The following is a 70,589-nucleotide window of genomic DNA, read 5'->3' as shown; positions in this document are numbered from 1 at the left end:
ATATTATCTTTGCACGATAATTTAATTACCTAATATATTTGTTTGCATGATTAATATATCTATTCTGTGATTTATTAATATATTTGCATGATTATTAATATATTTATTTGTATAATTATATTTAATTTGATTGCATGATTATTAATATATTTAATTGTTTAATTATTAATATATTTATTTGCATGATTATATATTTAATTGCATATTTTTTGTATGATTTATATATTATTATTTGCATGATTATATATTTAGTTGCATGTTTATTTGCATGATTTATGTATTATTAGTTGGATGGTTATATATTTAATTGTATATTTATTAGTATGGTTTATATATTTTTATTTGTACAATTATATATTTAATTGCATGTTTATTTGCATGATTTACATTGTTAATTGCATGATTATTAATTTATTTATTTGTTTGATTGTATGATTATTAATATATTTATTTGCATTGTTATTTATTTATTTATTTATTATTATTGCATGATTTTATATTTATTGCATGATATGATATTATATGTTATTGCATGATCACATTATTTTTGAATGATATTTAATTGCATGTTTCTATATTTATTGTGTGCATAATTGCATGATTATACATCATTACTAATATATTTGTGTGCTTATATTTGATTTTTTGATTATATATTTGCATCATTACTAATATATTTGTGTGCTTATATTTGATTTTATGATTATATATTTGCATGAATGGTTATTAATATATTTGCATGGTATTTTATATTTGCATGATATAATATATTTACATGATGATGATGATGATGATGATGATTATTATTATTATTATTATTATTATTATTATTATTATTATTATTATTATTATTATTATTATTATTGCATGATAATTAATATATTTAAATGACATTCTTACATGAATATTTTAGCATAATATAGGTATGATATTATTACATGATATTTGGTATGATTTATAATATATTTGCATGATTTATTGCATGATATGATTTAACATTTATTGCACGATTACATGATTGCTTGATATTCTTGATAGAATTTTTGTATCACCATATTTTGTAAATAAATAAAAAGATTGGAATTGTTTGATTAGCATGATAAAACCATTTTTTATTAAGGTTTAATTTAGGTAATATATAATTAATTCGCTACCAATTTTAGGTGTAAAGGGGTGCTAATATCTTCCTTATACGTAATCGACTCCCGAATCTTAGTTCTGTTGATATAGACTAGAACTTATTCTTTTTAAAGACCTTCAACTTTAGTTTAGGATAACCTTAAAAAGGATAAACTCACATAGGTAGCCAATCATACCTAGCTAAAAAAGATTGATGACAACTTTATAATTTTTGTGTCTAATGGATAGGTTATTCTAACCTAAATGTTATGACACCACCAACCTAGCTTTGTGCTTTTGTATGGTTCCATCAGCACAATACTTCATTGTGAACACCCATTTGAGGCCAATTGCATTCTTGCCTTTAGGTAGATCTACCATTTCTCCTGTTTTATTCTTTTAAGTTGCCATCATCTTTTCTTGCATTGTATTATGCCATTTTTCTTGGTTTGCTATTTATTCAAAAATTATAAAATTTGAAACAAGGAGAGCAAATTGATCAGTTTCATAAATATCCTTCAAAGATCTAAACTTTCTTAGAGCTGTTTCATATGATAATTTTTTCAAAAAAAGTGAACTACTATGTTGTGAGGTTGAAAGTGAGAAGTGCAATAAGGAAGCCGATGAATAAGAACTGACTGGAGAGTTTATAGGGGTTGATTTAACATTTTTTTTTACTGCATTCTCATTTGGATTCTCACTTTCACTTGAATTTAGAATTTAAGTTGTCTCGTTTATGCCATTCCACTCCTAAGTTGTATCTTCATCAAAGACCATATTTCTACTAATAATCACCTTGCCACTAAGAGGATTATATAGACGATATATTTTGGATTGAGTGCAATATCTCACAAAATGCATTTTTCAAAATTTTCCTCAAGTTTATGATGAACTTGACAATTAACTAAAGTATATACAACACAACTAAAAATTTTCAAGTGGTTTACCGTAGGCTTTGTACCTCTCCAAACTTTATAAGATGTTTGATTGAGGATTGCTTTTGTAGGAGAAAGATTTAGCAAACTTACAACAAGCTTCTAGCCATGTTCACAATGGTATGATTCTTTCTTTTAGCTACACCGTTTTGCTTTGGAGTATAAGGTGTAGTTAATTCCCTGTGAATGCTATTTTCCTCATAAAAAAGGTTAAACTCATTAGATAAAAATTTTCCTCTTTGATTAGTGTAAAGAGTCTTTATAAAAGCACCACTTTGCTTTTTCACAAGAGCATTGAATTTTTTAAAACTCTTAAAATTCTCTGATTTGTTGGTTAGAAAATAAACTCAACTCGTTGTCATAACGATTTTGGGACTGCCAGACATAAGGTGTTTTAAAATCGAAAAAAATAAAAAAGAGTCGCCACCAATCTTTGTTAGGGTCTGATTGGCCACCCAAAAGTTTATCTTTTTAATAAAACTATAAAAATGAGTTTAAAGTTTATCAAAAAGATAAATTTTGGTCTATGAAAAACTAGGTTGGGTTCGAGAGTCGGTTACGTGTAGGGAAGGATTAGCACCCCCACAACGCCTATAAATTGGTACTATTTAATTATGCATTATTTTCGGTGTTGGATAAAAATGGTTTTGACTTGAAATTTAATACTAATTCCCTTCGTTTTTAAAAAATATTTTTGCTAAAATTTTTATTTAGAAATATTGAAAAAATCTTTAAGTTAAAAAATTATCTTAAAATTCTCCAACATCTAGACAGAATTTAAAATAACTCTTTTCGCTTAAGATTTAACACAACAATCCTTAAAATGAAATAACACTCTTTATAAAAAATTGTTGGTGACTCTTCAACATCTAGACAGAGTACCAAGAATTATTTCTTTTGAAATATTTTTTTTATTTTGTAATATCACAATTTTTTAAAAAAAAGTATTATTCTTTTTTTATTATAAAATATTTTATCACCAAGTAGTAAATAAAAATTAAAGACAGAATAGTGCAAATAATTATTAATAATAACATGCTAACGAATGTATGCCAATGAATGTTATGTAGGATGAGATGCAATTTAAAAGTTAGATTTTTAAGTATAATGAGGCCACCCTGACTCTCCAACATCTAGGCAGAGCTTAGGTGCGACTGTTTATATTTAAGATCTCAATTTACTGTTTATTTTTTATTTATTAATCTTATTATTAATGTGAATTAAGAACTCGTGTGAAAAACTTAATGAAATGGAGTTTCATAAATACCCCATCATTTAAGCAGCATTCAGAAACAAACCATTTTATGTGAGATTTTCACACGTATCCTTAAAGTTTTAAAATAGATTTAGGGTAAAGGTTTAGGGTTTGGAAGTTTGGAGTTTAATTAAAACACAAACATCTCTAAAAATTCCTAACATCTAGGCGGACTTTCGGAACAAGTTCAATTTTTATAAATTTTTTTTTAAAAATTAATTTAAGAAACATAAAATTTTTTTATTTTAAAATATATTTTTTAAATCATTTTTTATGAAAACTTATTTTCAATATTATTAACTTGTTTAGTATTTTTATAATAATAATTCTCCAACATCTAGGCGAAATTATTATTTTTAAAACATGATTTAATTCCCTCCAACATCTAGACAAGGAAAACAAAAAAATTATTCAATTATTATTATTATTTAAGCATTTTTAATATATATTTTTAATTATTACTTGTTTTCAATTTTATTATTATTAAAACAATTAAATATTTATTCTAACAAATTTAAGAATTTATCATGCATCAATATATAAAAAAATACTTAAAATAACAAAAATAATAATATATAAAAAATTCAAAAATTCAAAAAAAAAATTTTTTACCTGAACCGGACCGGTCAACGATCTGGTCAACGTTGGTCTAGATCGGTCTGATCGATTTGACGATTCAATCAGCGGTTCGGATAGTCCGGTGGTTCAAACTGATTTGACCGGTTCACTGACGATTCGTCTAGACCGATTTAAAGTTGGCTGAAGCGGGTTGACAGGTTGGTTTACACGAATCTCGGGTCGAATCCAGGTCCATGCGCGGATCTTACTTAACTAAAACGGTGTTGTTTTGGGTTTTTCCCTAAACGACGTTGTTTTGAGTTTTGTTTTCCCATATATAACTAAAGATTTTTTTTTGGTTTATTCTTTTCTGTTTCAAAAAAAAAAAAAAAAAGAGCTTTGGGGCTCTCACTGTCCGATTGCTAGACCACCACGTCGGCAACCGCCTGGGTCACCATCGACGATCGTTGTCGGTGGTTTTCGATCGTCGAAAAATGCAAAAATTATTTTGACAGCTCTTTTCAATGCCTTTTTTCTAGATCTAATTTTTTTTCACCGAAAACAGCCCCGATCGTAGTAGATCGGGGCTTGAAGTTTTCTACCTTCTTTTTTTTTTTTAGATTAAACTGATCTATTTTCTTTGTTTTTGTAAAGAGCTTGGCGTTGAGGTTCTTCCCTACGAGGGGATTATTTGTCTTTGTTTTTTGTTTCTATTTTTACGTTTCTATTTGAGTATGGATTTGGTGTGGTGTTTGGGGTTGTTGAAGGAAGAAGTTTCGAGGATTTATTCGAAGGCTTTTCGAGAAAGGTTTATTCCTTGTTTAAGAGTTTTCGAAAAGGTGGGGTTCGAAGGTTTTTGAGAGGAGGGGTCGAAGAGAGCTAATCAAAGGTAAGAAGTTGTGGATTTTTAAGGAGTTCAAAAGGGAACAGGTGGTGGTAGGGTGGCTGTAGGGTGACTGTCTGGTCTGGTGGCTGGACAGGGGGCTGGTTGGGTAGGAGAGTGGACGACTAGTGCCGACTACAGGGTGACTGGTGCCAGGCTTCAACCGCCCTGCTTTTTACCATTTTTTGTTTCTTTTTTTTGTTTTTGTTTTGTTTTAATTAATTAATAATTATTTTTTAAAAAATATATATTTATTATTATTATTATTATTATTAGTAGACTCGGACAAAACCGGTGTCTACACTCATTCAACTACAATCATCAATAAATAGCAAAAAATACTTATTCTCATCAAGTGATGTAGTTTTCATAGTCCCATAGAAATTGGCATGTATTAATTCCAGGTACTAAAAGGCTTTCCACGACTGTCTATTTAGAAATGACTTTCTTGCTTATTTCTCATAAATACACATTTACATAAATCAAGAGATTTAATTTGAGGTAATTCAAGAACTATACATTTTTTACTTAGTGACTGCAAGCCTTTGATATTGAGATATTCATATCGCAGATGTCACAATTTTGATTCATCATTCCTACTAACAATAAGAGCTTACTTTTCCATATTAGAAATATTAATTGGAAACACCTTATTTTCTATTATATGCACATTCACCATAGGTTGCCCAAATTTATCTTTAATCACACGTACTCAATTTTCAAACACAATTGCAAATCCACCAACTATTAGGTGTCCAACATTCAACAAACTATGTGCCAAATTGAAAATAATGAAGATATCATAAAGTAATTTTATTTTACCATTGCTTGCCTTTACTACAATGGTTCATTTTCTTTAAACTTATATTTGCTTGTTATCCCCAAGTTTGACTTGTAACTTTTGTGAATCGTCAAGTTTCTTAAACAACGATCTATTAGGGATCATATGATTCAGGCTAGGGGTGTAAATGATACATTAGTACTCGCAAGCTACTCGGGTTCGATTCGAAAAAAACTCGAATTCGGTTCGATTATTGTCGAGTCGAGCTCGAGCTCGAGTAGCTCGACTTATCGATCGAGCCGAATTCGAGTATTCTTATATCTGACTCGAGTAGTTCGCGAGCCTAATCGAGCTTTTATATTTAAATATATTTTTATTTTTTTTAATTAAAAAAATATTTCGAATCCGAGTTCGAGTTCGAGCATGAATAATCGAACTCTTGTCGAGTATACAAATCGAGCTTATTTTTACATATTAATCGAGCTTAATCGAACGAGCTCGAGTAGCTCGAATTCGATCACGAATCGAGCTCGAGCTTGAAAAATAAAACTCGATCGAGCTCGAGCCGAGTATCGAGCCCCGAGTTGTGAGTCGAGCTCGAGCTCGAGCTTCTCACTACTCGGCTCGGCTCGGCTCGTTTACAGCCCTAATTCAGGCACCACTATCCATAAATCAAACATCATTTGAAACTTCATTAATAGGAAAATAGGCCATGAATAACTTACTTTCTATGTTTTTTTCTTACGCATAGTTCACTTGATTCTAATAATTTGCCTTTACATGCTCAAATTTCTTACAATTGTAACACTGAACAACGTTCTTTTTCCTTTTGTGTTTATTGATAGATTATCTCTCTTGTCCATCAGAATGGCCTCTTCTTTTACCTCTGCCATGTTCTTTTTATGAAAGCCTATTTTGACACGCTCTTTACCAACGAACACTTCCTTTCTAATTTTCTTCCTATTCACTTGAAATGCCTTCTCATCAATTTTTTTTTTATGATCTGTTCAGCCTTACCTTATGAGTTTGTAAAGAACCCATTAGTTCATCAAAAAAAAAAATATAGACAAATTCTTAAACTCTTATATTACATCAATTATATGATCAAACTTTGGATTTAAGCTTCGTAAAACTTTAAAAACAATAGTCTTGTTAGTAATCTTATCACCATAAGATCTTAGTTGAGTAACAATAAAAATTACTTTAGAAAAAAAATCTTGCACTACTTCATTGATTGTCATCATCAACGTTTCAAACTCATGTCAAAGGGTTTGGAGTTTCATAGCAATAACCTTTGAAACTCTATCTATAAAGTTTCTCAAGCTTCTTATAAAATGTTGATTGCTACAATCTTAGAGAAAAATGTCATATGAATTGACTACCGAATGATAAATAGTATTTTAGAATCTTTTCTCTTGTCTTTAAGCCATTCTTCATCATTATCATTCTCGTTGTATTTGGTTTCTACAAAATCTCAAAGATCTTAAAATTTTAAAAAAGTCTTCATCTTGATACTCCAGAAGTCTGTAATGTTTTTTGTCAAACACAAGAATGAAAGGTTGGGACGACATTTAAACTGTCATTAACTACCATCATTAACAATCCAATGATACAAAAATTTGATAAGGATCTTAAGGATTTGATACCAAAAATTTGTTAGGTAAGAAGCTAGGTTTTCTTAAGTTAAATCACCGAGGTAAAAGAAAGAATCAATTTTGGATAATTGCTTATAAATTGCACTGTTCTTATTAAATTCAACCAACATTTTAATAGGCTTAAATGATATTGGGTAATTGCACATAAATTGTACTATTTTTATTAAATTCAAACAACCTTTTAATAGGCTTAAATGATAACTAGCATGAGTAAAAAAACTAAACTAACTAGAGAATGTGAAGCATAAAAATTACAATAGTTAACAGATAATTGAAAAAATGTAAAAATAGTAGCTGAATATTAGGAATCACTCTAGCCAAGTATAATAACTAACTAACAACTATATCATAAGAACCAGATGTTAAGCTCATATGTGAACTAAATTTTGGATTACTCTTTAACAATTTATATTAACATTGGAAACTATAAGTTGGATAGTTGATTTATTTTTTGAAACTTTGATAGGATTGGTATATGACTCTTTCATCATTTCAGGAGTTTTATGTGGGCTTTATTTGAGGCCAATATTTATAACCATATTTAAAAAGGGTTATGAAATGCTCACTAAGAAAGAGTGGTCACAGATTGTCACCTATATTTTCCTTTTAGCATGTTGCTTCTTTCAATCGTTTGAATACAATAAGTAGAACAATTGCATCCCACTTTCTACAGTGCCTTTGATGTTAAATATAATAATGTTTATAATCCACCACATCAACAAAAGTCCTACTCACATCCAACGTCAAGGCCAAGTATATGATTTGGATGCTCTTCCTAAAGAGAACATGGCCACACCCAATGACAAATTGGAAGAAATCTAAGTGTGTATTTGTGTTTGTACACCTCAACCTCAACCACAGCTAGAACCTCAGGCATGAAATTTGTTTTTTCAATCTAGATTAATTTAAAGTTTAGTTCAACCAATTAAGGATCATTTAGAACATATTTATGTTCCTAATTTTGTTTTGGTCCATTTGAATCTCAAGCATGAAAATTTGTTTTCTTATATTAGACTACATACTTTAAAGTTTATTTTAGCTAATTAAAGATCATTTGAAATATATTTAAGTTCTTTGTTTATATATATATATATATATATATATGCGTGTGTGTATGTGTATGTGTGTGTACACGCATTTTTGAATCATGAAGTAAATAATTTAAAAAACAAAAAAGAGTCATGATTGTATATGGTGAACGATATGATATTTAAGTGCCCATGGCATATAATTTTGGAAATTAAGCTATCAATGGTCATTTTTAAAAAGAGCTACTAAAAGTTAATTTGACCTTATCAATTTCTTAAGCTGCCAAATGCAAGGTGTTTAGTGATTATGAATTATATTGTGAAAAAGGCAAAATCAATTAAGAGTTTTTTTTTTTATTAGAAAAGAAAAAAAAAGGAGACAAAGAACAAAAGTGAGGAAAATATTAAGAAAAGTATATATTCTTAAAGCAGAGCAAATGTTTGCTAAAAGAAAATAGAAAATTAACACATAATAAATTAATGTACTAGAAAAAGGAGTTATCATAAGCATACTACCTAGAGGTTTCAAGAGCCTGCCTCATCACTTTCCCCAAGCACCATTCCTAATTTTACCTTGGGTTGAACACTCTCAACATCTGAAAATGGAGAATTAATATAAGTACTATATTTCTTGCAAATTTCATGAAGGGTACTGAATGGAAACCAAATAGCCGAGACAAGGGAAATAGTAAAGCCTAAGTAATAAAAAATAAAAAATAACTTGGACCAAACTGGAACTGATCTAGTTTCTTTGCACTCATCTGCATTCTCACTACCATTCAACTCTCTTGCAGCCTTGTGGGAGTCACACCCCAAAAAATGGCGGAGGGGAGAAACAAACCCAAGTCAATGCCATAAAAACGAATACTGGTCAACACCAATTGGTTCTGCTCCGGATGATTCAAGACCATTTTGAACTTTTATATGCCAAACCACATTTCACCAAAGGCTACGGAAGATATGAAGAAAAGCAATATAAAGAGTAAAACTACTTCAATCCCAACAGGAGCTATTTCATTCTTCATTATTATTGCAATTAACCTGCAGGGAATATAATATGCATACCATTAAAATTTCTCTTCCTCTTTTGCATACAGAATTTGATTATCTTTTAAAAAAATGACAATAATAGTTAGATTTAAGATGTCAATGTAACCATTAATTGCATTAATTTTAGATAATCTTTTTTTTTCATTTTTATTAGATATTTATCTAAATTGTTATTCTATCATTCCTTATCTTATATTCTCCAATTAAGCTTTTTTTTTTTTTTTTTTACTATTAAACCACATGGTATGCTGGATTTTTTTTTTCTGTCGGTCTAATTTTAGCTAAAAATGTATTTTTTTTATTCCTTCAAAATATGATCTCTTTCTTCACACTATTAGCTGACTTTTACAAGGTAGCTAATAGTTTTAATATCTATATTCTCTATCAGTTATTTTATATCTTTTATAATTAATGGGTAATATTTCTATTTTGGAAATCTTTCTTTTCTTGTTTCTAGATCTTTTCTATGAGGTCTTAATCTAATTCTTTAATAAAACTAGGGTTTTGTAATCATTCTTGGTCTCTTAATTCTTTCCGTTTTAATAGGTAGATATTATAATTAATTATTTTTGAACGTATAATTTTTTTATTAAACAGTAAAGTTTTTTTTTTATTTTGCTCAATATGTTCTTTTCATAAATTAATTCAAATAAATTTATTATATTGAATTTAACGATTTTATAAAAAAATAATTGTTCACAAAAAACAATTATAATGAAGTAATTAATTAAGCAATTAAAATCAAACCAAAGCATAGCTGTTGAAACTTGGAGGCATGCACCTTATCTATTTTTCGCTTGGTTAAGTTATAACCGCAATCATGAAATTTGTTTGAAACTCAAGCACTTTTTCTTTTTTTTTTTTTTTATGTGGAAAGTAACCATCAATTTCATTTATTTTAATTAATATGTAGTTTACTTTTAATAGATATTTATCTAACCTTAAAGTTATATCAAAACTACGTAGAATAAAACTATACTTCATTCTTATTGCAATTAACCTGGGAATATATTCGTACCAGCACTCTAAGCAATCATATCCATTTTTGAATGATAAATAGAAGTAGCAAATGCAAAACCATGAAACTATGCTGCATGCATTAACTTGCAAATCAATCCTAATATTTATTTTTGCATAAAAAAATTCTGATTGAAATAGATTAAATCAAAAGAAAAAACATGCCTGGTTAAGGAAACACATTGAGTCACCATCAACAAAGATAAAAATATTTTTCGCTTGATACTCAAGTTAAGTTTTAATTGCAATCATATGGAATTCGCCAACAACTCAAAAAAAAATTTTTTAATCTTTTTTGATAAATAAGTACTCCAAATCCATTTCATTATCCTTTAAAAAATGATAATAATAGTTAAAATTATTCATAAAAAAGTGGGATTTAAGATGTCGAAATTTAAACTTAATTGCATTAATCTTAATTAATCTTTTTCTTTTTAATAGATAATATTTAATTATCAATCTAAATTGTAATTCTATCAAGATTTAAAAACCTTATCTTACATTGTACAATAAAAATTATCAGCTCCTTTATTGATTATAGAATCGTGATTTTGGGGATATTACAGCAATTCATTCACATACTCAAACTGTGCTATAATTAATTATGGTACTAGATTTGTTACGTGTAATTGCAATAAATTTGGATAATTGGAGAATATATATAATTTCTTTATGAATGCCGAATATATTTATTTATTTTTAAAATTTATTCTCGTTTATGCATAAGATCCTTGAAAGTTCTTTTGTGGCTATTATCTTGACAACCTCACATTCAGTTTTATCTTTCATGTTTATGGAATTATATATTCACTAAGGATAGATAATTACAAGCTAGTTGAAGCTGGAGATTTTTGCATATAGAAAATGAAAATTTTCATCACCTTGATTATATCTTCCCGTTTGGTAAGAAGGGTTTTGCATTGGATATCGATGTTGGTTAGTATAAGCTAATTTCATCTTATCAATTTCTTAGGTTAGGTTTGATTTCATTATACTGGATTAAGTTCATCACACCATTAATTGAATTCAAATATCAACTATATAGATGCGTTATTTTGTTTGAGAATTTTTTAAAATTCATTAGGTTTTAAATTTTAATTTTGATTGTACAATTAAGTCTTAATTGAAAAAGTAAATTTTGGATCCAAAGATTAAGCCTTAAATTTTATTTGTATTTTAATTTTGTAGTTTAATTTTTATTTTTTTAGTCAAAAAAGTCAAAATCAATTGGTAAAAAAATAAAAAAAAAAAGTAAAAATAAAAAAAAGTGAGATTTTGTATGAAAAATCTTAGATTTAATTTAACTCTTAAATTCTATCTCAAATTTTATCTTTAATGGTTAAATAATTTTGAAAATACTTGGAACTCAATCTATTGAAAAGGAAGATTACACAAACAATACAATTTGAAGAAAAATTCTAGATTTGATTGAATTAATTTATTTTTAAATCGAAAAAGATTCGATCCTTATATAAGAACCTTGAATTTAAAATCAAAATGAGGGAACTTCACAGCCATTCACTTCAAGATCAAATAAAGATCATTAAAAAGAAAATAAAATTGAGCAAAGTTTTGAATCAACAAGAAAGAAACAATTAAACAAAAAAATTTTTGCAAGGAGCTCTAATTAAAGAGGCTAAGATTTATTGTTTGAAGCATGTTTAAAAGGTGAAAATTTGTTGGAACCATTGAAGTAATGTTTGCTTTTTTTTTTTTGTAATTTTTGCATAACTTTTATAATATTTAATTGCTTACTATTATTTTTATATTTATTGCATGATATTTATTTTTGCATGAATTTGCATGACTAATATTATATTTGTATAATAAATTATTTGTCTAATATATTTATTTGCATGATTAATATATTTATTTATGTGATTTATTAATATATTTGCATGATTATTTATATATATATATTAAAATGAGTATATTTAATTCGATTGTATAATTATTAATATATTTAATTGCTTGATTATTGATATATTTATTTGTATGATTATATATTTAATTGCATGTTTATATGTATGGTTTATATTATTATTTACATGATCATATATTTAATTTCATGTTTTACATTGTTAATTGCATAATTATATATTTAATTGCATGTCTATTTGCATGATTATTAATTTGTTTATTTGTATGATTAATGATTATTAATATATTTATTTGCATGGTTATTTATTTATTATTATTATTGCATGATTTTATATTTATTGCATGATATGATATTATATATTAAAGCATGATTAATATTATATTTGAATGATATTTAATTACATGTTTATATATTTATTGTGTGCATAATTGTATGATTGTACATCATTATTAATATTTTTGTGTGATTATATATTTACATGAATGGTTATTAATATATTTGCATGATATTTTATATTATTACATGATAATATATTTACATGATATTATGTATTTATATTATTATTATTATTGCATGATAATTAATATATTTACATGATATTCTACATGAATATTTTAGCATGATTTAGGCATGATATTATTACATGATATTTGGTATGATTTATAATATATTTGCATGATAATTTTAGTATTATATATTTAATATTTATTGTATGATTACATAATTGCTTGATATTCTTGATAGAATTTTTATATAACCATGTGTTGTAAATAAATAAAAAGATTGGAATTGATTCATTTGTATAATAAAAAACTTTTTGACAAGATTTAAATTAAATAACACATAATTAATTTAATATCAATTTTGAATATCAAAGAATGCTAATACCTTCTGTGATTATTTCGGAATATGCAGATCAAAATCTATTATTTTTTAAAATCCTTATCATAATTTATTTTTTTTTTAATTTTTAGTTTATACTTAAAGGTAAACTTAAAAAGAATAGATTCTCAAACCTAAAAAAAATTTAATGACTTTATAATTTTTGTATCTAATGATAACCTAAATGTTATGACAAACTAGGTTTATTCAATATAAAATTTTTCTCGAATTTTTTTCAACTGCAATTACAATAATTTTTTTAATTACAATTATAATTATTATTATTATTTTTTTTTTAAATTTTATCGAAACTAATTTTCTGAGTTCTGAGATGTGAGCATGGGCGGTCGGTCTAGGCAAAAGAAGAAGGGAAGAGAAAGAAAGAACGATAATAGAAGCAAGGAAGGAGAATAAAGAGAGTTGGGTCGGTGAAGGGAGCGAGCACTCATAACAAGGCAAGAAAGCAAGCCAGCTGTAGGTCAGAGGAGAGTGGATCTCCGGGTTAAAGGTAGCCCAAGTCAGTCAGTCCATCAGTCAGTGGCTGGGGCTTGGCTTCGTGCAGGCCTATGCCTTCTGCTTCTTATAGACTCGAATGAAGTCAAATAAAGACTTAATTTGAGTTAGACTAAATTTTACGAAGACAAATTGTTTAGGCCCATGAGCTATAAATTGTCAGAAACACGAAACCAAAATAAGAACCTTTTGATGAGAAAAGAGAGAAATTATATACTATTAAATTAAGCGAAAAATGTTAATTTATTAAAAGAATATAGAATATTAAATGCCCTAGAAAATCATAATTCATAAGCATACCAGCTGCCTCATCTCTTTCCCAAGCACCATTCTTGATTTTGTCAATACTCTTCTACGACTTGGATTGAACGCTCTCATCAACATCTGAAATTGGAGGAACCTTTGCTGTCTCTAAGGGTATCTTGCAAATTTCCTGAAGGGTACAGATTGAAAGAGAAATAGCCAAGACAAGGGAAGTGGTGAAGCCAAAGGAATAAAGATAAATGTGGAGCTCTGCAAGGAAATGATTAGGTTCTGGCTGCTTCAAAATCTTTACCCAATCATTATTTAGCAGCTTCCAAAGTAATGGAACCAAGGTCCAAAACAAGATGCTTGCTGGAGCAGTAAACCAAACTGGAAATTTAGTTTCTTTGCACTCGTCTGCACCATCCTGGCTACTATTTAACTGATATTTTGCAGTGCACGGGCGGCCAAAAAATATGAAAACGAATATACACCCGCCAAAATGGTAGATGGAAGAAAAATACCTAAGCCGATTACAGAACAAAAAATTTTGGCCAACATCAACATAGTTTGAGATGTGTCCTCTTTCGGATTTATTTTCAAATAATACTCTAACCCAAATTGAACCAAAGCATAAGGACAATACTAAGTAAAAAACTGGTACCATCCAAAGTGGTACTTCTTCTTGCTTCGTCTTTGTTATCGCATTCAACCTGCGTCACCATTAATAAAGATGCAGATGTTGAAACTTGAAACCTCCTCTTATCTGTTTTCTGCTTGATATTCTCATTAAGTTATAACTGCAAATCTGCAATCATGGAATTTTTCAGCAACTTAAACTCTTTTAGAAAATGAAAAATAATGGTTAGATTTATTAATTAAAAATAGTTGGATTAAAGATGTCGATAATGCAACCATTAATTGCATTAATTTCAAATAATCTTTTTCATTTTTAATAGATATTTATCTAAACTTTTATTCTATCAAGATTTTAAGTCTTATCTTATATTCTCCAACTAAAACGTGACACATTGTCTTTTTTTTTTTACTATTAAACTATATAGCATAGTTAACTACTATGCATACGTATATTTATTGGTGAGATCCATATGATAATGTAAAAAGAAAATGATGCAATTTATAAAAAAATTCATCATATTTATGTCATATTTAGTATACAAAAATATGATAGGATAATATAAGATAATATTATAAATAGAATTATATTAAATAATGTCATTTTATTTTATATTTAATATGTATCAAGATTAATATAAGATAATTTATTTATATAATTTAAATTATTAATATAATTTTTAAGAATATAATAAGACATGTAAGTTTAATCTCATAAATTAAAAATAATTATCTTCACTTTGAAAGGATTAAATTATCTTATACCAAAAAAATGATAATCCTTCCTTATAATTCTATCTTTTTCTTTATATATAAATTAAATATAATATAAAATAATTTATTTATATAATTTAAATTATTAATATAATTTTTAAAGATATAATAAGACATATAAATTTAATCTCATAAATTAAAAATAATCATCTTCACTTTAAAAGGATTAAATTATCTTACACCAAAAAAATGATAATCTTTCCTTATAATTCTATCTTTTTCTTTATATATAAATTAAATATAATATAAAATAGTTATCATTCTATTTTATTCATAATTTTACGCATCAAACATGACTTTAAAGATTAACCAAAGCATAAAAAATTTTGCTAAAGGGAAAAATGGAGAGTAAGAAATCCATAAAAAAAAAAAATACTAGAGAGCTCGAGTTAAAGTTAAAAGAAATTAATTAGTGAGGAGATCATAGATTTTTTTTTTTATGATCTTTTATATAATATATACGTCTCAATTCTCTTTAATTCAACTATTCATGTAAATATCTCTTTGAATTAACATAAAATTACATGCATAATTAGTATTATGAAAATAAATTATTAGCTTAGCATTTTTGCTTGATAAACTAATATAAACTATATATTAAAGAGTTATGCTAAAGCATAAGATTAAAATCAGCAAGTGGGAAGAGTTTAAAATTTCCATCATCCATACAACAACAACAATAACAAAAATAACAACAACGACGACAATAATAATAATACAATCTCCATAACAAATTACTTATGATTAAAGTAACTTAAATCATAAACAATATTTTTACATATAAAAAAGAACAATACCTAGATGAAAACAATGAACAGCCAATGAATACAGTAAACAACTTAAAAAGAAAAAGAAAGGGTTAATAATAGTTTTAGTACTTGAAGTTTAAGAAAACGTATAAATTAGTATTTGAACTAAAATATGAGAAAAAAAAAAGGAAGTTGGATATATATATATATATGTATGTATGTATATCATATTTAATATGAACTAAAAAAATGTATAAATTGACATGGGACTAGAAAATTGTCATTCCTAAAGACCATTTACAAATTCCAATTAATGAAATATTACTGAATCTATTAGCTAAATTAAGATTAAATAAGCTCAATAAAAGAAGTTGATACATATAATTTTTTTTTCCAAAGAAAAGGCTAACAATCATTCCCAAAAAGATCCAAAGTCTTCTTTTTTTTTTTTTTTGATAAAGTCGACATTCAATCTCAATAATTGTTTTGACTAACAATAAAAACTAAAGTATCAATATTGACTTCAAATTAGTGAAATATTAAGAACCAATTCAAAGCCTCTTTCCAAATCAAATACAGGGGTACAATGGCAAGTAGTGTTATCGGGGATAAAGTCAAATGAATGTGTTGTCAAAACAAATACATGGGCTCATTCAATTATTATTATTATTATATTATAATAGTCATGTAAGTATCTTTTCTGCCTTTTAAGGTAACAACCAAAATCTAAATGGGACCAATATTATATGGCAATGAGGAAATCTTTGATCAATCAGAAAAACAATCTGGTGGAACAGTATATTTTTTATAAACACAATCAAGGGTCGTCAGCAGATCACAACGTACTCTGATGAAAATGGGTTATGATGGCATTTTGCCATTTAGTCGCCCCCACGCTGATCTATTGTTACTTGTTTGTAAGCCCTGAAATAGTTTCACCAATTGAAAGCTGGATCCCAAAAACTCGGCGAATTGTACCCGCTTGCCTGCTTAATTTTCACAACTTGCACGTTCTTGCACTAGTGAAAATGGCTTATGCCCTGATTCAGTGGGCTCGGAGATTTGTGATTCTAGATCCTTGCACTCTGTTATACTGTAAAAGTGAAGATTGCAAAATTATAAAATCAAAATCTTTGCCTTCTCAGTTTTATTTATTCAAAGCATGTGTGACTATGACCTTTTTATAATTCTGAAAGAGATGGATTTTTTTTTCATCGAGGAGCAGAAGATTCGAACTTGCTCTTTCATAAGGGAATATGTATCGATTTACGTTATTTTTCGATAGATGTTAATAAAAAAATTTTTTTTTAAAGAAAATGAAAAGGTATATGTATTTTTTGTTTAAATAGTTAAAATTAATAAAAAAAAAATTCTAACAATAATTACTTTGACAAACAGTAAAAAAAAGAAATAATTCATTATAATTTTTTTTTATAAAATAACATATAATATATAAATATATTTTTATATTACATAGCTTGTATAAATAAATCTTTCTAAATAAAATTAAACATGTTTCTTAAGATATATTAGTTAATTATTAATTTACTCTTAATTTTATATTTAATTTAGTTTTTTAATTTATTCTGATACTAATATAACTTGTTTGATATTAAAACTTAAAAAATCATAAAATATTTAGAAATTGTAATGATATATAAAATACTCATAAAAAATTTATTTTTGTAAGAAGTGTTAGTTATAAATTAAATCTAATGTTATAATAAAATATAAATATAATAATTTTTATAAAAATAAAATTTTTTTAACTTTTCTTTCCTTAGTTTTTTTTTTTTTTTTAAATTGAGATACTAAAAAACTAAGAATTATAAGAAAAACCAAAAGTTATTAAATTTTCATCTCCTTTTTTTTAATTTAAAAAATTTTCCAAACAATTTTTTTTTTGTTTCCATTATTTTTCCTTAATTTTCTTTTCTTTCCTAACTCTCTTCTTAATCCAAACATAATGTTAGCTGTCTTTTTTTTTATATATGATTTTGATAAAAAAAGATTGGGGATAATATGATTGTGAGTATATGAGGACGAAAAATAATATAAATATCAAGATAAATCATGTCAGTTTGAAACCGACCAATCTATGGGGAGCTAGAGCTTCTATAATCTCTATGTTATGGACGGTCGTAGTGAGAATGGCACCTTTGTGAATTCTAATAGGTCCACTTAAATGGTATTTTCCTTTTGGTTTCATAGCTTGCATTATTGGATGACGAAGACTTTGAAGCTTGCGCGATGAGATTTCTTTTCTTATTTTAGTGGCAAATTAAGACCTGGAATTGAAACATTTCTTTTAATCTGCATTATGCTTTTCTTGAACCTCCCGTCAACATCCCCCATGTGTCCACAAAAGCAGTCCCTTTCTCTTGCAGGACCAAGGACATTGAAGACCATGTTCCAAATTATTTTTTAACTACAGTACAGTATGATTTTGCAAATGTAAATAATATATTAATATTTATAAATTATTTATATTCTATTAAAATAAAATTTAAATTTAAATTAATTATTATTAAATTAAATTTAAATAGTTTAATTTTTAATTGAGTTAAATTAAAATATTTTTATATTAAACTCAAATAATTGATAAATATAATTAAAATTTTATATTTTAATTATTTTAATTAATAAAATATTTAAATTTGAGTATAAATAATTAAATTTTATTAAATATAAAAATTAAATTTATTTTTATATATTAATTGAATATATTTAAATAAATTTAAATAATTTAATTTTTTATCGAATTAAATTTAAATTAAAAAAATAAAATTCAATCAAATTCAAATTAAATTTTTAATTTTTAGTTTTTAATTAAATTCAAAATTAAATCTAAAGTTAATATTACGTAGATTTGAACTCAATGCATTACACTCGAAACGGCTGATTATGATTTCAACTCACCGGTACAAAAAATAGTTTCGGTTGATATGTATATATATAATATTATACTGCTAAACAGACAAGCAATGATTGAATTGTTTTCGGATTATATATAAAATTAATAAATAAATAGTATAAAAATGTAGCCTCATCCATTTCACAATCATTCGTGCAAATCAAATTAAATGTGACATAGACGTCTGTTTTAATGGGAATCATGTGCGCTTTTTAACGTAAAAACTATTTCTTTTCGGTTCCTTTGGAGGACAAAAGGCAAATGAGGGGAGATTTGACTTTGGTTTTTGTTTGATGGGGACTTGAGCTTGTTGGCTTTAGCAATTGAAAGAGATGGAAAGTAATGAAGGGGTTTCTTCTTCAAGCAGTGGAAGGGTTTGAAATTTTGTGAGAGAAGCGAGGGAGGGTGGTTTGTGCTGCCGACTAGCCGCGGTCATTAAGCAGCAACTGGCAATATTGCTTTGACTCTTCCATTGTAGGGGACCCTGTTGGCGAATCCCAAGCTGTCTGAAAAGCCCATACTGTAATGGATCTATTCCCTTGAATAATCGGATGATGGGACTGGCAATTGGCAAAATCTTACTATTTGTACCCAGGGGTGATAAATGATAATTCAAGTTCACAATGTTAACAGGTCTTTTCAAGATTATAGTTAATTGGATTTTTTTCCAACTATAACCGATTGTTTTAGAGTTCAAGGTCTAGAAACAAGGCATTAAAATTTTACAAATGCAGAATTATTCTGACTAACCAAGTTTTAATTGTGCTATACGTTTAATGATTAGTTGATAATGATAAAGTAAAATGAGAAGAATTTTCAATCAAAAAGGGCAAAAATCTAAAAAAGTACTGAATTAATGCATGCAAGAACACCAGAAAACCCAATGCCAAACTGATTTCTTTTGCGGACAGATTACGAGTCATGGACTGTCAAAGGGCCACAAACTACCAAAGGCCATGTGCACATTGAGTTTAATGTCTGGGACCATTTTGATCCAGAAGAAGATCCTACAGCGGTCCCCATGATCTTTTCCATGGCAAGTTATAATCATTGTTTCTTAAATCAAGCATCGGCTTTTGGCCTAATTTAAGGGACACTGATTTCTGTCATTTGTTTTTATAGTCCGAGCTTTTTTAAAACAAATTTCTGCCTCTCAGTTTCCCTTGAAAAAGCTTCTAAAAAGCTGAATCCCGGTTCTTTATATTAAGCAGCTTCTGATTCAATGTATACAGTTTTTCAGGCAGGCTAGCTATTTGGCCTGCCTTACATATATAGTTTATTAAACCAATGCACGAATCATATAGAAGGAAATTAGGCTGCTTTAACAAAGTAATGAGATCAGCAGAAAATTATTGTCTCTAACAATAAAATAAAACTCGGATGAGAACTATTACTAAGCCGTACGTGGTTTAGTAGTCTGATATCAGTGTATCATTTTGCATCAGTGGCAACCATAAGGATTCAACATTATTAGTAGGGCCCAAGAACAGCTATTTTGAATGTACTAGTGTGGATTTTCTACCTTAAAACCGGAGAAGATGTTGTCCCTTAGCAACATCTGAATATATTCAGTCCTTCATCATCTTACATGCTCAGGTCAGGTTATATATCATTGTCCGTTTCTCCCAATCCTACCAAAACTGGATCATTATCGTGCCGATGATTACGCAAATATAGCTTTGATCTAGTATTCTGAAAAAGTTGATCACAAGCTTTTGATGTGATGGTCAAGTGCTCAACCTTAATGGTTAAGAAGTTACAAGTTCAGGAATCAGGATTCAATGTATTAACAGAACTTAAATTAGTCAAGAACTGAATTATAGTCAATCACTCAAGGTTTAAATGTGGAAAACCAAGAAAGACCAAGGTCTTCTTAATCTTAAAGACCGAGTCTCCCAAGTGAGAGGCATTCAGAATTTCGGTACGAACAGTCAAAGACTTCAGGGATGAGTGATTAAAGCTCCCATGTGAATTAGGACAGGGTGAACAGGGAAAAGTCGAATTTCTAGTGTGCACTCATCAAATACCAGGCATCAATAGTTGTTGACTTTATTTTTTCTTTCTCCTCCAATCACCTTTGAAATAGAAGTCTCTCTCAATTGGAATTGTAAAGTTGCTAAAGAATACAGCTAGCCATTTGCAAAAATCAGTCTCTACAGTCCAACCAATTAATGGAGACTTTGCTGCCTTTGCATATACTTCCAAAAAGAATTTACCTTTCGTAATACATATTCTTTAGATGCCGGATATTTTGCAGTGATCAAACATTCATGGGGTCACTCAGGACCCCACCCTTTAATGCATTCCAACTTCTAACTTTAGATTCCAACTGTGGTACTGGAAAAATATATAGATAAACAATCTGTTGTTAAGAGAGAAAAGGGAAATTATAATCAGTTTACAATAATGTCTGCCTTACTACCATAATGAGTTTTCAACAACCCAGCAAAGGGACATTCATGTATGTCCGTTTCGGATTTGGTGTATTTGATTTAAAAAAACTAGAGAAGATCTTCTTTAAGTTTTAAATAAAAAAGGTATCTTTCAGCCTATTTAATTTCATCATCAGAATCTTATATATATTCAGTAATCCATTGTTTTTTCTTGCATTCTTTATTTGCTTGTTGATCAATGATGGTTATTTATGATTCTATTCAGTGAAGATGAAATGAAATAATTTGCAGTTTTGAACATGAAAAAAAAAAGGTCCCATTTAGAGAATCCTGACAGTAAAAGAATATTAACGACATAAGACAGTATTAATTATTTACTCATTAGTTTTGTCATGGTCAAATTATGAAGCTCCCATATGTAATGGGAAAGGGAAAGATAAAAGAATGAAAAATTAAAAAAGATTGATGTAGTACTGTTTAATTGTCTTTATAAGTGGCCAGCTTGATACGTTCATTTGAAGTGATATTATTACCCTGTTTGCAGCCCATCTATCAGTTACAAACTAATCAGAGACTATATATATAAACATCAAAGACATGCAGGAAAACAAAGGCATAGGCTATTAAATGAGCAGTAAAATACATTCACTTTTTATTGAAAGGACAGCACCATTGTTGTACAGGTTGCTGTATTACTACATTTATACAAGAATTGATAACCGTTTCCTTTATCACCACTGTTACCAATTGCTATCGTTTCCTTTCTCTCTCTCTCACGCTCTTGCACTTATCGCACAGACTCTCTCTCAAAGCCAACTGGCGATTTTGATTGATTCACATAAGAAAAGAACAAGAGGGAGAAAGGATTGAGGAAAGGACAAAAGTAGTCTAGGAGAGGATTTGAGTGTGATTCATTTCGTCTTATCCGCTCTACCCTCTTTCTATTCTCTTTATACACACAACAGCTTCAAAAGTTTGCATGTATGTGAAAATCCAAGTGAGAAAAAGAGAGTGTTCCTTTTCATTGTTCATAGCAAATTCATTTCCTTTTCTATCTTTGTTACACACAAGGAGAGGGTTGTCAAGAAAACACGCATTTTGTAGTTTGGTTGGAGAAAGAGTGTGATAATGAATGTATCAGCTTCACAATGTGGTAGTGGTTGTGAGTCTGGTTGGACTCTTTACTTAGATCAATCCTCTTATTCTCAAACTCGGTATCAAAACTTTGGTGGGAACTTTGATGAGGATTATGGAGGAAAAGGAGCTAGATTCGTGGTTGAAGATGAGGAGGAGGATTTATCCATGGTGTCTGATGCATCTTCTGGCCCAAGACATTATTGCGAAGACTATAAGGGATGCCTAGATGAAAATGGAAGCTTCTGTTCTGCTCCTGTAGCCCCTGAACCATCCAAGAAAAGCGACAAAAATAAAAAGAAAATAAAAAAACATGGTAGCAATCAACAGCATTCTTATCTTGATGACACTGCCAGCTCCCCTGTAATAAGCTTTTCCAAGGCAAGTTTCACATCCTGACTACAATTTTCTTACTGTATACCTATAGGTCCATTTGTAAAACATTAGAGTGATAATGGGTGTTCTTGGTGTATGTACAGAAGAACAGCAAGAAAGAAGCTTCAATAGATTTCTTGGACTTGTCACAAGGTTACTCGGGTACACATTTTAAGGTATTAAGCACTAACTATCTCCTTTAAAAAAGTTTGTCTACCATTATCATATAGTGTATAAACTTGGCTATGCTGCTTGTGAGCTCCAGGGCAAATCAGCATTCCAGAAAAAATTTGGTTTCTTGAAATCAGGAAAAGCAGGTTCAAAAGATGCAGGTTAGTCTTTGCTTTCACTTTGTCATAGATATTCATATTCTTCTCGGGAAATTTTGGCATTTAGATTATGATACATCTATGGACAAAAAAGGAAATTTGATGGTTAGATATGCCTAATTTGTATTGTATTAATCTCTTGGAACAGGTAGTTTCCAGGAAAGAAACTGGGAATGACAAAAGGGTAAACCGTAACAGCTTTTGTCTCTAGTCTCTACTACTGCAGCTGCCCTGGAGAGAGAAATGAATGGCAGGAACGTGTAAAAAAAAAGGCATTAGATCTCAAAGGGATCTTGTTCCTTCCTCTTTATTCTTGTTTTTTTCTTTTCCAATTCTACTTTTTATTTGTTCCTGTCAATGCAGTGGGAAACAACCTGAGAACATTAAAAATAAATTAAATTTCTGTCATTGGTTGTATATATTTATCTTTTTTATCAGTGATAGGCAGTTGTGAAAATTGTAGGTTTTCTCCAGTTTTTTTTTTTCTTGACATCATCATGAATAGACCATGCAATTGATGCTGCTCCATACTGTGTAGAGTCTGGCTTTATTATCACAGAATCTATTTCTTCAGGTTTATCTACTGTAGAGTGTAATGTTTAAAACTTAGTAATACGCTGAAGGAACGTTCTGCCTACCATAATTTTCCACTTGGTTGCACGGAAGACTTAAAAATTTTGGATGCTAGGCTGAGAATATGCGGTATCCACAAATAAATTTGCTGTTCAAATTTCATCACTGTCAGAGACACTAGTTTCTATCTTTTTTTTTTCTTTTTTTTTTTTTTACCGTTTTGGAAGAATGATAGAAAGGCTATATTTTTGGAAACAACTAGAAACATTATTAACCTAGGAAACTTCATATTTAACCCAAAAAAGATGGAAGGAAAAAAATGAAGAAAAAAAGTGAAGGCTCACCACAGAAGATAGCTGTGGTCCTTGGATGGACAGGGTGTCGTTGCATTTTCCATTAATCGGACGAGTACCCCTGTAGCCCATTAGAGCCCACCCAACCACACACAACAAAAAAAATTGAAGAGAGTACAAGGCCATTATAAAAGCATACCAATCCGGCAATCCCGGATGGCAGCAAAATGGCCCACCTTTTTCCACATCTGCAATTTCCAGCCTAGCTTAAAACTAGGTAGGGTTGGTAAATTTGGTAACCTATGCTATACCAGATTCAAAACAGACAAATATCTCAGATGGAAGGAAGCAAAAGCCAAGCTTCATTTTCCACCAAAAGGGTCCCAAAAGCATCATCCCACCATTCCCTCTCTGATAGCTACTAACCAAGAATGTGATCCATACATAATACTGGGTGCAATTATTGAATTTTGTTTTAGTGAAGGTGTTTCCCAGGCCGTCCTGAGACTTAGCAAACCATATCTTGGAAAGGGACTTGGATCTTAGGAAAAGGACAACACTTTCCCACTTTGTCCTGTCAATCCTTCTTTCTTGTCCTTTTTTACTTTTGATAAAATAACGTCATACTATATTCACTTCCAAGGTTAATGTCAACTACAAAAACAGGATAGAACCAATTTATTGTTTTCACAGAGTCAGATTATGCTTCCAATATTTGACATTATAATCCCACTTATAATAGATTTATGGTCGATAACTCGAGATATATATACACTGTATTACACTATTTCCTTAATTTTATGAATCACTTACTTCGCTAAAATATCTGCAGTGATATATTGTCCTGTCAGTAGCTTTCTGAAATGAAGACAAGAAGTGCGCGGGGAGGCATGGGAAGAGGGTTTTGCTGTTCCAAAACTCGGCTGCACTTGCCTTGAAATTCAAAATATCCATTTAAGCTTGCCCACCAACATCTTCTGCAAGCTGGCAGAGAGAACTCCTACTGACCTAAAGGTAGCTCTTCCATTTTTCATCCCTTCCCAACGATATGGACAGCTAGCAAATTAAGAATAAAAAAAATTCAGGCATGGACGTTAAAACAACACCAGAATTGAAGACAATTGTACCACTACAGTAACTAATTGGCATTGTTGTCCCATTTGGCATCTTGTAATTTCCCAATTTTAATTCATCAAAAATGATCTCACATTGTAATTCATCAAATGCTTGGGTGATTTTAAGCTAGGGAAAAGTTTATGAAATTTTTAAAAAATGTGGATTAGCCCAACCCAGTTATAAGAAGACAGCCCAACATTTTGGGTCGTGGGCCTCTCTGCAACATTGAATTGTGATTGATCATTTTCATGGCAATTGATTGATGTTTGTGTGGTTTTTGAAATTAAGTAATCAAAAACATTTATCTTTTCAAAAATTGTAAATGAAATAATTTGCACATGTAAATTGACCATAAAAATCTCAATCAATTGATTTGCACCTTTGCCTTCAAAGAATTCAATAATTGTTAGTAACCTTGGAAACACCAAATCATCATTATACATATTTTTATTGTCTCTTATTCTCTATATGAAAGCTAGTCTCCCAATTAACCTAAAAAAAAAAAAGTCTTGTCTTATATTTTAGTTTTTTTAATTGAAATTATTAATTAATGTCTCATAATACTTATAAACAATTGTTAATCTATTTTTTTAATTTAGTACTTTTTATGGAACAGTGTCTAAGGTCTAATGGCCTAATTTAAGGGTTAAAAAGTAATTTACGGTCGCTTAACTTTCGAACTGTCATTATAAGTTCAAGGATTAAAATGTAATTTACTTGGTCATTTAACGTGGACGCTGTTACTACAAGTCGGTAGTAACCGTTGACTGCAACTTCAACGGGCTACAAAACGTAAAGTTCAAGCAACAAATATAAAGCCCAAAGCGGGCGGTCCAACGTGAATCTGCCATTAAGTCGGTGACCCACAAACAATCAACCCGTAAGCCGGACTTGAAAATTCGGGAAATCCCAACGGTTCTAAGTACAGAGATTTACCTGTATCAGGCAAAGCGAAAGTAAAATTTTTGTGGTTTTTGTTTTTCTTTCTTCAGAGTGAAGAGGAGAAAGACAAAAAGGCTGAGAGCCCAAAGAAATTTATCATCTCCGATCCTCAATGGAGGATGCCTACGTCAGATCTGTTTCTGAGGTATCTCACTTTTCTATTTTATTTACATTTTTTATTCAAATAGTTTGAGACTACTTACTCTAAGTGAATTCTTCAATTTTAACTCATGCGTCAAGATTTTTATTTTGAGTTCGTTTTTTCAGATCGAGATTTTGAATATTGAGTGCGTTTGTTTCTTTGTGTTAGGTTTTGGATTTCTTTGGGGTAGACTCGACGAAAGGTCTCAGTGATTCTCAGGTAAACCATTTATATTATTGAACTGCATCGAATATTTTTGCTAAAATTGGATTTTGTGTTCGTAATGTCAGGTTTTGCAACATGCTAGGCTTTATGGTAAAAATGGTAAGTTAATGTTGTTGTAGTTATTATGTTTATTATAAATTATTTATTTATTTATATTTCATGTGCAATTGACAATATGTTAATGGAGGAATTAGGGGTATAATAGATCGAGTTCGAATCGATACAGTATTAAGCTCGACTTGAAATTTGATGCTTGAAACTCAGCTCGAACTTGACTCGAGATAGAAATTGAGTTGTTCGAGCTCGCTTAATTAGGTTTGATTAACATATAAAAATAAACTTGATTCTTATATTCATCAAAAGCTTGATTATTTGTACTCGAGCTCGAGCTTGAGTTTGAAATATATTAATTAAAATAATAAAAATATATTAAAATTTAAAAACTTGATTAAACCCGCGAGCTACTTGAGTTAGGTATAAAAATGTGTGAACTCGGTTCAATTGATAAGCCGAGCTACTCGATCTCGACTTGATAATAACCGAGCCGAATTCAAGTTTCATTTAAGTCGAATCCAAATAACTTGTGAGTACTAATGAATCATTTACACTCCTAGGAGGAATAGTTAGGAACTCTATCAAGATACTTTTTTTTATGCGATGTTTCCTTATAATTTTTCATCTGGTTTAAAATTGCAGTAGTTTAATCAACTACAGTGATCTTGATTCATGAATATTATGAAATTTGATATTAATTTCTCTTTTTATCTCCCTTATAATTTTTTTTCCCTTTCCTTGCATGTATGTTTTATGGTCTCCAGTGCTGCCTGAAGAAGAAAGTAAGCACTGCAAACCACCATTTCATTTCTCATTTTGAGTTTATTTATTGAATTGCTCTAACAAAGGCATTCATGCACCTTGATACTTGAATATTGTATGTGTTTTTTGTTATGAAAGTTACTTTAATTAGCTCATCTATATTTCTGTCGACTTTTTGGGAGTTGATAGCTGTTGCTATGCATTAATTTAAACTGTAACATTTTAATTACTCTAACAGCTTCTCTGTATTACTGTTAACTTTTTCTCCATCAAGCATTGCTTTATGGTTTACCTATTTTTCATTGCATTTGAGTCAAACTTCAAAAAATTATGTTTTATAGAAAGCCTTTTGACATTTATGTGGTTTGTCTGAACAAGTCTTTGCATTTAGAATCAGCTTAACAATGAATGTCTTGTGAAATTGTGACAATCTTGTCATAGATTGGTATTCAGGAAAAAAGAGGTTGGCTCTGGCTATGGCTCAAACTCTTGGCATTGTACCAGATGTTGAGCCTCTTAAAAGCTATATTGAGGTGGTTTTAGCTTCTATAATTTATTTTTGGCAATTTTTCTCCTTCTGAAAGAAGTATAAGAGCAGTTAGTTTTAGTAAAAGTAGAATTCTCAAGAGGTTGCTTGGCGAATGGTTCCTGGCATCTACCAACCCCACGAGTTATTTCTGCCATTGGCAGTTAACCATAAGGAACAAGCAAGCATTCACAATCCGATTTCTTGTTGTGAAGTGTATGCTTAATGATGCTCTCATTTCCCTTTTTTATGCACCTGATCTATTTTTGCACAGAGTGTTAAAATTTGCTAAATTTTTTGTATTTTACGTTGTTGGATACAGGGGCTTCCTTTTGGAAATTAGTTTTCAAGCAATTTGATGATCTGCTTGTTAAGATATTGATTGCTGCGGCACTTGTATCTTTTGTTTTGGCTTTGATTAATGGAGAGACTGGCTTAGCTGCATTCTTGGAGCCTTCTGTAAGATTATCAAACTTAGCTTTGATAATATTATTTCTTGTTATCATTTTCCGAAACATGGAAATGCATTTTTTTCTATCATTTTGTAAATTAAATGAACAGTCAAAATGCTAGTCTTTTTTAAGATATTGTTGAGTGGATTATTGTAGGGCACTTACTGCAGTAGTTTTGTTCCCTTCTGTGTAGTTTTCAAGTTTGCTAAAGCATCTCTTGCTAAGGTGGCTATAGGCTAGATTGATCAGGGCATGGAATTGCACCAACTTATAATTGACTCTACAGAATGGTCAATATATTTTTATTTAATATATTTTGGGGAAGAATTAACTGCCAGGTTTGTTAGCTTTTGGAGAAGGGAAGGTTAAATTGTATCATTTGCAGTTAATTGTATTTGAATATGAGTTAATGAAGTTTTGGTATATAACCTTTAAATTAAAAAATTTAGCTACTTGGGCATGAATATTTAAACTGAAAAAGTGGCTAGTTATGCATGTAGCCTGTGAACTGAAAAATGTGGCTAGGTGTCATGGAGATGGGCAGCCTACTTATACTATTCTAGTTTGTTATCTGAAGTCTCTTACTTGTCCAAGGAAATACGGACCTTAAATTTTTAACATTTATGGCCTATCTTTATATGTGGAATTTATTGGTGCCTGTAGTAATATCCAACTTTATATGTGAATCTGTTTTGGAATGTTGGTCTAGCTTTTCCATTCTTGGTTTATATCTTCTTGTTTTAAATAACATATTGTTTATTTAATCTACAGGTTATCCTCCTGATATTGGCTGCAAATGCTGCAGTAGGAGTAATTACGGAAACAAATGCTGAAAAGGCTCTTGAGGCATGTTTTTTGGAATCTCAATCTGAAGCCGCTAAAACAATTATTTTTTTATAATAAAAATGACACCTTAAGCATGCAAAGGCTGGTCAACAATCCTATGGATGCTACAATAGAGCACAAATAGAGAATGAGAGTTGGAATATCAGCAAAGTTGATTCAACACTCTCTGACCTGTGATGTCTCCCCATCTTTCCAATATATGAATCATCTTCTTAGTCATAACCTACGAACACACCAAAACATGTGGACCTAATATTCGTTCCCATAAGATGATATAAAAGAAGATAAATTCACTGGTCCTTTATTCTTTTTGTGCATAAATTGCTGACACAGACTTATTTGATATTGCTATTTCTTTTTATTATTATTTTATTATTATTATTGTTATTGTTTTATTGTAGGAACTTCGTGCCTACCAAGCTGATATTGCAACTGTGCTTCGCAATGGTAAATCAAATAATGATATAACCATATCACTTGTTCATGTTGGTTTTAGTGTCATGGTATGATAAGCCAGTGGTTTAATTTGTTTATTTTATTTGTTACATTAAATTTTTATTATCAGAAGAGTGAGAGCAGATAAATAGTTATTTTTTATTTTTGGTTTTGCTTGTCTGTTTGGACTTTGATAGTCATAGCCAATTGCTTTTCTGGATCTGGATTGAAACGCACCTTGGAACAATCCTTATGTTTTGAACCTGTTATATGTCAAAGTAATGGGTATCATCTATGGCTGTGGATGTTAGCTCCTGGAGATTGTTGCTTTGAGTTGAACTCTTAATATTTTGTGCTGGACTTGTGTTTATAATGTTTACTCAACTCTTGTTTTCTTCTCTATTTCATTTCTCTGTGTATGGTTCTCATTATATTGATGCTTGACTGAAAGTTAAATTCAAATTTCTGATGTTCAAAGTGGCCATTGCAGGTTGTTTCTCAATACTTCCTGCAACGGAGCTAGTTCCAGGAGACATAGTAGAAGTCAGTGGTAAGTTAGTCATCTATTCTAAATTTCAAAATCAGTTTGTCACTACTTGTTTTAGTAAGATACTGAAAGAGTGGTCATTTTTGTCTTGTCTTCTGTAAATTGAATAGTGGGAAGCAAAATTCCAGCTGATATGAGAATGATTGAGATGCTAACTGATCAGCTACGTGTTGATCAAGCAATTCTTACAGGTACAAACCATTTTTATGAATTGCTGTATTATGGCTTCTATTTAATAAGCATGACAAAAGAAGTAAAATTTACAGATTGAGGTGGCCCTTATGGATAATCTTCCAAATTGAGTGTATCCACTGGAACTTGGTGTTGCTATTTTAGATAGTGTGTGGCTTAGAGAGATGCTTGCATTAAGGTTTCTATGTATGGTGCTGGTTTAGTGGTTATCTTTGAAGTCAGACCTTTAATTTTTTGCTTTCTCGTTTTGAAGCAGATAATGAAGTCTTTTTGACTATTTTTTGAGTAACCCTAGATTTTGAGAGTAGCCCTCCATTCTGGGTGATGAGTAAAGGAAAAGTAGGGCATTGTTTCTTTATGCCAAATACCTAATTAGTAGTCAAGTTCAAACACTTTCTAATCTTACTGATTTCATCAAGCTGGATTGCTTGATATAGCTTTAGAAGCCCTTAGAAATTGATTGAGAAAATGTAGTCTAGTTGCTGCCTTTCACATTGTATTGTGAGTTTGTCTACTTTGGAAATCCTTATATGATTTTAGCCGTTCTTGCATGGATTGAGCAACTAACATTTGATTATTTTCCTGCGTCATTTCTGCTTTAGATAAGAAACAAAAACTTGATCAGATCTCCTGTTTGTAAAATATTTGATTTTTTTTTTTTTGGATAAGTAAGACATTTAAAATTTTTAATGTTCAGGAAATATTATTCTAATTCCAGTGAATTTCATGATGTGATGGTTTTTGCCTCCTATATCTGATTGATATTTGAATGGTTTTTTTATTGTTTAGGGAGGGTAATGTGTTTCCATTGAAATTTGATTATGCACATTTCATCTAAAATTATAAATTATCATACTTGCATGTTGATTAAAGTGAAAAACATGGGAGTTAACAAGTTAATGAGACTAATGCCTTTGCTTTGATTACTTAGTAAATTGTTTGCGCTTTATAGGAAATTGGAATATTTGTTTTCTTTGACTTATTCTAAGTGGTTATTAAGCCACACAATGAGCAGGGATTACTTGCCCAGAATATTTACTTACCAGACCATGCCTATAGTTTTTCCTTGTAGCCTTAGGTGCACGTCGATCAGGGTGCTTTATACTTTTATTTATTTTACCCTTTCACACATGGTTTACTGCTTAGGACCTTTGGATTTTTGTTTGATATCTTGTTAGGAGTTAACGTTTTCTGTGTGCGCACAGTCCAATTTCAGCTGAAGTTTTTGTGTGATGGTAGGTGAGAGCTGCTCCGTGGAAAAAGACCTCGAGTCCACAAAAGCAACAAATGCTGTATATCAAGACAAGACAAATATTCTTTTCTCAGTAAGACTTTAAAATTTGTTGCACTTGATACTTTGACATGATGAGAGTTGCTTGTGCATGTAAGAAACTGAAATTCATCGTTTCACTGCATTGTTGCAGCTAGCTGCTGAAATTGGTTTTGATTGAGAGATTCTGAATGAGTTTGGTGCATAGTGGGCCATAAGTGGGATTAGTGTTGGAAAACAAACGTTTCACTTTTTTCATCTGTTTAAGTTTTGCTGGATCATAAATTTTAGTGGTCTGAATGTATATCTAGTTGACTGCATTGTTAATGGTGCTCCGGCTCATATGTGCTCTAGGGTTATTCCTTTTTTTCATCTGTTTAAATTTTGCTGGATCATAAATTTTTGGTGGTCTGAATGTATATCTAGTTTACTGCATTTTTAATGGTGCTCTGGCTCACTTGTGCTCTAGGGTTATTCCTGCATACAAAGGTAAACAGCGCATGCTTTTGCTACTTTTTTAACTGAATAAACTTACTAAGTTATGTATGATTTTAGTGTGGGCCTTCGAGGTCATGTGACTACTGCATTCAAATTATTCAGTTGGATATGCTTTCAGTTTCTAGGTTTTGGATTTTGTCCCTTCTGTTTCTCAGCTTTAGTGGGTGTATAAAATTTCAACAGTTTGGCCAGAAAATGGAATCTAGGAGAGATATTAAGTTGACATGCTTTATGTTTCTGAAATCTTCTGTCAATAGTTTTTATGTATGAATTTGACCAGTTGTTATATCTTTACTAGAACAGATCAGATTTGAGAAGCTAAATTTTATTTTCATTTCTGCATTCCCAGTGCCTTGGAAAAATTCCTTGCTTTTCTATGTTATTAGCTACATATTCTAACATTTTTGGATTGCCAGGGTACAGTTGTGGTTGCTGGCAGGGCAAGAGCTGTCGTTGTCGGAGTTGGTGCTAGCACTGCCATGGGCAGCATCCGTGATTCAATGTTGCGAACAGATGATGTACGTAAATTTTCATTTTTTCACCATTACATTTGCCTAGGCATTTCTTTTGCTTTTCCCCTGGAGGAATGTTATTCTCTCTTTATTCTTTCTACCTGTTATAAGGAATTCTGTTATGATATTAAATTCTTTGAAAATTGTTTCTGAAGTTTCATATTCGTTCCTTGTATTTGAGGTAGATTACAAGATGCTGGTGAAATAACTCTCCTGAATGGTGATCTTTTGTTTTCAATTTGGTGCTTGAGAAATTGTTTGTATGCTTAGCTGGTAACGAGGTTTTAAATCTCTGAATTTTAATCTCTATGCAATATTTATTATCTACCTGTTTTAAGGAATTCTGTTCTGATATTAAATTCTATGGAAACTGCTTCGAATGTTTCAAATTTGTTCCTTATATCATTACGTGGATTTAAAATTATGATGCATGATGCTGGTGCTGGTGAAATAAGTCTGCTGAATAGATAATGGTTGTATGACTGGTGATATTTCTTTTCAGTTTGGTGCTTGAGAAATTGTTAGTATGCCTAGCTAGTACGGAGGTTTTAAAACTCTGACTTTTAATATCTATATGTAATATTTATGATCTTACTATAGCTTTCATCAAAGACCGATTTAAATTGTGGTTTTTACACAGATGAGCAGTATGTGTTTATTCTAACCTTTCTTGTTGGTTGCAGGAAGTGACACCATTGAAAAAGAAATTGGATGAATTTGGTACCTTTTTGGCAAAGGTGAGTGTTAGTTTTCTGTTTAAGCTTCAACTTATATCTGGTAGATATGATAACCTTCTATGATAACATTGGTGTGTTTTTAGGTTATTGCAGGGATTTGCATACTGGTCTGGATTGTAAATATTGGTCATTTCCGTGACCCTTCTCATGGTGGATTCTTGCGTGGTGCAATTCATTACTTTAAGGTAATGTTGTGTTAATCTACTTTATTTTTTACTTGATGGTTGTTTTCCATAAAATATGTATGTTCTTACATTTTAACTTTGAACTACTTGGTTGTGCCTTTATAGATTGCTGTTGCACTTGCCGTTGCTGCGATTCCGGAAGGGCTTCCTGCTGTTGTAACAACGTTAGTGTGTCAAACTTCCTTGGTTTATGAATATCTCAAAATCATTATCATGGAATCCTATGTGGCAAACACACTAGGCTTCTATTGAATATGGATACGTATGTTCAAGACATTTTCTGTGAAACTGAATGGGAGATTGAAATGTTTATTGGATGATTGGTATACTATATAGTAAAGATGGCTGAAGATATGACTTAAGAAAGTCCCTTGTCATGTAAATTTTTGAGCCATCAAATCACAAAATCACTCCTAAAAATGTATCTCAAACTCACTTTTCTATGATAGTTGTAAGCTTATATTGACTAGTGCTATCAACTATCTGTAAAGCATTTTATATATTCCCCAAATGCGTGTTGAACTCTTCATTTTTTGTTAGTTATTATCTTGCATTAATGAGGAGTGGTAGTGAAATCCATTTCGTGTTTAACTTTTTAAGAGGGATAATTATAACTTTGCATTTCTTTTGGCTGCTTTCAGTTGTCTTTTGCCCAAGACATATGCTTTCTCAAATTGGAATCTAACTTGCTATTTTTGGTGATGAATGTTCACTTTTCCAGGTGTTTGGCTCTCGGAACAAAGCGAATGGCTCGACTGAACGCTATTGTTCGATCCTTGCCATCAGTAGAAACTTTAGGCTGCACCACAGTGATTTGCAGTGACAAGACAGGAACTCTGACGACAAATATGATGTCTGTTGCAAAGGTAATAGTCCTAGAACACTTAAGCATCAAGAGTATTATGTGTTACCTCTCAAATCACTTTCTTCTTGGTTTTTTAGTCATTTATGCTATTACTTCTGTTGTTTATAAGCTGCTGCTTCCACTGTTGTTAATAATGAAATTTTGGTTTGGTTTCCAAGTTGCAAACATTCGCGGAAGAAAACAATGGATAAGCGCTCCTTGTCACTTATAATTCATAATTATTACTAATTTCAGTTTTTATTTTACCATACAATAATAATAGAAAGTATGGCTTCATTGAAGCTGGTCAAGTAGAGACCTGCTTTCCTTGCTTCTACATATCAAGCTTTAGTATCATTTTACTGCTTAACAGAATGATATTTCTTTCTGGCTTTTCCTTTATCTCAGATATGTGTGGTCAATTCTGTGCAAAATGGTCCTGCAATTGCTGAATTTGGTGTCACTGGGACAACTTATGCACCAGAAGGCTTTATTTTTGACAGCACTGGGATTCAGGTAATTTGCTTGTAGATGGTTTGACATTAAGTATATGTTCTATAAGGGGACCTAGCCTGTCAGGGTGACAGGGACAATACTTTGAATTATAGATGGTAGGCCAAAATAATAAATATGTTCACCACCACTAGTTCACCACTATTGCTAGCTTACCCCATAATTTGGACTGCCAGTGTGTACTCCATGGTTACGCTCCTATGTTGGAAAACATACCATACAGAATAGGGTTGAATTGTCTTATTCAATTCCTGTCTACAAGACGAAGGTCTTTGACCAATTTATGTTAGAATCCTACCATACTAATACTTAGATATGGCGTGAACCTGTGAGAGAAATTGAAAGATACAAAGATTGGTGACTGCACACAGAAATATATATATTCTTTGGTGAACAACTTGCTGAATGAAGCTAGATACAGATGAGGCATGACTAAGTACATATGGTGGTTGACTTCTGGACCATTTAGGATTATATCATTTTGCATTGCATCTATATGACATTTGTTTATTCTGCAGCTTGAATTCCCAGCTCAGTTGCCTTGTCTTCTTCATATAGCAATGTGTTCAGCTCTATGCAATGAATCTCTCTTACAGTATAATCCAGACAATGGAAACTATGAAAAAATTGGCGAGTCAACTGAAGTAGCGCTCCGGGTGTTGGCAGAGAAGGTTTGTATATTTAGGCCTGATGGCTGGCTACATGTGGCTCCCTATGCGGCTGCCTTCTCTTGTATGCATCTTGTGTGTGTGACCTTTTACTTATCCAACACACTAAATAAAAAAAAAAGCTGTTGCTAATAATTGTCATTGCTTATTCTTTTTACTCCTTTCTTCCTTTTTGTTTATAGCTTTTGCGCTGCAATTATTCATTTTCAGTCTGCAGACTTATTTATCTTATTGATTCTTTCAGGTTGGTCTTCCAGGCTTTGATTCTATGCCTTCTGCTCTGAACATGCTGAGCAAGCATGAGCGAGCGTCCTACTGTAATCACTATTGGGAAAACCAATTTAAAAAGGTTTGCATTTAGATTTTGTTTTCTTATGTTAGGTTTTGCTGTGCAGTTTGTGGGATTTGAGTCAAATTGTCTGCAGATAGACAATCTGGCCTGAATTTCTCTGGATGTGATGGGTTTTCGTGTTTAAACACTTCACAGAAAGGGATGTTTTGTTTTTGTTTTACTCTTGATATGTTCTGGATTTCTTTATGGTTCTGCCTGTTGGTAAATGGTCATAAAGAATTGGTAAATTATTTAGATTTCTGATTCTCCATCCTAAAGGTTGTCCTAAATTAACTATGATGATGAATTCTCTTTGATCAAGTGCTTATTTATCCTTTGCAGGTTTCTGTTTTGGAATTTTCCCGAGATCGCAAAATGATGAGTGTCCTTTGTAGCCATAAGCAGACGGACATTATGTTTTCCAAAGGTGCTCCTGAGAGTATCATTGCTAGGTGTAGAAATATCCTCTGCAATAGTGATGGCTCCACCGTTCCATTGACTGCTACACTTCGGGCTGAGCTGGAGTCAAGATTTAACAGGTAAGATTTCATCTTGTTTCCATGTATTCATTAACTTGTGTTTATTTCCATTTCACCTTCCCAAATTTGCTTAATTTACTATGCATCAGATGCGCCAGTAGCTTTAGAGACTTACTCATGATGTTGCAAGAGAGGAATGTGGAAGTGCTTGAAAAAATTTGAGTTTCTTGTTTGATAAAATCTTATGACGGGGTTCATCGGTTGTAATGCAATGTTGATATCTGAATATGGTGCAGATCGACATCTCTAGTCCAAAAACAATAGATATGAGGAAATCAAACTAAAATACACCTTGATTTTCTTGGATAACAGAGCATTATATAATATTTGGACTAACTGATTGCATGAGTGTAAAGACACTAATATTCTAGCTATAAAATGACAAAAAATTGCTTATTAGTAGTGCAATTTATGCAAATTTATGCTAAAAGAAGGCAAAAGCATAGATAAGATCTTTGTGAAAATACATGCTAACTTCAACTCTTGTTTTTCATGATAGTTAAAATTTCTTGATGTTTTGTTTAATTTATGGAATTACTGGCTGCTGCTATTTTTAACAAGATCAGGCTGGCATTTGCAATGTGTTGTATCTTGCCGATCAATATCTATATATTTTGCTGGTTCAGCTTTGGTTCACACATTGCTTCTTCATTGTTCAGTTTTGCAGGGAAAGAAACATTGAGATGTCTTGCGTTAGCCTTGAAGATAATGCCCATGGGTCAACAAACTCTCTCCATTGATGATGAGAAAGATCTTACATTCATTGGGTTGGTATGCTTTCTTTTCATAATAGAATTCTTATGGCCACGTTTCTGTGCATAGCTTGTCTTTGTTACCAGCATGCTTCATATAATTGTTGCATTTGCCTAATTGCTTCTGTTCTTTATATATCCCTCAAGCACTAGTTTTTCCTTTCCCCTTTTTTTCATAACCTTTTCCTTATGCATATTCTTTTTGCTGTTCATCCTTCCTAAAAGGTTGGAATGCTTGATCCGCCAAGAGAGGAAGTGAGGAATGCTATTCTTTCATGCATGACTGCTGGTATACGTGTTATTGTTGTTACTGGAGATAATAAGGTAAGTTGGCATGATCCCATGGTTCTTGAAAATGTGATTTTTCATTTTCCCTGACTGTCAGTTGCCTATCTAATTTGCAACAAAACTTCAGTCCACAGCAGAATCAGTTTGTCGTAAGATAGGCGCTTTTGATCACTTGGTAGATTACGTTGGGCATTCATATACTGCTGCTGAGTTTGAAGAGCTTCCAGCAATGCAGCAAACAGTGGCATTGCAACGTATGGCACTCTTCACCAGGTACTAAGGGTTTGGTTTATGCAGTGTATCTTTTTCTAGATATTATTTGATTGTATGTGTTCTGATGTCTTCTTTGCTCCTATTTTTAGTTATTTTTTATATAAAAATTCATTTTGTTGATATGCATTTCTGTAAATTTACAGGGTTGAGCCTTCTCATAAAAGGATGCTGGTTGAGGCCTTACAAAATCAGAATGAAGTAGTAGGTTTCTTAATAAAGTTTCCTGGTTTTTAAATTCTCAATATCACTTTACATTATTTTTTGTTGCTGTTGACTTGCTGTGATTTTATTCACTATATTAGCTGCCATGGGAGGGAAAAACTTAGCAATGAATGTGGATGAACCTTGGGGGCATTGACAGAAGTCAAATGGTTATGTAGTGTTGACAGTAGTAGTACTGTTAGTGTCAGTCAGGAATGTTGATGTTTGTAAAGTATCCACAGATAGTAAATCCAAAAACCTTATAATGCAATTGTATAACCACATCGGTTGTAGTTTTATGTTACCACTACTTCATTTTATCATCAACCTATGGATCCCTCTTGTTGGATTCGTCTTCTATGTTGAAATGTTAAACACCAACTTTATCAAGAGATTTGAGGGGAAGAGAAATGAAGCTTGAATCTCTATCCATATCTAAATCCTCAAAAGCTGTCTCATTTTTTAGTCCTATTGAACCAGAACACCACTAGTTTGCAGTTCAACATTGGTGATAAGAAAGTGGAAATTACAAAAGTAAAATTTTATTCTTAGAGAGTGGAACTACAATAACACTTATCATTCGTCTTGTCGCATACTGGTTCCACATGTAATCTTAGGATGATTTTTGTCTGATTAAGTAATCTAAGTTGGTATAACAAAACTTTTTATGTTTGGCATGAGCCAGGGCCCAAGTGAATGGGCTGATATCTTAAATTGTTATGGCTTTATCCTTTATTTAAAGGGATCTATCTTAAGAATACGACTGCTGGTTGATAAACAGGGTTCTTGCAGAATGCTTTTTTAAGTTTGATTGCTCTTATATTTCATAGAAATGCTCTGAGTGTCTATGTGGTGTACGTGATGTTATTTGATTTGCTTATTATTCTTTTCTCTCTAATTATGCATGCCCAATGCTCTGGTATTTCTCCAGTAATTTGTAATAATACTAATTTTTATTAGGTTGCAATGACTGGTGATGGTGTCAATGATGCACCTGCACTTAAGAAAGCAGATATTGGAATTGCAATGGGATCTGGAACAGCAGTTGCAAAGGTTTGCATATTTGGCCTCTCCTCTAGTTCATTTGATCTCATATGTTCTTTTTCATGTTTGAGTGGTCGGACATCTAAAGTCACAATTTTATAAATTTGGCTAACTTGGACATAAAAAGATAATAAGCATTTGAGTTACATAAAGGATGTGTACTTTTTACATGTCTGCTTTTTTCATCCATAATCATTTTCAGTCTAATGTTGCTGTGGTTGAGTGATTATCATTTTATCTGATAGCTGTTCACTTCAATGTTACTGGAAGAGTAGTCCTCTTTGATTTGATATTTGCTTCATTCTCACTATCTTTATCCTTTCAATTACAGAGTGCTTCAGATATGGTTTTAGCTGATGACAATTTTGCTACCATTGTGGCGGTATGTTAGTTACAGTTTGGTTCTATTTTCTTCTTGACATATTTGTATTCTTCTTATAATTGTTTTAAAATGCATGCAAGCATATACATGGATACGTACACATAGAGGATGTTCAAATTGTTGAACTTTTCAATTTGAGCAGGCTGTTGCAGAAGGAAGGGCCATATATAACAATACAAAGCAATTCATTAGATACATGATCTCTTCAAATATTGGTGAAGTAGTTTGTATTTTTGTGGCGGCTGTTCTAGGAATACCAGATACCCTTGCACCTGTGAGTATGTTGATTTGAAAATTATACTTTCAATTTAGCATCTCATGCTGTTAAATGAGGGGAGAAAAAGGAACTAAATTTTGTTTAGAGCACTTTGTCATATTCATTTATAAGCTCTTTATATCTTAGTGTTTGAAGAGCATTTATCCTGATCTGGGTATTCTTTTTCATAACATTTACTAGATATTTCCATTACTTTGTTGATGGTTGATGACCAGGAATTACATTTTTTTTCAAACGCTACCATTATCTTTAATTTTGGTGATCCTAAACAGATAAAACTTTTCTGATTTTTTCATGGTTTTTTTAATAATGTCCAGGTCCAGCTACTATGGGTCAACTTGGTTACTGATGGATTGCCTGCCACTGCCATTGGGTTTAATAGGCAGGACTCTGATGTGATGAAGGCTAAACCTCGCAAGGTACTGCTCTATTGATTCATTCTCTGGAGAAAAGTTGAATCAAACCATTCAAGATTTTCTTTAAAAAAAAACATGCAACTAAAAGCCAAATTGTTAGAAATTGTATTGAACACAAAAAAAAGCAGTTGTTTGATTTCCTTTTTTTTTTTTTGTACTTTGATTTTTGAAAAAATTGTCACTTTATTATTGAAGTATATTCTGTATAAATTAATGATTTATCTTTATATTAAATATCATTTGTATGTTATACATTGAAATGAAATTTAAATTGATTAGATTTCTTTCTATTTTTCTTCTGTAAAATATACTACATTTATGGAGAACTATAGTTCTCTGTTTTAGTTCAGGTCTGTCACTTTATTTAACTTGGGTGTGCAGGTTGGTGAAGCAGTGGTCACTGGCTGGCTGTTCTTTCGTTATTTGGTGATTGGAGGTATCTATAAATATTTACTTCTAATTTCATCTATTGCTAATAGTTTGGAATGCTTTGTTTCCCTTTTGGGGCATCTTCTAAACAACTTTCACATTGCAATATCATGTTGCTTTGCTTCCCACATGCATTTGGATTTTGATTCTTTTCTTATAAGTAAAAATTTTATTCATCCAATAAAGGCAGGAATTTGACCTGCTACAAGGAATCACCTGCAATAAGCAGGAAACATACATCTTATACAAGCAGGAAACATAGTAACATCTTATACAAGAATGCCCTCATTGATCCCTCATTTTGAATTTGGATTGACTCAATTAACTGTATTTTACTCTTTTTTCTTTTTTGTTTTTTGGGGTAAATTTTTCACTAATAAGAAACGTTTTCTGGCTGATGTAGCTTATGTTGGCCTTGCCACTGTTGCGGGGTTCATATGGTGGTTTGTTTACTCAGAAACTGGTCCTAGACTACCATATGCTGAATTGGTAAGTTTCTATTTTCTTTAATGTTACTTATATGCAAGATTAGTGCTGACTTCCTTGGCATGGGCATCCCGTCTGGTTGTGCTTTTGATATTAATGAATTTGTGCCTTTGGGCACATTTTTGAGGAATATATTGAAGAGTTACCTGTTTCTTTCCTTCTTGTTTTCAGCCATGGTGTGCAGTTTGATTTATCTCCCAGTGTTATTATGAAGAATTGTCTAGATATATGAGACATTCAATAGCAAACTGCGGTTATATTGGTTAACTAAAATTTGGTGAATAAATCTTTTGAAACTTTTATGTTTTAGTGCATGTACTTTAACTTAAAAGAGTGATGGGGTCTTTGTGTGATTTTCTGAAGGTGGCTTTATATGTTCAAGTTTTCCCCTTTAAAATCTCTTTTCTATGTTTTCATGTCTTTATATATTTCTTTCATGATATATAACAACTTCATTTGTTTCAGATGAATTTCGATACATGTTCAACAAGGGAGACAACTTATCCATGCAGTATCTTTGAGGATCGGCATCCATCAACTGTGTCCATGACTGTGCTTGTTGTTGTTGAGATGTTTAATGCTTTGAATAACCTCAGTGAAAACCAATCACTTTTGTGAGTGTGGTCTTTCTTTCACTTGTAGTTAACGGGAAACTCAATGAGGAAAAAGAAAAGAGAAAGGAAAGATTTTGCTCTAACTTTTTTTCCAATACCGCTTAATTTCAGGGTTATTCCACCTTGGAGTAATTTGTGGCTGGTTGCTTCAATTATCCTAACAATGCTCCTTCACATACTTATTTTGTATGTTCCCCCGCTATCTATACTCTTCTCTGTAAGTTGTTTTCTCCTTCTGCTATTAACCTTAATATTCAATTCGTTATTACTTTCGTTTTTCTTCTTTGAGGAAATTAAGTCAATGGCATGGGATTTTTTGTTGCATAGGTTACACCGTTGTCGTGGGATGAGTGGACTGTTATCCTGTATCTTTCTTTCCCTGTAAGTTTTAAGTACCATAGCTTTTTTAAAGGGTATAAATGCATTGTGATATGATATTCTTTAATGTTTAATTGAGAGCCTTGTCCGTGATTATGTGCTATGCAAACGAATAATTTCCTTATCTTGTTATTGCTTTTTCATGGCACCCTCATTATCTTGGCCTTTAACTTTGTGGAAACAACTTCATGCTAAAATATATGGTTCCACTATTGCATGTACTATTTGGTTGGTCGGTGTTAATTATAGTTACTTCTTCCTAATTTCCCCTCCAAATTATTGATTGGTAGGTGTGGTATGCCTTTACCAAGATATGATGTATTTCGCTTACCTCTAACATTCTCCATCTGCTGCCAGGTTATAATTATTGACGAGGTGCTAAAGTTCTTCTCAAGAAATTCCAATGGTAATGCTTGCTGTTTCTTTGGCAATAACTCGTGACCTAATAATGTACAATGATTTGGTGACCCGAATCTGTGAAGAACGCACATTATTGCATTGTTCTAACTGTTTCAGATCATTTTTAAAACGAGAGCCGTCACAATAAATGTTTTCCATATTTGTTTGATTTGTTGTAGGTATAAGGTTCAATTTCAGATTCAGGAGATTTGATGGACTTCCGAAAAAGGAATTGCGAGACAAGTGATTGTGATGTTTCTTGATGGAACCCTAATTTTGTTTGTGCATATATGTTTTGAGTGGATGCGAAGCACAGCTGACTGGTTTCTCTTCTCTGGAGACACAAATGGAAGATAACTTGCACAAGTTCCGGAGGTGCTGCGATCTTGAGAAATTTTTTTTTTTTCCTCCCACCAGTGTTACACTTATGCAAGTTGGCAAGCTATAAGCCTGTAACAGGGAAGGGTAATTTGGGGCCTTTGCACATTACGATAATTTCATCCACCAATGGATTTAGAAAGGAACTTCACTAGTGGTTGTAACATTATAGTTATTAATTTATTTGTTTTTTAATAGAGTTATTAATTTATTTGCTGAAACTTAAAACAAATCTCCTAAATAATCTTCAAAAAAGAAAAATAAAAGAAATAAATCTTCTAAATACGGTGCCTTCAGTGACATTTTGGACTTTCTTATAAGAAGAAAATATACATTCTATTTTAACTTCTGAAAGTAATAACAATGAAGTCAATTTAAGCTTCGTTTATCCCCGTGAGTCTCACCTCTGATTTTTTGAAATCTCTCTCTCACCATTCTACACCAACAATTTCAAATTTCTCTCAGATTTCACTCGTGCTAATTTCCATCGCCATCGACACTACTAATCTCGGCCACCATCATCACCATAACTTTCAACTTCACAACGCTACTTGGATTTCCTCTGCTACAATTTCTTCAATTTATTTGGCTAGGTATTGTTGAATCATTCTCCATCATTATGTTCTTAGGATTTGTGTTTTTGTTAATAGGTAAAATCCCTAAATTTTTTTCTTTCAGCTCAATTATATTTTTCCGTTTGTGTCGTTTTGAGATAAGTATTCATTAAAATCAATCTCTCATTTTGATTCTGATTTTTGTAATGAACGAAATGACTAACAATATTTTTGTTTCAATCAAGCTTAAGTTTTATTTGGTCCAACTTATCTTGATTTTGTTGTTCAGTCAAGCTTAAGCTCAATTTTAATCTAAGGTAAGTCTTAATTTTTTTTTTAATTTTAATTTTGATTTTATTTTTTCTTGTGAATTGTGATTTAGATTTGACGGTCCAAAGGTTGTGTTATAACTTGCTTAGAATTTCAGTTTTTAGGTGGCAAATGTTTAGCTTTCTATTTCGCTATTGTAATCTTGATTAGAGATAGTTGGCAGGCGTTATTCTCCTATTTACCTTTTCTCTCTAGTTTTTGCTTCTATTAGCTGCTGAAATGAACCTTACTGAATATCAAATCTAGTCACATAATCCTTGGACTTACAATGAATAAAGAAACTAGCTAGGAAAGAAACGATGCTGATCTAGAATAACAATACCACCCTCATTTGGCTCAGAAATTAGAATTTGGCAATGGGAAGGGAACAGGATCATGTGGGCATTTATTGATGCCCATTTGTTTAGGTCAGCTGATTTTTGTTGATAATTTTTAATTTTTAATGAAAAATATTGTTGTCTGTCTAATGCAAGAAGTAGAATTTGACGTTTATTCTTTAGTTGAACGGTTGAAAAAGAAAAGCGAAATCAAATTAATAATGGGAAAAGCACAGGGAAGGGGAAAAAACAGTCGTTACATGTCTGAGTGTGGACGAAGCAACTGGCATGGAGACAGGGAGATGGTTTTACTGTGAGTCAGGATTTAAAGGGTGAGGAAGTGTTCCCTGCTGTTGGTGGCACTGGCATGAATAGTTATAATTTGGCAAAAGTCATGGCAGTTGCTGCCGTGACCCTGCCTATTTTTGCATTATTGTCAGCAACATGGGGCTTGTATAATTGATCACTTGGACCAACTAACCTTTCTCTGTCTCTGATAATATCTTAGATCTAACGCCTCTGCTCAATTCCATGCATTGTTTTATCCATATTTTTTTAATGTCTCTCTTTCCATATTGGATTGGATATAGGTGTTTGAAACCTAATAATTATTAATAGACGTAAAAGCTATGGGAATTAGTCCCAGATTTAATGATGTTGGTTTGTTTGTTTAAAGAGCTTTTGTTTGTTTCAATATTGTTTAATTAAAGGGGGTCGCGGAGGATTAATTTATTTTTCTGTTCTTGAATAAGTTTTTCTTTTCATATTGTAATACTGACTTCATTACAACGGTAATAAGAACAGAGTTTTACTTGTATTTGACTACAACAGACGAAGAGTAAAAAGGTATAAAGTAGAGAAAAACCAAGTTTCTCATCTCCGATCCTCAATGGAGAATGCCTACGACAGATCTGTTTTAGAGGCATTTCTCGTTTTTGTTTTTCTAAATTTTTCATTCAAATAATTTGAGAGTACTAACTCGAAGCAAACTTTCTTTTTTAACTCATGCGTCAAGTTTTTTATTTGCATTTCGATTTTTCAGATCAAGATTTTGAATATTGACTTCTTTGTTTCTTTGTGGTTAGATTTTGGATTTATGAGGTACACCTGATGAAAGGTCTCACTGATTCTCAAATAAGTCATTTATATTAATGAACTACATTGAATTTTTTCTTTTGCTAAAATTGGATTTGGTGTTTGCAATTTCAGGTTTTATAATATTTTAGGCTTTATAGTAAAAATGTTAAGTTATTATTATTAAGCCAAAATCCTGGCTGGTTGTAGTTTAAAATCCTAGTATTATGCAGTGCCCAGAAGTTGAACCTCGAAGTTGAACCTCTTAAAAGGATTACATTGAGGTGGTTTTAGCTTCGATTATGTCGAACATAAGCATACTATGTCTTTGTTGGTATTTGGTAGTCCTTTTAAAAAAAAAAAGAGAAGAAGGTTCGAATCTTCTAGTGAAAATGTAAAGAATAATTACAGTCTATATTACTATGCTCCAGATGGCTTAGGATTTACATTCTCCATAGTTTTACTCGTTTTGTTTCAACCGTCTGTTTGGAGAATAATGGTTCAAATATCTAACAATTTCCTTTTGGCCATGAAAATGCCATATGGAATAATATTTGAACAGTTCTTGCTACCATCTGAGTTCCTATCAATCAATCCAAACTTAGCTGAACCACGTTTTACTTCACAGCTTTGAAGTTGGAGTTGATGATTTATGTCACAAAGGCTCTCCATTTATCCACCTTTTATACATAGCAAAACATTCTTTCGGGGTGTACTCAGCTGTATGCCCTCCTCCCTACAAAATTTACAGATCAATGTTGTGAGGGGAATAAATGGAAATAATATGTTTTTATTTGATAACTGTTCTTTTTTTCCTTGCCTTAATAGTGGCAAATGTCATCCGATTGGAATAAGTCCTCGTGTATCTACAAAAATGCAGTCATCAAAAGCCCCTACTTAGCTTCTAACCAATTAAGCTCCCTTGTGAGAGTAAGATCACAAATTAGAAAAAGAAAATACTGGAAACTCTGAATCATCACTGACCCTGCAACTTGGCCTTGTACCATCCATGGCCGCCAATCATCAACAATGGGATAGTTCAGAGCTCTTATCCATGCTTGAGTTGCCAAGAAGGGAACGATCATATCATGATCGCCACTGCATTGAAGTCAATATGATAAGAGAAAAAAAATTTCACATTTAATTGTACATCATCATTGATTTTGAATCAAGTAAAGTACACATGAAATAGCCTAACCTGTATACTAAACAGCGGTAGGCTCTGGCACTGAGGCTTACATGATACTGAAAACTGCTTTGAATCTCTTTTGTGTAAGGTATAGAATAGCTGCATCTCTGCCATTCTCCTATGTTTCCCTGCAAAACAGAAGAGTTGATTCTTTGCTTCTCTTGCTTTTTCCCATACCATTTTAAGTTTTAACCACCAATTTCATACCTTTCTAATGTGGAGTGCTTTCTGGACATCATCATCGTTAACCCAATAGTCAGAGAGCAAATATGAATAAGTCTGTGCAGGCATGGAAACAAATCAAAATGCAGGATAATTTAAGTTTACAACAGAAAAACTGGTCACAGGCCTCTTGAGGTTATTGGATAACCAATTCATTCATCCAGTGGTACCCTGATGAATTACATATACGATGAGCATTTTAGGAGAATGCAAAATTACCCGACAACCAACTGTAGGAGGTGGGAAAGGATCAAGGAATTCTTGATGGTGTTCATCAAGATACCGCCTTCTAGCCAACATCTCTTGTGGCGTGGGGGAAGCCTCAGCGCACCTGTGCTCTAGAATTTGTCCTATTTGAAGTCTTGAAACACACTGAGAGTTCCATAATTGAGATAAGAACCGAAAGAAATAATTAATGATAACCTGAACAACAATAAAGTAAAACAAGTATAAAGAAAAATTAGCAGACCTTGTCATAATATTGAAGATCTTTCTGACACTCCTCATTGCTGGGGTCTATATTATGATACTCCCCCTCACAATTTCTCTTCAATGACTGAAAAAGCGTAGAAGGATCATTAAGTATTTTGTTGCCTTTACGCGTTTTCTGATTTGTTCAGAGACGACAACCAAGTTTGGAACCGAAGAAATTTGGCGGTGTTTGAGACATCAATTTACCTCATAGAGTTCATCAGAAATTAGTGCCATTCCATGAACATATGGAATCTGGAGGTTGGCTTCAAGACTAATAACTGTCATGGGGTTCCCGAGTATAAAACCCTGAAATCACTTAGAAATCACGATACGTTAGCTGATTTGCAACCCATCTTGAAGTACTAGTTATTTATTTTTTACTTTTTATTCTTTTGAAAGGCAGAGCATAAGCTATGTTCAAGTCCTGTAGATAACTAGATATATATAAGCATAAATAATTTATGCATAGTCTCAGAAACTAAAGGAAGGACACATTCCAAACCTGGAGATCAATTAATGGTTTGATCCCTTCTTCATTTCCTGCATGCATTGTTATAAAATATACTGTTAAAAACTTGGACATTCAGCATCATTTGTGTACTTTTTTAATATCTAACTTGATAGGATAAATAAAAATAATGTGCAACGTGGTAATCCATCAGATACTAACTCTAATAGTATACGGTTCTTATACCATATGAGATCTCTTGAACAAGTATTGGGAGTATAAGGCCAGAGTACGAATCCCCACCAATATAGACTGGACTTGAGAGGAAATTTGGATGATCCATCAACCACTGCAAATCAGAGAATAACTTTGCCTGTCTGGGTACTTAATGAATGATACGAAGAGGACTTTTCGAAATTGGAAATTGTTTAAAAGATGGATGTACCTTCCTGAGAAATTGGTGGAGCTGGTGCACTTGTTTGAAGTCACCTGTCTGTTTAGCAAGATTGTTTCTTGCGTAGGAGAATCCAGTGCCAACTGGTGAATCTACAAATATGATGCTGGATGTCTAAAACAAATCACAAGGTTGTCCGGGTTACTGGAAACCTTGAAAGAAGGAAAAGCAAAGGCAAAAGAAACTTGTCCCTCTCCAGTAAATTGAATAATCACCTTTGTCCATGAGTATGGATTCAAGAGCACTGTAGGCAAACTTCCATTATACTCCACATCGACCTTGAAATTCAATGGACCTGCAATGTTAAGACAAATATTGCTTGGCCTTCATGATGTGGTCATTGGATTTTGATGATTGATCATCAATCTATCATCTTTTGCATGCAATCTTAGGAAAGTTTCCTTTGTGGGCTAGGCAGCCTAGAAAATTAAGCTCAAGGACAATTAATTCAGGAGATCTATCAATATTAATAGATTATTCTCCGGGATCCTGAAAAGTGTTTATCCTGCTATCATGCATATACACGTAATGTGTCAGGTCTTTGTGGAGGTAATTTAACCATTGCCATTGAACTCGCCAGAACTCCAAAGTCTCCCTGTTCTTTAAGCAATAGTTTCAGAATTAACTAAATATGCTACTGTAGCATTAGACTTGAGTTACCAATTTCATAAAAAAGAGCAGAAAAGGAAGAGCAGCCAGGGCCACCAGTCAACCAAAGCAGGAGAGGGTCCTCTTCAGGATTTCTCTCCGACTGTATAAAGTAATAGAAGAGCTGCACGGCCTCCGATTCACCGACGCCAACATACCTGACAATAACATGCACATATACATATACACGACATTATGAACCTGCAATCCAAGAAAATAAAAAGTATAGCCTAATTCCGGAGTTTTCTTTTTCTTTTTCTTTTGATAATTAACTCACCCTGTTTCAAGTTCAAAAGGGAGAGTCCCCTCAAATCCAGGAAGGAACTTAACCAATGAATGAGCCACGGTGAACTGTGACTGTGAGAAAACCTGTAAAAGAGTGAACAAAAGGAAGAGCAGCGCCATTCCAAAGCTCTGATGAGTTTCTATATATCCCTGCTCTGTTCTATCTAAAGATCCACGCCTTTGGCTATGCATATGAACTATGGAATCTACGTTGAGGTCGGTGATGTAAATCACATAAACGGGTCGTGTGGTTCATTAATTAGCGAGAAGATAAGACTATGGGAGGCAAATAAAGACGCGAGGCTGAAACCATTGGTTAAGCCTTTGCACGCTGGATTTTATCGTATGGTAACTAAATAGTGAAAGCGATGACAGAAACACATGTGAACTACTGTCTGCAGAAATCTCCTTGTGATATGATTGGGATAACATTTTTTTTTTTTTCTGTTGAAAAAAATTTAGGAGCAGAAAGGGGAGGATATCCCATCTTCAATGTTAGGACAAATTATCAATTCACAAGAAAAATTTATGGATATTTTTAGATTTTTTAAATTTATAAATTTGTGAGAGTTTGAATCTAAATGCTTTGTAGGTCTTATATCTTAATTATTTGTGCCAACCTTAATTGAAATAATCGACATCCATGACAATGTAAGATATTTCTTTATTCTTTTTGGTTGGTCACTCTTCTTTGAGACTTAGACATAACTATTTTCGTAAATTGAATATTTTTAATTATTTATGTTTAAAATATTGAAATATAAAGTCTATAACAGTTATTCAAAAATAGTAAAAAGGAACAAAATTTAAGTTTGATCACTATATTGACATCCCTTGATAGTAGCTCTTGACGAGCTTCTTAATATTGACTCGGCTTCATTATAATTCTAGTATCATATACCACAACAAAAATTTTAAGAGCCATTGTTCGATTCAATGATCAAATATACATTAATTTTATCTTTCAGACATTAAAATTTGAGTTTGAATCAAGTCACTCCTTCTTTTTTATGTAATAAGATGGTATTTAAAAAAAAAAAAAAAAACACACAATATTTAGAATTGCATTAATTATATGAACGCTGAGAACCGGAAATTACTTCTATATATAGCATGATGGTTCAAACGATTCAGTACAGTACAACTTCCTTTTGGCTGGGAGATTTCATTGTTTTGGCATGCAATTCCATGTCAATTTTCAGATATTATTACAGGCACCTGTGAACCAGACCCTTACTATCGTATAGTTCAACATTTTTTGCTATGATTTGATGTCTCTATCACAAAGGCTCTTCAGAGATCCACCTTTTAAACATGGCCAAACATTCTGCAGGCTTGTACTCGGGAGCTGTGTGCCCTCCGCCCTACAAATTCAACTAAAATTTTACGAAGGAAACAAAATGAAAACGACCAATTTCCTTTAATTTTTTTTTTTTTTTTTTTTTGTTGATAGGAATAAGAAAGTAAACAGAAACAGAAAAACTTCCTTGCCTTAACAGTGGCAAATGTCATCCTGTTAGAATACTTCCTTGTATATCTACAGAATGTATTCATACAAAATACGAAGTTAATATCCCCCTTGTAAGTGTAAAGATCACAATTTAAAATAAAAAATGAAAAAAAAAAAAAAAAAACCCGAATGATCTGCGGACTGACCCTGCAACTTGGCCCTGCAGCATCCATGGTCGCCAATCATCAACAATTGGATAGTTTAGCGATCTTATCCATGCTTGAGTTGCCAAGAAGGGCACGAGCAGGTCATGGTCGCCACTGCATCGAAATCAAAATGACAACAATACTTCAACCGTACCAAGTAAAAAAATAAATAAATAAATTCTCACCTGTATATTAAAGCACGGTATCCTCTGGTGCTGAGGTTTGCATGATACTGAAAGCTGCTTGGAACATCAGCGTTATAAGTTATTCCATAATTGCACCGCTGCCATTCTCCTATGCTTCCCTGAAACAGATCAGAAGGAGTTACCTCTTTACTTAATTTTTCAGACACTATTTTTATTTGTAAGAATCAATGTCATGTTGTACCTTTCTAATGTGGAGTGCTTTTCGGACATTATCATCATTGGCCCAATAATTAGAGAGCAAGTATGAATAAGCCTGCAGACATAAAAATTAAAATCAATCAAATTAAGTGCAGGAAATCAGTTAGGACCCGGTTTACGTGTGCCTATATTTACAGTGAGCATGTTAGGAAAACGTGTAATTTACACGACAGCCAATTGGAGGAAGCGTTGGTGGTTCATCATCAAGGAGTTCTTGATCATGGTGTTCATCTAGATAACGCCTTCTACCAATCACTTGTGGCGTCGGGGAAGCGAAACCGCAGATAGGTTCCAAAATCTGGGCAATTTGAAGTCCTGAAATACACTGAGGATTGGATAATTGAAATAGGAATCAATTTTAAGAATAAAACAACAAAAAAGAATTTTTTTTAATTTATAAAGAAAAAAAAAATCAAATAGGCGCATACGTTGGAGAAATATTGAACATCTTTCTGGCACTCCTCGTTAATGGGATCTAGATTTTGATAATCTCCCCCACAATTTCTTTTCAATGCCTGGAAAAGGTAAAACCAACTCATTGCTTAATAAAATTCTCGCCTTTCTTTGAACAGTGACAAAATTTGAAGAGAGATTAGATTGCATCACCTCAAAGAGTTCATCAGAAATTAATCCCATTCCATGGGCATATGGAATCTTGAGGTTGGCTTCGAGATTTGGCACTGTTAGGGGGTTCCCCAGTATGTATCCCTGAAAGCAATCAGAATCCATTACTCACCCTGAAGTACTATTTAATGTTGCTAGTAAAGGTACGTTAATTAGAAAAGTCAAGAAAGACATGAAACATCCTTGGCTAGTTCTTAGATCAAGTGCATTTTAAGGATTTTGTTCATTCATTTGATTGAAGTAAATAACCTTTTCAAGTGTGATTCCAGCTACTTAGGCCTATGGAGTTTGCTTGATTTCATCATATTTTATATATATATATATATCGTCAGTCTTTTTTACACTCACAATATATGAAAAAAGAACTCAGAGATAAACTTGAAGGGTAAAACACTTAATTTACAGGTCTTTTTTTTTCCCCTTAATTTAAGAGGATTGACTTTTGTTTGTTAATTAATTAGAATCATTCTTTTTTTTTCTCCCTTTTACCCTTTTAAATATGAGCAACTATCATTGACTTTCCTCTTTTCGTCTAATTTTCTCTCCTCCCAAGTAAAGCCTTGATATCAAAGGGTACTTAAATTTTAAATTACCTATTTCTTAATTTCTTGGTTAAATTTAATTATAAAATTTTAATAATAAAAAAAATCAAGTCTAGACTTAATTAGCCCTAAATTAATCTTTAAATGGTCTGAAAATGGGATTTAATGGAACAAAAAATAAAAGGTTGTTGTCAAATTTCAATAGGTTGGCTGATAATTTTATCTGCATATAAGCTGCAAGTGAGACCCTATTCCATTCTAGAAAATTATTTATAAGCATTACTGGCACAGTGTTTGCATTTATTCTCAAAATGGAACAAGAGCAAGGACAGAGCAAAATTCCAAACCTGTAGGTTAATCAACGGTCTGATGCCTTCTTCATTTCCTGCATCATCATGTGAAAAATTAAAAAAGCTATATTCATCTCCACGAGATTTCTTTTTCAGTTGAACATTTACCGTATGAAATCTCTTGAGCAAGGACTGGGATTGGAATGCCAGAATACGAGTCCCCACTGACATATACTGGACTCGAAATGAAGTCTGGATGATCCATCAGCCACTTCAAAATGGAAAATTTTGCTTCAGATAAATAATAAAACAGTCCAAGAGATTTTTTTTTTGGAACCTGGTCAGAATTGCTTAAAAGATGTGGGTGTACCTTCCGAAGAAATTGATGGAGATGGTGAACTTGTTTGAAATCACCTGTCCGTGCAGCAAGATTGTTTGTTGCATAGGAGAATCCCGTGCCAACTGGTGAATCTATAAATATGACGTTGGACACCTGAAAGCAAATCATCAATTCACCATTGTCCAACTTCATTAGAAATCTCAAACGAGAGAACGTAAAAGCCAAGGAAAAGGAGACTTGTCTCAGTCCTGTAAATGGGATGATCACCTTTGTCCATGAGTATGGATTCGATACCAACGTAGGCAAGCTTCCATTGTACTCCACGTCAGCCTTGAAATTCAATGGACCTGAAATATTATGAAAAATGCACAAACCATACGAAATGGTCATTTCAATCTGATGATCGACTATCATTTTATCATCCGACATCTGATGCAACACTTCCTTAATTTCAAATTATCAATTTGTAGACTAAAACTGTTGATTAATAAGATTCAAAGTCAACAGTAATCTGTTGTTCCATCAATATGACTCCATTATTTCTCGGGTTTTTGTGAAGATTTACACGTAATATAAGTTATTATCATTTTAATTTAAAAATCTCATTATTTTATTTCATAACTTGTATTAAAACATTTATCAATTAAATAGGGTTAAGTATTATGACGTGAAAATCATATCTAAAATTTTTAAAAAATTAAGTGTTATTCGATAAGAATTATCTCTAAAATCTTAATTTATAATATGATCTTAATTCTATAATTCTAAATATATTTTGTATTGAGTTTAACGAAAATATCAAATTTTAAGTGAAAAGATTGTGACACTTTTAATCTTACATTAAAAGAATATAATATATATATATATATAAATTTAAACTCATATTTAAAATATATACTTCATAAAATAAAATTATAAGATTTTTAAATCAAAACAAATAATATTTTATAAATTGAGTGTAAATCGTATAGTTCTAAAATGTGTACATCGTATTATTGTGCATGTCGAGAACTTCAGAAGTGACCCTTTTTTTTAAGCAAAGTGCAAATAATTAAATCAATGCTGCTCAGGTCGAATTTGGCTGTCTTACCAATTTCAAAAACAAGACCTGAAAAGGCAGAGCAGCCAGGTCCACCAGTCAACCAAAGCAGAAGAGGGTCCTCCGCGGGATTTCTCTCCGACTTTACAAAGTAGTAGAAGAGTTGAACGTCCTCTGAATCATCCACACCGACATACCTGACAAAAACATACACAGATATTATATCAAACAACTATCTTCACTACCAAAAAGTGCAAAAATTACCTCAGAAATTCATTAGATTACCCGGTTTCAAGTTCAAAAGGGAGAGGCCCCTCAAATCCAGGAAGAAACTTGACAGCAGAATGAGCGAAAGCAAGCTTTGAGCAAACCTGAAAAATTAAGAACAAATAGAATAGGAGAGCCATCTTTTTTTTTTCTTGCCATTGTTTTAGCTCTGTAAACATCCTATATAGTCTGTCATTGAGGAAGTAAGATAAGCATTTGACACAAACGAGTGGCTCATGTCCATGAGCTCAGCAAAGAAATTCAAAGGGGGTGATAGTTGATAGAGAATCAAGAACTTCCGTAACGACTTATTGTTTGTATTTGTATTTATGTGAATAGTGTCAATGGCTACGGTTTACTATACCTTTTATCGGACATCTTAATGGATATAGTAACAAAATTGAAGTGAAACACTATTATAAAACGCTCTTCCGAAATTATTGCTACATAGATCTTCCTCTGTGGTAAGCTTACCATAATTGAGATAGCAACTGTTGCATTTTAGGATGAATATAATAATTCATGTTTTTGTATTGCATTTGTTTCACATAAAATATTAAATTATTATATCACAATTTATATTAACATATCAAATAAAAAATATATTTTTTATTTTTATTAAATATATATTTTTTATTAAAATTTTATATTATATCTTTTTATGCTTTTTAATAATTTTTATTTTATATTACTATATCATTTTTAAAATTATTAGATTTACTTTTCAGTATGACATGTTCATCGTTAATTACTTAATCGAAAGTAAAAACACCATAATTCCAGCCTTTTTGAGTCATTTGTATTTTCTTTTTCATTTATTATTTAGGTCGGGGCATAGAGATTTGAAGCCTACAACCTGCCTTCTAGTAGTGAGGTTATATTAGAGGTCATTTTCGTAGTTGTACCTGTGACGCGTTGGCGCTAAAGATTTGACGTTAGAATTGAATAGATTTGCCAAGTAACCATGCGCATGGCGTAAGGTTCAAAAACCAAAGGTCCATTCTCCATAGTCGTGTTTCTCGAAGCTACATGGACAAACTACTGAGGCAGACAGAAGAGTGGGAAAAGCTTGATTTCCATTTTTATAAACCCAAGCAATTAAGACTTTAAAGAAAAGAAAACAAGTTGGGATTGATTTGTTTCTGTTTACCTTGTTGTTTTGTACTTTTCCTGTCGAGCCAAAGGGGTGGGTGAGGAGGGACCACGGTTCTAAAGAAGACGAATCGTCCCAACTGCGTACAAGAAACAACAAACAACCGAGAAACACACATACAAACAAAGATACGGTGGAAGATTTTACTTAAGGTTCAATGTCATGAATATTATGAAATCTATGAAAACAGTACTGGTCACCTGTTTATACCGGGATCATCATTTCATTTCTTTCATCCCTGTTTCTTTCAGGTCACAAGACTTGACAATATAACATTGGGTATACTTGTTTTTTCTTTCTCTTTTCGTGGTATGACTTACAAGTAAGCAAGGCCAAGGGGGAGGTACTGATTTGAACAGTAGACCTCAACCTTTTGTTAGAGAGATATGAAGTGCTATTTCAAACTTGGATTGTTGGGTTACGTCTTGTATTAAAATACATTTTCTCAACTCCAATCAATAGCCATTCTATCTCCGGAAGGTGTCGAACTATCACCAGCACATTCCATTTCCATTGCTTCGACTTCTTCACTCTTCTCATGCTCTGCTTTCTCAGCCTTCAATTTCTACCATAGTATTCAAAGAAATTCATTTCAATGTACATTGACAAACAACGTATAACATGTAGTTCATCAAGGATGCAAGTAACGGAATTAATTCAGAATAATATCCCTAAAGATATAAATCTTTGACGGTGATCGAGCAGCAGCACCACTCACCTTCATGGGCACATACGAGTCTTTCGACATTCGTGCAAACATGTTTGTAAAGAGTTTAGCATCCCTCTTGTTGCTTTCAACTTGGAGTTGTTTCAGTGTCTTCTGAAGTAGCTTCACCTCCCTGGCAAAAGTAATTAACATTGCAGCAATTTGGAAAATACAATGAACATGCATATTGGAAATTTGGACTCTATAAATTCCACCTTTACCTGTTTTGGGGATCTGCCTCGAGAGCTTTTTTGATGTCCAGTTCAGCTGAAACTAAATCTGAAGTTTCCATATAGGCTTGTGCCCGCCTATATAGAGCTTTCACATTGTGGGACTCGAGATCTAGTACCTATAGGAAGATGAAACCTTAGAATAAAGAAGACACTTCTTTTCCGACTAATCATCCCGAGTAAAATTTAATAGGTTATCTTTCAATGCTGGATATAAATTTTTTTTAAAAAATGGAGGGATTTCATCCTTCCAATTTGGAGAGCTCTTTTACTATTAATCATATAATAGACAGCCCAAAGTGAATATATAAGTGGTGCAGAAGTAAATCCCCCAATTCCAATGGAAAAGAGAGGTTGCACATAGAGAAGGTCGATTTTTGTAAGTTCCGCCATTCATGCTCCACTGACCAGTTTCCAAGACATATTTATTACCATTCTAAAGAGGGAATCATTGGCCATTTTAATTCTATAGATTTGTGTTGGCTGCTTGGCAACTCACCTGGGAACATAATTTGATTGCCCCCTGGAAATCACTTAGTTTGAGGCTACATGCTGCACCATTTAACCAGCAAGAAATCCTTAGTGCTTTCACTAGCTTTAGCTCATCATCCCCAAAGGGTCCATCTTCACTGACACAGTCCAGAGCCTGACCATACAGGATAAATAGCAGAAAATAATGTTTTGAAATATACAATGTGGACTCCATATTTTAATCAGAGAGAAAGTATGCTTTAGATTACCTTATCATACTTTTTTCCTGCACGTTTATAATTCCCACTTTTAAATAGCACATTTCCTTCTTCTTTCTTTTTCCCTGCAGCCTCAATTTTCTCATGACTATTCAGTTCCCATGGGGCTTTATCCTATTAAATTCATTAAGCAGATGCAAATGTCAGTAGATAATATCATCACCTTTTGACTTCAGCACCTGACAGACATAAAAAGCTTCATTCTAATGAACTCATATCAGATAGATCATGTTTTGGTTTTATTATAAATAAACAAAAAACTTGGTAAGTAGCAATACATAAAATGTCTGGATCCTTTTCCTTTCTTCTTTTTTTTTTTGGGATAAGGTAAGAACCAATAATATGCATGGATGATATATCAAGAACATTGAGGACAATTTGAACCCAACATACCAGAGATAAAGATCAACCCCTATGGAATTACGTGCTACAAAGCACTAAAGGACTCAAGGAGCTGTCATGTTTAACCAGTCTACAGGGCTATGGTTGTCACCTTAATGAAATCCAACATTTCAACTTCATAGATTAGGTTTGAACAAGGTGGGACTACTGCAAGATCACGTTCTGCCACAACACTTCCAAAGCCATACTCAGGACTGATTGTCAACAATGCTTGTTCTCCCTTCTTCATTGTTGCTGCCGCTCGGTCCAAACCAAGAATCACTTGTTCTATTTGTCAAATTGATAAACCAGTTAGAGCTGATCCAAAGTTTCTTACTGACAATCTAGCAAATTTGCAATATAAGGGTAAACTAACCTTCATCTGTGATAAATTCCAATGGCTTCCCTCCATCAACTCCCTTTTTCTCAAATATAGTACCATCTTCTAACCTAGCCATATAGCTAACTGCAGATCCAGAGTAAGTAATTATAGAAGAAGCACTAGGAAAGAAAAAATTAGAGCATAGGAATTCGGCAAGGCCATGGGCTCATGATATTATATACTGTTTGAGTCACCTTGATGAAACATTAACTTATCCCAAATTTCAGTAGATTTGCTTGCAAGAATTTCCCAGACAAAGTTGGCATTTACTTTTTCATGTCAAATTTTCTTTCTTGCTGAAAGAGCAAGCATAAACATAAGCTCAATGCTTAAACAAAACACAGCTTTCAGAGAATCCAATTTATCATTGACATATCATACATCTTTTCTAGATATCATCAAGAGTTCCTGCACCATCCAGTATCAATCCCATTCAAGATCTAAGTGGAAAGTGGACCTCCACTACTTCTGAATCTAATTTGATTTGGAAAAACACTGATAAGATATTGTTATGGGTGAGTATGCTTACTAGTTACTTCTGCACCTTCATTTGCAACAAGAACACCCTCTCCCTCTTTCAAAATCTTTTTGAATACCTTAGAATCACCAGTAACATCAATAACAGACTTGAAAGAGACCAACTCCAACTCAATGTTCAATACTGAATTTGGTGGAACAGTTGGGAACCCATCAGTAGCATCCCTCCCTTTCTCTCCAAAAGCATCTGCATTGAACTCTACACACTGTAAAACTTGAAAGTACAGTTCTCGAGGAATAAAAGTCAATCAAGATTTGAATCACAGGAAACCAATAATCAAATGGTAACATACACTTAGGTTGAACAATTAGCTTAACCTTCTCTCCCCTTTTCATTGTTATGATTGCTTTTGACAATGCTGAACAAAGATGATCTGAAAAAACACAGAAAACATGTCAAAAGCTTCCATTTATGAGAAGTATTATATCTATTCCCAACAGCCAAAAAAGTTCAATATTCAACTTAAATTACCGTCTTTCACATAAAACTCATTTCCTTCTCTGGGAGTTTTTGCAACAATAGTCCCATCAACAAGCGCCGCTTGATACTTTACTGTATAAAGAAAGGCAAGAAAATAACAGCTATAGTTATTCACCTCCGATATATGTAAATACTTAAATTGATGCGACATTAATCAATTCAAAAACAAAGAAAAAAATGAAAATAAAGTTGCACTATTTAAGAGTTCAATGTACCGAGAACTTCATCTAAATCACTAGGCCGTTCATTGCTCTCTCCCTTCTCCATAATCTTCTTGATAATACCACCATCTTTGCATATATACACCACTGTGATCCACGAATGAAGTTCTATCTCAAATTGTATAATTGAATCAGGTGGCACGCCCTCACGACCTTCAGCTCCATAACCAAAATCAGGAGGCAATGTGAACAATGCACATTCCCCCTTCTTCATAGTTATAATCCCATGATCCAAACCCTTTGCCACTTGACCTACCAAACCCCATTAAAACAAAAATTAAGCATAAAACAGTTAATTAAGCAACTCCATCAAGATAAAACCATCAAAAACTCACCTTCACCAAGCTTAAAAGTCAATGGTTCATCATTATCCCTTGTGGAACAAAACTTTGTCCCATCAAGCAAAGTACCCACGTAATGAACTGCGCAGTTATGGTCACCCTTTACTCAAAAGCTCAAAATAACTCCAAAAGGGAAAAGAAAATTCTTTAAAATTAAAGTCCAAATTTTTTTTTTAAATTAAATATAATGAAATTACCGGTTACTTCGTCTCCAAACTCAGGAGTTTCCCAAGAGATACCGTTTTTTAGCAGCTTTTTCTTGATACCAGAACTACCGAACTCTCTCTCCTCACCGACCTTGAGAGGCGGAGCTGATTCGATTACCTCTCCAGGTTCCTCATCGAGGTCATCTTCGTCCTGAATATCTGACACCTTGGTTCCTTTCCCTTTCTCTGCCCCCATCTAATTGGGGTAGCACGAAGATTTTGGTTCCTTTTACTAGTGAGAGTAGTGTAATGAGTTATTCGCGAAGTGAACTAAAATGGGGATAATGGATGGTCAGACAAAACACTGAATAACTGAAGATCGTTGAAGTTGGTGACGTGAAGGGACGATGATGCGATTTTTGGGAAGTGTTTCTGTTCTGTCTTCCGTCTGTGTCGCCTGCCTAGTCGGTTTGAGTGCATGGTTTGTTATTTTTTAAAGATATGGGGGTGCTTTGGTGATTTGGATTGCTTTTTATGTTTCTGAATTTTACGTTTCGTCACAGGCCATTGCCAGCTGATGAGATTGATGTTTTTAGCCCGTAGTTATATACAAGCCATTGAGCTTCAAAGGCCCAAACTAAACAATGCAGAAATTTGAAATTTGCTTTGTGCACGTTAAGTATGTTTCCCATTTTTATTAATTAAATCATTCCCAAAGTTAAGTCATCATTGATAACCTTCCATTCAAGTTGTAATAGCTAGTTAAAACATGAATAAGAAAGAAACAAAAATCGTACACAAACAAAGAATAGAAGAGAAAAGTATTATATTTGGAACCCTTTTAACTCTGCAGACTAGTGATAGAAATTGCTTGATTCAATGTTTTTCCTATGTTGTTTTTTCTGTTTTTTGGACTATGATTGAGGTTTGAACTCGAAACCTTACGCTCTGGAACCAATGCAGTATCAATAAGCTAACAGCTTATTGGTATTTGCAGCTGCCGCCCTATTTTTTATTATGTTCTGAGGGCTAAGGCCTCTGATTTTGGCAATGCAATGGATTCTGTTAAGGCTTCAGACACTGCCAATTCTGCTACAGTTAGGCACCTCACAATGCACTGATTATGAAATCCAATAGTCTCCTTCTAAATCAGACTAATTGTGCTTCTCCCAACAGCAAAGATGTGAAGATTCATTCTATCTGCAAAGAAATTCCATCAAACTGAAAGAGAAACGATCTGCTGCTGATGCATTGAACCTGAACTGTCAAATTGTTTCCCGCAATCCCTTACCTTTGATTGATGGGGCAAATCAATTATGTGTCTGGGTTTTAGGCCATCATTGCTCTGCTAGACTTCAATAAATATATATATATATATACACAAATTACAAAGTATGATAGAAAATGTGCCTCATCCATTTTGGGGATATGGATGGGGTTAAATTATAGTAGTAATGGTATTTGATTCTTTTGGAGGTGTTTATTGTCTCAAAAGAGAGAAAGCAAACAATTCCATTAACAATACTACCAGAACTGGAAACAGCTTGGTAAAAAAAAAAAAAAAGATCTCAAAACAATAAAAAAGTGAAACAATAAAGAGAGAGAAAAGAGAGCTTCTTTTACTTCCCTTTATATGCAATTACAGAATCAGTAGGAATCAAAAGAAACACTTCTTTTTGTGACAGCATAGCTTTTGCTTCTGGGATACAAAAAATCTTGCTTCTTCTTTTCAACAACAGCAGCTTCATTTTCTTCAAATTCACAAGGCTTGTCTTCATCAATTCTACCCATCCCCACGCTGCAACTCTTTGGCAACCCTTTTGATCTCATCTGTCTCAATTGCTCTTGCAAAAACATCTCAATCTCATTCTCATGACCCAAGCTCCTAACAGATGCAGCTCTAATAAGCTCTCTAAGATCTTCATTGTCATTAGATATTGCTGAGCTTGCACTAAAACTCCTCGGCAAGCCTGAGTATTGCCCTGTGTAGTCGCCCGAGCCTTGTCCGAAACTGACACTTGAAGCACAACTTGTCAAACTTCTAACATAAAGATCCCTAGCTTTGCCTAACGCTCTAAAAGGAACTGTAATGAACCGCACGAACTTGTTTTGGCCATGTCCTTTGCTTCTCATTTCTGCAAGTTGATATACAAAGTCTAGAGATTCAATGATTGGAAACTGATCAAAAAATATAGATGGGGTTTGGATCAAAACAATAAAAAAAAAATGCTTGATAGAAGAAGAATTAGGCAATTTAGTAGGATGGGTTTATTGAGGAAATTTAGTAGGAAGCCTTTTAAGGTGGTTGAGTAGAAACAAACATTGGAAGGACCACCGGATGCTATTGGATTTGGACTTTTTCCGAGGCACGCAGGATTGAACAAAACCATTAGATAAGAACAAATAGGTGGAGTGTGGAGGGCATTTAAACAAATAAGCCGCCGTATATTGGTGAAGTTGACTGCCGAAAAGTGTCGACAGCTTAAATTTCAATTGTCAAAGTTGAAACCCACAGTGCTGGTTCTAATCCATTCCCATCTCTTGGCCTAATTTTCTACCAGCTCTGCGGGGAGGAACAAAATTTATGGGAAGTTTTTTTAAGATGAAATTTGTGATTTTTTTTAATTATTTAATAAAAATATTAATTAAAAATTTAAATTAACAACTTAATAAATTAATATAAATATTAATAATATATAAAAATATTATTAAAAAATCTCTTATAATTTAACTTTGATATATATTTATTAAAAATGTTTATTTAAAAAATATATTATTTTTTATTATTTTTTTATTTTATACACTTAATTTTTATAACAAAATCTTTTAATTTATTAATTTTAATTTTTATTGAATATTTTTAATATAAAACTTCACTTAGAAAATTTTCATCTAAATTTTTCTTTGTTCAAAAATGTTTTATTTATTTATTTTATGAAAGCGAAGGCTAACAAATAAGTCGAAGGTTTGCCTCTAAACTTTCAATATTAAATTATTACCTAGCCTAATTCAAGGATTAAATGGATCGTCGGATTAGGATAAGGAGAATATATGATAGGGGACCTATAAAAAAATTTTATATATAAAAAGATAACATTTATCAGTGTAATTAGAATTTTCACCTACTTCCATTTCCAATCTATATATAACTATTTATATAACACATACATCATATCATTCTGATTCAATTCTGTCCAAAAGTTAAATTTATATATATATATAGGTGTGTTAATAAATTTGAGTCCACTTTACTTTATGATCATGATAATTTTATAAATATAAAAGTTTTGAGCATTGAATTTTAATGTTAAAAGCTCAATTTCATAGAAGTTATTATGAAATTTATAATGACAAATTTTTAACTCATAATAAATATATATATATATTTTAAATATTTCAATTAAATAATCTAATTTCAATTTAAATTTTATGATTGTGGTTAAGTTCCATAAAGTTAAATAAATATTTCAAGATAAATCCGACAAAATCAAATTCACGGAATTAAAACTCTTGAGCATGCATTTGCATATAAAAATATAGTTTAATAATCATAACATATTTTTTAAGAATTATTCTTTAAAATATCTAGCAATGGAGGATAAGAACATAAAATTGTGTCGTTGGTTAGGCATGACTTTTTAAGAGCGGTCCAATATTACACTTTGATGATTATTGAAATTTAAGGTTTAATTTCTTTTACTATTCTCCTCACATCATTAATTAAAAAGCCTTCAATTTCAGAAAAGAAGATGGAATTTCGGACAACACCGACATCGAGCCATCAAAAACGTTCCAAATGTCCAAATAATTAAATGTTTTGTTGACAAGATAACTGTTTATCTATTTATTGCGTATGCTTTATGCTTGTTTGATAAATAACAATATTTAAAAGACTTAATTATATTTTTAGCATTTAAAATTTTTTAAAAAATATATAAATCAATATCTAAAAATAAAATGAACAATTCACATCTTGAACTTTCATAAAATGTATAATTTACATTAAAATTTTCAAATTATATATCATGTTAACCTAAATTTTAATCTAACTAATTATATTAATTTATATATGTGAAATTTGATAAATATTATCAAATTATTTATTCACCACACATACTATAAATATTTTTTTCAATAAAATGATCTAAAAATATTTTTTTTACTTGAATCTTAAAAATTGTCTAAGAAATCGATCAATTATTATTTATCACGTAATATCTACATAAGATTTTTATAAAATATTTAACAAAAATATGTATACAACAAATTTATATTGGTTAAATATCAGAAGTAAGTTGAATTAATAGTATTAAAATTTAGACTAAAATGTTATATTATTTAAATTTTTAAAATATAAATTTTATTTTTTATTTTTTAAATACCAAATTTTATATTTTTTAAAATTCAATTAATAAAAATATAATTAACTCTATTTAAAATGAGAGTAAAAACGTTTTTTATTTTTGGATTTTCTAATCTTTAGATAAATTTTTTACGATTTATTTTTTTTTAGTTTCCTCACGAAACTTTTGTTTGGTGCAACAAAAGTATTTGACTCTTATTAAATTATTTTTTAAAGAGATTGTAATTTAGAAATATAAAAAAATTTTAATATAAAAATTTTAATTTATTAAATATTATTTTTAAAAAAAATAATTAGACAAACTAATTAAATTATGTCTCAAATGTTTTTATTAAACCCTTTGAAAAAATATGTTTTAGATGAAAAAACTAAACTAAAGTTACCAAATAAATAAATGCAATTCAAATGTAATATGAACATTCACGTGACAGCTTTATTTTCAACGCTCGCGAAATTGGTTCCTACTTTTCCCTTTGCTTAGGTGTACAGAGTGATTAGACATTTATTAAAATTTAAGTCAATAATCATAAAAAAAAAAAAAATAGTCTTCATTGTCAAATTGCTTTCACATTGTGAAATCCTACTACGTTATCTTATAATAAAAAATAAAAAAAATTTAATTAATTTATATAATCAATTTTAAAAAATAACATTATAAATTTAAAATTAAATTTTAATATCTATAAATTTTTATTTTAAATTACTATTTTTTTATAAAAACAATTTAAAAAATTATCTTGATATACATGTAAGTGTTTGACAATTCTTATCATTTAAGTCAACATCTGTTTTGTTAAAAAAGAGCTGTAAATTTATTTTTTTTAACTTAAATGAAAAATTCGTGGGTCATATTCAATTACTTAATGACTCGAATCAAATTAAAAAAATTATGTACTTAAATCCAAATGTCCTAACTTAATTTGATTTTGGAAAGTGAAAGCTAGTAAACATTTTTAATTAATGTTTATTATCGTCTTATCTAGCACCATATCAAGATTAAAAAGTTTTGAAAGATTAATATCCCCTGATGAGTTTGATGTCACTCGACTCAATGACACTAAATTCATTCTCATGTTACTAATAATTAGAAATTGACACACCCACTTAATGGGTGAAAAAATAATATTTTTTGAAAAAAATTATAAGTAAAAAAAGTGGATAGGTTTTTTTTATAAGTGAGTAGATTTTTTTATGGAAAAATGTATAGTTTTTTTTTAAAATAAGTAGATAACTTTTTAAAAATATATTTATATAAAATATTTAAAAACATAAATATCTTATTTTATTTTTGATATTATGATTTTATTTGATTTTTTATATTTTCACAATTAAATTAGTATCATTTGAGTCGTGATATCAAATTCAGTTGAAGACTTCACAAATTTTATAAATTGTGATTGAGCCCTGTGGGCATAGAAAGGATTGCTTAAAATCCATTGCATGGCCCAATGGTGATTGATATATGAGCTGCCTTATAAAACAAACCCGTCGTCGTAACGGTCCACTCCGGTTATCTCCCTTGTTAAGTCTTTGCCTTGTTCCACCGGCGTTGGCTGCCATCCGTTGCTGAACTCTAATGGCTTCGTGGATTGAGGAAGATATCAGCGAAAAAGTGTTCGACGTTTTGGTAAAAACCGTAGAATTCTCTTTCTTAAACAATTCCGACGGGAAGGTTGATTCTTTCGTCGAGGACTATATTAATATAAGAATGTTTTTAATTTGGTTCCCAGAACTGTAGCCGAGTTTTTTGGAAATTTGAAAAACTTTGAAAATCTTCGGTAAGGAATTTAATTTATTACCATTCGAGGTTGGGTCTTTGTTAAAATTGCAGTCCTTGCAGATGAAGTTTTCTTCGCCGGGATTAGGCGGCCTGTCGTTTTGATTGAAGGAGCTCGAACTGAGTGAAACTCCTCCTCGGTCTTCGAGTTTAACTGCTTTGACTGAGATCGCTCGAATGACTTGACTAGACTCAATTTTTTGCTACTTCAGGCACCTTCTTCCGAGATTGCATACTTAATAAATTTGGAGTTTCTTTCCATATTTCTTTTAATAAAACCAAGAATTTTCCTTCTGAAGTTAGTAATTTGAATGAGTTAATCACTTTAAAAGTTGCTCGTTTATCTAAGTTGAATAAGATGAAAGAACTCGGATTTGTCCAATAATATATTAACTTCTTTGGGATCACTAGAATTAGAGGCAATACATAGGCTTGACGATTTGAATGTTGGGTACAATAAAATTGTGATTTGTTATCAAATTCAAATAACCGAATGGATAAGCTGTGATTTGGAATGGATGTATATGAGAGTGTTGGAGAGAAAGAAGTGAGTGTTTCTGGTGACTGCCCTAGAGACAATACCTCATCAGATATGTTGAGTGAGTCAGGGAAAAGAGGATTTGAATCTCAGAGTTTGAGTTTTGGTAAGCACGATGAGACAAGTTAAGAAACATTAAGAAGTTGACAGGTGAAGGGCATCGTGAACATGCATTTCTTAGCTCTGAAACTAGTGCAGAAAGTGAGTTGGTCATGGTAGATCTCAATGGTGATGAGAATGATAAGGGTGAGAGTGAAAATTCATTTATAGGCGAAAATGCAGTGGAGGAAAATTTAGCCTCTGGAGAAAATTGCATATGCCTGGGTTATGTTTCTGCAAAATAGGGCAAAAAGGACTATGATAACAGGACGGAATTTCTGACCAGGAGAAAGGTTTATCAACAGTAGTTGCATGACATACTGTTGCCTGACAATTGTTATCTTGATGATAATGCCCAGCCAGAAATGGAGAACTGATTCCAATAGATTAAGATTGCCCAATTACTTGCATTTTTATATTGGATCATTTTGGAAGCAGTCATAGATGTTCTTCCATTGAAAGGACTTGAAAAGTAGTGTCTGGATCAAACCATCAAAAGCCCTTTGTTTGCAGCTATGCTACTGGAAACAATTACTGTTTAAATGATTCTAGCAAATGGAATTTTGATACAGTACAAGATATATAGTACTATATTCTACCAAGTCAAGAAGGAATTCTGTCATAGTTCCTATAGGAACTATGCAGTTTGGTGTGTGTAGACACAGAGCAGTGCTCATGAAGTATTTTAGTGATCGTATGGAGCCACCAGTGCCTTGTGAGCTTTGGTAGTTGTTGCATGCCATGCCCATGACATAAGAGAAGAGATGGATCGAGAATATTTTTGCCGGTACGTTCCCTTGGCTCGGACCAAAGATTTTCTCTCAAGTGGACGCAGTCTTGACCCTGATTGTTTTCCTTGCCTCTCCACAAGTGAAAACATTGAAAAGACGCCAAATGCTTCCCTTATCATGTGCTCCTTTGGATCATTTGAGGCAGCTGCAAAGGTGCGTACACTAGATCTACATGGAACTTCTGTGAATGAAATTAGAAACCGGTCCTGCATCTCGTGCATTGTAGAATTGTATGGATGTCAAACATCTTTCAAGTGGGATCCTTCAGTGGATGAAAGCCCTGAGCATCACATAATACAGTCTGCTATTTTGATCAAGTATGTGAAAGGTGAATCCTTGAAGTGCCAAATGGAGAAGTTGTTGACAGCTGGTGAGAAACATTTCCCATGGATTTGGCATTGTCTATTGCTCACAATGTTGCATGTGCATTAGCATTGATACATTCTAAAAACATTATTCATCAGGATATAAAAAGCCACAATATTTTGATTGATTTGGATAAGAGGAGAGCAGATGGAACACCTTTTATCAAGCTTTTTGTGATTTCAACAGAGCTGCTCTATCTTCTATCTTTCTTTGCATAAATGTTGTATTGCTCCTATAGGAATACATCCTCCTAATGCTTGTGTTGGAACTCCTAGGTGGTTGGCTCTAGAAGCTTTAATCACAATGCTCAAGCCTGATTTATATGGACTGGAAGTGAACATTTTGGTCATATGGATATCCGATTTATGAATTATAGACTCTGCAAGTTCCGTACTTTGATCTATCTGACGATCAAATGCATGACTTTATTCAAATGGGCAAACGACCTCCATTAACTGATGAACTGGAGGCATTGCTATCGCTGGATGAGTTTGCAATATCTCAAGAGTTGGACAGACCAACATCTGAAATCAAGTCACTTGATTCCTTATTAATGTTTTCCATCGTTGTGCTGAAGAAAATCCCACAGATCGTCCAAAGGCTAAAAACTCTATGAAATGTTTCTTGCAAATGCAGGTAACTTGGGAAGTTATGAAGAGGTTTAGGTTGGTTAGGTGCTTACCAGTTACCATGCTTGTAAACCATTCTTTTTATAAAAATAAAAAAAAAAAGTCAGTAAATCCTTTCTGTTCTAATAGATGATGCTTCAATTTAATAGATTTTACTTGCAGAATTGTTGAAAGCGTAAATGCTCAAAATTCTGTGTAAGTTGGGCCAATGTCTTGTATTTTAATTTTTATGTATATTCTTCAATTTAACAATCAACACCCCTCTCTTTCAGACTGCAATCATGAGAAAAGTATGATTTTTAGGTTATATTGTTTAAAGAATATAGGTTACGACATTTGCAATGCATCAAAGATTCATGAATCATGATTCAACTCCCCTGCTGCATTTCTTTTCTAAGATATACAGTAAAAGCAAGAGGGAGACAGTTCAATAGTATTTAACTATACTATTATCCCCATATGACTCAAACCAGAAACGTGACGACGTGGACACAGTCTCCACCTCTTATTGCTTGTGGCGATGTTTAGGCCATGACATAATTATTACTCCAAAAAATTCTGCCCATCCTAACACTGCCCAGGTCGATTGCAAGTTTGCAACTAGATAACGGATAAGGAAACAAACCAGAAAAGGGGAAATGAATGGACTAAGCATCAAGTTAGCTATAGTTCCAATTGTCACGATGCTGTGCATATGTAAAGCAATCACCAACCTTCACCCTGTGATCCTGGTACCAGGGAGCGGCGGTAACCAACTCGAAGCGCGGCTAACAACTGGTTACAAGCCCTTGAACCTCTTATGTGACCGGTGGTACCCACTTTGCAAGGATAAAGAAGGATGGTTCAGACTATGGTTCGACCCCAGTGTGCTACTGGGTCCATTCACCATGTGCTTTGCTCAACGTATGATGCTTTATTATGACCCCGATTTAGATGATTACCGCAATGCTCCAGGGGTTGAAACCAGGGTGCCTGAATTTGGCTCTACTGAGCCCCTTCTTTACCTGGACCCTAATCTCAAGTAACTTTGTTGTAGCTATTAGTTTTATTTCTGAATGAGACGACTTAATTCAATTCATTGCAATTCTTGGCTGTAAAGCTTTATTTTGGGTGTTTGACAAAAAATTCTTGCTATGTGCAGGCACTTCACAGCATACATGGCACCGTTGGTAGAGTCCCTGGAAGAGATTGGTTATGTTAGTGGTGAAAACTTGTTTGGAGCTCCATATGACTTTCGATACGGGTTAGCAGCTGAAGGCCACCCATCCCATGTGGGCTCCAAGTTCTTGCAAGACCTAAAAGATTTGATAGAAAAAGCGAGTGCTTCCAATGGAGAGAAGCCAGTGATTCTCCTATCCCACAGCTTAGGAGGCCTGTACGTACTCCAACTTCTCAACCGAAATTCACCCTCTTGGCTTCGAAGATTTATCAAACACTTTGTCGCACTTTCAGCTCCTTGGGGTGGCACAGTTCAAGAAATGCTCACTTTTGCTTCTGGGAGTTCTTTTGGAGTGCCTCTGGTTAATCCATTGCTTGTGAGGGGAGAACAAAGGAGCTCCGAAAGTAACCTCTGGCTCATGCCTTCTCCTAAGCTATTTGATCCTGGAAAAGTTCTTGTTATTACTCCAAACGAGGCTTATTCAGCTCATGACATCCCACAATTTTTGAATGACATTGGATTTCCAGAAGGGGTGATTCCTTATAAATCAAGAATCCTCCCCTTGACTGAAGCATTAACCGCTCCTAATGTTTCTGTTACATGCATAATTGGGACAGGTGTGAAGACTCCGGAGACTTTGTTCTACGGGAAAGCAGGGTTTGATGAGGAGCCAGAGGTAGTTTATGGGGATGGAGACGGGACAGTGAACTTGGTGAGCCTGTTAGCACTCGAGTCAATATGCGGTGCTGACAACAAAAGCCAACCACTTAAGGTAATAAGAATCAGTGGGATTTCTCACACTTCGATACTTGAAGATAATGTTGCACTTGGTGAGATAGTAGGGGAAATTTCTTCAATCAATTCCCATGCCGAGGTCCAATTTGCATAGACCACAAACAATCAAACAATTCAGTCTCCAAATTGGACAGCAGCACAAACTTTTAGATATTCTATTGTTCAATCAAAATACCATAGATAATGACAAAAAGCTAGCATTCGTTTTGCATTTTGGTGCAACTGCAGCTTTTCACCACTACCTATTTCGGTGGAAATATTTTGTTTTTCTCTGTTTCTTTTCTATTTAAATAGCCTACGTAGAGAACATGAAAGCTTTGGCCTTTGGGTCTAATTGCTCCAAAGGATGAGCAAATACTGCATTGATTCAATTCGGGGTTTATGATTCGAGTTTTATTAGCTGCCAAATGAAAAATAGCAAGCTGAATCCCGAGTTTATCTTTGTTCATGATTTCATGTAGTAACCGGTTAAAAGATAATTTAGTAGGATTGAGATTCAATGGGATAACAGATTTAATTTTTTTTTTATGTTTACTTATAATATATATATATATATATATATTTATATTGTCAATGAATTACTAATTGTCAAAAAAAAGTACAAAAGAAAATTTTCAAATTTTAAAAATATTTTTTCAATTTTTTTATTTATGAAGTATTCATAAAAATCTTATTATTTCCCATTAATCCATTGCTGTTCAAATTTCAACATTTGTTTTTACTATTTTTATGCTATATTTTGTTTTGAAAAAAAAAAAAACAAGCAGGCTTGGCACATGGACTTGGGCCTCACACCTGCTTTAGACTTGACTCCAGTAGTCTGTCTACCTTGGGCTAGGAGTCTAAAAAACTATGTTTCCTTGAGCAAAAGTCCAAGACGAGCCAGCTTATCACTTGTATTGGTTCTTGGAAGAAGGTCAAGTCTCAATTTCCCACTATCTTTGGTATAATCGTACTACATTAT

General features: G+C 32.2%; 6 protein-coding genes and 2 pseudogenes across 13 annotated transcripts; 4 read left to right on the top strand and 4 right to left on the bottom strand.

The window, feature by feature from the left end:
- Positions 1–21,987: 21,987 nt before the first annotated feature.
- Positions 21,988–25,422, top strand: LOC111311335 (protein SOB FIVE-LIKE 5-like; annotated as a pseudogene). The gene is made up of 4 exons (XR_016345568.1): positions 21,988–22,782; positions 22,881–22,952; positions 23,042–23,112; positions 23,258–25,422. The product of XR_016345568.1 is annotated as a protein SOB FIVE-LIKE 5-like (transcript).
- A 511-nt stretch (positions 25,423–25,933) lies between these two features.
- On the top strand, positions 25,934–42,827 carry ECA3 (endoplasmic reticulum-type calcium-transporting ATPase 3). 5 transcript variants are annotated; one of them, XM_022912896.2, is made up of 34 exons: positions 25,934–26,174; positions 26,340–26,390; positions 26,462–26,495; positions 27,215–27,232; positions 28,061–28,197; positions 28,962–29,036; positions 29,438–29,483; positions 29,962–30,021; positions 30,129–30,209; positions 31,450–31,535; positions 32,395–32,496; positions 33,174–33,227; positions 33,311–33,412; positions 33,518–33,576; positions 34,134–34,278; positions 34,665–34,772; positions 35,288–35,440; positions 35,682–35,786; positions 36,111–36,307; positions 36,967–37,078; positions 37,285–37,383; positions 37,475–37,620; positions 37,764–37,821; positions 38,782–38,874; positions 39,197–39,247; positions 39,390–39,521; positions 39,842–39,943; positions 40,322–40,376; positions 40,773–40,858; positions 41,321–41,469; positions 41,581–41,686; positions 41,797–41,850; positions 42,205–42,253; positions 42,426–42,827. In XM_022912896.2, exons 1-34 carry the CDS (start codon positions 26,142–26,144, stop codon positions 42,491–42,493), a joined length of 3,006 nt encoding a protein of 1,001 aa, XP_022768631.1. In that variant the 5' UTR covers positions 25,934–26,141; the 3' UTR covers positions 42,494–42,827. The 5 variants fall into 5 exon arrangements, 4 of the variants coding, with proteins under 4 accessions (XP_022768631.1, XP_022768632.1, XP_089623032.1 ...); XM_022912897.2 differs by lacking the exon at positions 27,215–27,232; XM_089766906.1 differs by lacking the exon at positions 39,390–39,521.
- A 2,459-nt stretch (positions 42,828–45,286) lies between these two features.
- On the bottom strand, positions 45,287–48,936 carry LOC111311334 (serine carboxypeptidase-like 7). Of its 2 annotated transcripts, XM_022910709.2 has the most exons (14): positions 48,612–48,932; positions 48,347–48,492; positions 47,902–47,981; positions 47,678–47,800; positions 47,479–47,581; positions 47,287–47,324; positions 46,989–47,090; positions 46,780–46,866; positions 46,530–46,682; positions 46,296–46,367; positions 46,098–46,216; positions 45,884–45,997; positions 45,720–45,765; positions 45,287–45,635 (listed from the first exon to the last, which is right to left on the bottom strand). In XM_022910709.2, the coding sequence occupies exons 1-14, from the start codon at positions 48,809–48,811 to the stop codon at positions 45,555–45,557; spliced, it is 1,464 nt and encodes a 487-aa protein (XP_022766444.1). In that variant the 5' UTR covers positions 48,812–48,932; the 3' UTR covers positions 45,287–45,554. The 2 variants fall into 2 exon arrangements, with proteins under 2 accessions (XP_022766444.1, XP_089623021.1); XM_089766895.1 differs by lacking the exon at positions 45,720–45,765 and having other exon boundaries at positions 45,441–45,635; positions 48,612–48,936.
- A 766-nt stretch (positions 48,937–49,702) lies between these two features.
- Positions 49,703–54,124, bottom strand: LOC111312538 (serine carboxypeptidase-like 13). Of its 2 annotated transcripts, XM_022912893.2 has the most exons (14): positions 53,800–54,119; positions 53,566–53,711; positions 52,743–52,822; positions 52,506–52,628; positions 52,304–52,406; positions 52,193–52,230; positions 51,286–51,387; positions 51,108–51,194; positions 50,846–51,004; positions 50,663–50,734; positions 50,461–50,579; positions 50,276–50,389; positions 50,111–50,156; positions 49,703–49,983 (listed from the first exon to the last, which is right to left on the bottom strand). In XM_022912893.2, exons 1-14 carry the CDS (start codon positions 53,958–53,960, stop codon positions 49,900–49,902), a joined length of 1,434 nt encoding a protein of 477 aa, XP_022768628.1. In that variant the 5' UTR covers positions 53,961–54,119; the 3' UTR covers positions 49,703–49,899. The 2 variants fall into 2 exon arrangements, with proteins under 2 accessions (XP_022768628.1, XP_089623004.1); XM_089766878.1 differs by having other exon boundaries at positions 52,506–52,822; positions 53,800–54,124.
- Positions 54,125–55,051: 927 nt separating this feature from the next.
- Positions 55,052–59,547, bottom strand: LOC111312537 (70 kDa peptidyl-prolyl isomerase-like). The gene is made up of 13 exons (XM_022912890.2): positions 59,160–59,547; positions 58,957–59,043; positions 58,616–58,873; positions 58,392–58,472; positions 58,213–58,293; positions 57,912–58,106; positions 57,377–57,466; positions 57,113–57,288; positions 56,611–56,733; positions 56,370–56,516; positions 55,862–55,989; positions 55,653–55,773; positions 55,052–55,499 (listed from the first exon to the last, which is right to left on the bottom strand). Exons 1-13 carry the CDS (start codon positions 59,362–59,364, stop codon positions 55,380–55,382), a joined length of 1,812 nt encoding a protein of 603 aa, XP_022768625.1. The 5' UTR covers positions 59,365–59,547; the 3' UTR covers positions 55,052–55,379.
- A 956-nt stretch (positions 59,548–60,503) lies between these two features.
- Positions 60,504–61,498, bottom strand: LOC111310821 (uncharacterized). The gene has a single exon (XM_022910214.2). It carries the CDS (start codon positions 61,239–61,241, stop codon positions 60,756–60,758), a length of 486 nt encoding a protein of 161 aa, XP_022765949.2. The 5' UTR covers positions 61,242–61,498; the 3' UTR covers positions 60,504–60,755.
- Positions 61,499–64,926: 3,428 nt separating this feature from the next.
- On the top strand, positions 64,927–67,760 carry LOC111310820 (uncharacterized; annotated as a pseudogene).
- A 417-nt stretch (positions 67,761–68,177) lies between these two features.
- Positions 68,178–69,870, top strand: LOC111311333 (alpha/beta-Hydrolases superfamily protein). Its single transcript, XM_022910707.2, has 2 exons — positions 68,178–68,692; positions 68,813–69,870. Exons 1-2 carry the CDS (start codon positions 68,310–68,312, stop codon positions 69,717–69,719), a joined length of 1,290 nt encoding a protein of 429 aa, XP_022766442.1. The 5' UTR covers positions 68,178–68,309; the 3' UTR covers positions 69,720–69,870.
- Positions 69,871–70,589: the final 719 nt, after the last annotated feature.

The sequence above is a fragment of the Durio zibethinus genome, chromosome 1 (assembly GCF_047325235.1).
Source record: "Durio zibethinus cultivar Kanyao isolate XHJ-2024 chromosome 1, ASM4732523v1, whole genome shotgun sequence".
In the NCBI taxonomy this organism is placed as follows: Eukaryota; Viridiplantae; Streptophyta; class Magnoliopsida; order Malvales; family Malvaceae; genus Durio; species Durio zibethinus.
Note: the sequence above shows the minus strand (reverse complement) of the source record. Positions and strands in the feature narration are given on the sequence as shown.

What these genes read in the sequence shown, in the direction of transcription:
- ECA3 (XM_022912896.2), top strand. Translation starts at nt 26,142, where the DNA reads ATGGAGGATGCCTACGTCAGATCTGTTTCTGAG. An exon ending in CTGCATTCTTGGAGCCTTCT is followed by an intron (nt 28,198 to 28,961) that starts GTAAGATTATCA and finishes TTTAATCTACAG; the next exon opens with GTTATCCTCCTGATATTGGC. An exon ending in TGCAACTGTGCTTCGCAATG is followed by an intron (nt 29,484 to 29,961) that starts GTAAATCAAATA and finishes TGGCCATTGCAG; the next exon opens with GTTGTTTCTCAATACTTCCT.
- LOC111311334 (XM_022910709.2), bottom strand. Translation starts at nt 48,811, where the DNA reads ATGCATAGCCAAAGGCGTGGATCTTTAGATAGAACAGAGCAGGGATAT. An exon ending in ATCCATACTCATGGACAAAG is followed by an intron (nt 47,801 to 47,901) that starts GTGATTATTCAA and finishes GATTTGTTTTAG; the next exon opens with ACATCCAGCATCATATTTGT. An exon ending in AACCATTAATTGATCTCCAG is followed by an intron (nt 47,091 to 47,286) that starts GTTTGGAATGTG and finishes AAGTGATTTCAG; the next exon opens with GGTTTTATACTCGGGAACCC.
- LOC111312538 (XM_089766878.1), bottom strand. Translation starts at nt 53,960, where the DNA reads ATGTTTACAGAGCTAAAACAATGGCAAGAAAAAAAAAAGATGGCTCTC. An exon ending in TTTCTGATGAACTCTTTGAG is followed by an intron (nt 51,195 to 51,285) that starts GTGATGCAATCT and finishes TACCTTTTCCAG; the next exon opens with GCATTGAAAAGAAATTGTGG. An exon ending in AAGCACTCCACATTAGAAAG is followed by an intron (nt 50,580 to 50,662) that starts GTACAACATGAC and finishes GATCTGTTTCAG; the next exon opens with GGAAGCATAGGAGAATGGCA.
- LOC111312537 (XM_022912890.2), bottom strand. Translation starts at nt 59,364, where the DNA reads ATGGGGGCAGAGAAAGGGAAAGGAACCAAGGTGTCAGATATTCAGGAC. An exon ending in GCTAATTGTTCAACCTAAGT is followed by an intron (nt 58,107 to 58,212) that starts GTATGTTACCAT and finishes AGTTCAATGCAG; the next exon opens with ATGCTTTTGGAGAGAAAGGG. An exon ending in GGAATTTATCACAGATGAAG is followed by an intron (nt 57,289 to 57,376) that starts GTTAGTTTACCC and finishes TTTGACAAATAG; the next exon opens with AACAAGTGATTCTTGGTTTG.
- LOC111310821 (XM_022910214.2), bottom strand. Translation starts at nt 61,241, where the DNA reads ATGAGAAGCAAAGGACATGGCCAAAACAAGTTCGTGCGGTTCATTACA.
- LOC111311333 (XM_022910707.2), top strand. Translation starts at nt 68,310, where the DNA reads ATGAATGGACTAAGCATCAAGTTAGCTATAGTTCCAATTGTCACGATG. An exon ending in TACCTGGACCCTAATCTCAA is followed by an intron (nt 68,693 to 68,812) that starts GTAACTTTGTTG and finishes TGCTATGTGCAG; the next exon opens with GCACTTCACAGCATACATGG.